This window comes from Juglans microcarpa x Juglans regia, chromosome 1S (assembly GCF_004785595.1).
Source record: "Juglans microcarpa x Juglans regia isolate MS1-56 chromosome 1S, Jm3101_v1.0, whole genome shotgun sequence".
Classification (NCBI taxonomy): Eukaryota; Viridiplantae; Streptophyta; class Magnoliopsida; order Fagales; family Juglandaceae; genus Juglans; species Juglans microcarpa x Juglans regia.
The window spans coordinates 17203405-17275493 of NC_054595.1; the positions used below are offsets into that span (position 1 = coordinate 17203405).

The 72089-nt window shown below is 37.0% G+C and overlaps 3 protein-coding genes and 1 long non-coding RNA gene across 14 annotated transcripts in view; all 4 read left to right on the forward strand.

Moving 5' to 3' along the window:
* Positions 1 to 8820: 8820 nt before the first annotated feature.
* On the forward strand, positions 8821 to 26168 carry LOC121245821 (translation initiation factor eIF-2B subunit epsilon). Of its 6 annotated transcripts, XM_041143687.1 has the most exons (16): positions 8821 to 9114; positions 9192 to 9361; positions 10042 to 10272; positions 10411 to 10725; positions 11577 to 11684; positions 12999 to 13188; positions 13303 to 13565; positions 14444 to 14573; positions 15429 to 15508; positions 15761 to 16015; positions 16102 to 16178; positions 20291 to 20382; positions 22069 to 22151; positions 24204 to 24275; positions 25403 to 25528; positions 25851 to 26168. In XM_041143687.1, exons 2-16 carry the CDS (start codon positions 9230 to 9232, stop codon positions 25920 to 25922), a joined length of 2226 nt encoding a protein of 741 aa, XP_040999621.1. In that variant the 5' UTR covers positions 8821 to 9114; positions 9192 to 9229; the 3' UTR covers positions 25923 to 26168. The 6 variants fall into 6 exon arrangements, 3 of the variants coding, with proteins under 3 accessions (XP_040999621.1, XP_040999623.1, XP_040999622.1); XM_041143689.1 differs by having other exon boundaries at positions 8821 to 9361; positions 15438 to 15508; XM_041143688.1 differs by having other exon boundaries at positions 8821 to 9361; positions 13306 to 13565.
* A 7924-nt stretch (positions 26169 to 34092) lies between these two features.
* LOC121245779 (protein SINE3-like) lies at positions 34093 to 37176 on the forward strand. 2 transcript variants are annotated; one of them, XM_041143643.1, is made up of 4 exons: positions 34093 to 34382; positions 34486 to 34611; positions 34968 to 35422; positions 35942 to 37176. In XM_041143643.1, the coding sequence occupies exons 1-3, from the start codon at positions 34212 to 34214 to the stop codon at positions 35403 to 35405; spliced, it is 735 nt and encodes a 244-aa protein (XP_040999577.1). In that variant the 5' UTR covers positions 34093 to 34211; the 3' UTR covers positions 35406 to 35422; positions 35942 to 37176. The 2 variants fall into 2 exon arrangements, with proteins under 2 accessions (XP_040999577.1, XP_040999576.1); XM_041143642.1 differs by lacking the exon at positions 35942 to 37176 and having other exon boundaries at positions 34968 to 35609.
* LOC121245778 (flowering time control protein FCA-like) lies at positions 37028 to 53471 on the forward strand. Of its 5 annotated transcripts, none has more exons than XM_041143641.1 (19): positions 37028 to 37573; positions 41120 to 41190; positions 41299 to 41377; positions 45789 to 45871; positions 45951 to 46002; positions 47620 to 47687; positions 47918 to 47984; positions 48359 to 48438; positions 48529 to 48593; positions 48772 to 48831; positions 49097 to 49259; positions 50039 to 50122; positions 50209 to 50787; positions 51239 to 51445; positions 51524 to 51724; positions 51798 to 51836; positions 52146 to 52187; positions 52271 to 52307; positions 53138 to 53471. In XM_041143641.1, exons 1-19 carry the CDS (start codon positions 37435 to 37437, stop codon positions 53143 to 53145), a joined length of 2124 nt encoding a protein of 707 aa, XP_040999575.1. In that variant the 5' UTR covers positions 37028 to 37434; the 3' UTR covers positions 53146 to 53471. The 5 variants fall into 5 exon arrangements, with proteins under 5 accessions (XP_040999575.1, XP_040999572.1, XP_040999574.1 ...); XM_041143638.1 differs by having other exon boundaries at positions 37029 to 37573; positions 52122 to 52187; XM_041143640.1 differs by having other exon boundaries at positions 37029 to 37573; positions 52262 to 52307.
* Positions 53472 to 71543: 18072 nt separating this feature from the next.
* The window catches only part of LOC121247123, a 2023-nt gene continuing 1477 nt past the window's right edge, over positions 71544 to 72089 (forward strand). Inside the window, exons 1-2 of the long non-coding RNA XR_005937216.1 lie at positions 71544 to 71734; positions 71871 to 72089. The exon at positions 71871 to 72089 is cut by the window's right edge and continues 16 nt beyond it. This is a non-coding gene — a long non-coding RNA (uncharacterized LOC121247123). The remainder of the gene's footprint in view (positions 71735 to 71870) is intronic.

Genomic DNA, 72089 nt, shown 5'->3' on the forward strand with positions numbered 1-72089 from the left:
TTGCGTTCGTACTATGTGCAGAGAGATGCACGGTGTGAATTCTTCGTATGTGCGGATATACTTTAGTTGCTAGAGGAGAACTTTTTCAAAAGAGAGAACAAGACTTCAAAGATGTAGGATGATGTATTACAACGTGAGTATAACGTTCGGAAAATGGAAGATAAAGTGAGAGAAATAGCAAAGAATCTGAAAATTCAAAAGCGAAATTTATTGAGTTTGTACTGGGTGGTGACCTTTGTAATATTGTTTGCTTAGTTCGGATAAATTCCATGTAAGAAGGAGGTGAAAATGGATTAGACGAGTTTTGAATGGAAACAGGTTGTGCACATGGTTTGATGAAAACCCATGTATGTAAATCATATTTTGAGGAAGCAACCTGTGTAATTAAAATAGCTTTTGCACTTCAATTGACTTTGTAAACTGATAAGCCACGGCGATCTGGGAGGGCCCATAAGCCAAATCCCAGATATTTGGGATGAAACCATACGTGAAAGAACGTTGCATGCAGCATGCATGCAACGTAGTGGGCAGTCGACGGAACCAATAAGGCACGTGGAAAGTGGAGGGCAAGACTGGGTCGTCGTCCAGTAGAGAGACGTGCGAATGAGTCGGTTTTCAGTTGCGAATGGATCTTCAGTAGTTATTGTTGCGTGATTTACGTTCCTTTTAATTCGTGTAGTTGTGTTATGTTTTTCTTGTATTGTTTACGTGTGTTTGTGTCTTGTGGTTAGTCCTATTATTTCGGTTTACGTGGTTTACGTTGTATGAGGTTTTGCTTATTTAAGCAGCCTACAATCGTCAATGAAGATCCAAGAAATCATTTGTTATTCAAACCTTGCAGTACTTTCTCACCCGAAGAGATACTTGTTTATTTACTTTCGCATTTTTTCTGAGTTGGGACCTATCATTGGCCTCAGAGCCAGGTTAATATGGGAATCAATAAAGAGAGAATTGAACATCTGGAGGCTGGACTCGGTGAAGTTCAAGAGGGGCTACATCGGATGGAGCTAGGCATGGCGGATCGACTGCGGCATGTTGAAGAGACTCTTAACCATCTCTCTGATGTGCTCCTTGCCGACCAAGAATCTCCAAACCAAGGTATTCAATACCGTGAAGGTCACAATGGGGGACGACTTGTGGTATCCTCCAAAACAGCAAAGTTAGAATTTCCTCGATTTTCAGGAGATAATCCGACAGAGTGATTCAACCGTGTGAACCAGTTTTTCGAGTTCCAAAACACTCCCGACAACCAAAAGGTTTCTTTAGCATCTTACCATTTGGAAGGAGAAGCCAACCAGTGGTGGCAATGGATTTGCAAGACTTTTCAAGAGGAAGGTCGAGTTCTTTCATGGATCGATTTTGAAGAGGAACTATGGGCGCGCTTTGGGCCATCGGGCTGCGAAGACTTTGACGAGGCTTTGTCCCAAATTCGACAGACGGGTCCCCTGCGTGATTACCAACGGGAATTCGAACAATTAGGCAACCGGGTCAAAGGTTGGACACAGAAGGCTCTGGTGGGTACCTTCATGGGTGGTTTGAAGACAGAAATTTCATATGGAATCCGTATGTTTAAACCACAGACTTTGAAAGATGCTATACGTTTCGCAAGGATGAGAGATGACCAACTAATGAGACAAATGAGGTTCTTACGACCTGCACCACCATTACTAGCTCCCCCAGCTCTTCCACCAGCAAATCGGGTAGCACCTGTCGCTCCAGTTTGACAACTGAGTTGGGAGGAAATGCAGTGACGACGTCTCCAAGGTTTATGTTTCAATTGTAATGAACATTTTACTGCAGGTCATAGATGTCAGGGGCCCCGGATACTCATGTTGGAGGGCTACGAGGACGATAACAACGTTATCTGTGATGACGTCAATGAAGAAAGAAATACGGGAAGACACCAGGAGGAGAATCTCGAACCAGAGATTACGTTGCATGCATTAACGGGTTGGTCAGCGCCCAAGACCATGCGAGTAACGGCTAGAATCGGTGCCCACGAAGTCATTATATTAATTGACAGCGGATCGACTCACATTTTCATTAGTGAGCGTTTAGCTAACTTGCTGCGATTAACGGTGGTACCAACAGAGACCTTCACCGTTCGGGTTGCCAATGGAGAACCTCTCAGATGTCAAGGAAGGTTCGAGGAGGTACAAATCAATTTGCAAGGCACTGTGTTTTCCTTAACTCTTTATTCCTTACCTCTCACAGGCTTGGACGTAATACTGGGGATTCAATGGCTTGAGTTACTTGGTTCAGTGGTGTGCGACTAGAAACAGTTGACCATGGAATTTTTATGAGAAAACCAACCCAGGAGATTAATCGGTGTCGACGGGCAAGACATCCAAGCAGCGTCACTCAAGGAGCTAACCAAGGAATTTCGTCCCAGTCAAACGCTGTTTGCGTTATGCTTCCAGATCGCTCAAGCAGAACCACCGATGAATATTCATCCAAGCATGCAAAAATTATTGCAGGAATTTTCTGATCTATTCATAGAGCCCTCATGCTTACCACCACCAAGGGAAGTTGACCACTGCATCACCCTTACGGAAGGAACCGAACCAATAAACGTTCGGCCTTATCGGTATGCACATTATCAGAAGAATGAGATCGAAAAGCAGGTCCAGGATATGCTGCAATCTGGGCTTGTTCAAACCAGCACTAGCCCATTCTCATCACCTGTATTGCTAGTAAAAAAGAAAGACGGGAATTGGCGCTTTTGCACAGATTATCGGGCGCTCAACGCCGCAACCATTAAAGACCGATTTCCGATACCGACAGTAGATGATATGTTGGATGAGCTCTACGGTGCTTCTTATTTCACCAAACTCGATCTGCGAGCGGGCTACCATCAAGTACGAGTTAAACCAAGTGACATCCATAAAACTGCTTTTCAGACACATAATGGTCATTACGAATACTTAGTAATGCCGTTCGGTTTATGTAACGCGCCTTCAACATTTCAAGCTATCATGAACTCCATCTTTCGTCAGCATCTTAGAAAATTTATATTAGTTTTCTTTGATGATATTCTAATCTATAGTCCGGATTGGGATCACCATTTATTACATGTAAGGCAAACCTTTGAAATATTGAGGCAACATCGATTCTTTGTAAAATCTAGCAAATGTGCATTTGGCCAGCAAGAACTGGAGTACTTGGGGCACATAATCACTAGTCAAGGCGTGAAAGTGGATGACAATAAAATTGCTGCTATGATAGCCTGGCCCCAACCCACTAACATTTCAGAACTACGTGGTTTTTTAGGCTTGACAGGTTATTACCGGAAGTTCGTCAAAAACTACGGCATCATAGCTAGACCTCTCACCAATCTTCTCAAAAAGGGGCAATTCAGATGGCACGAGGAAGCTGAACGTGCCTTTCTTGCTCTCAAATGGGCCATGACGACCACTCCTATATTGGCCATGCCAAACTTTAATGAATCTTTTACTATTGAAACGGATGCGTAGGGAGAAGGCATCGGAGCAGTTCTATCTCAACGTGGCAAGCCAGTGGCATACATGAGCCGAGCTCTCAGAGTGGCTAAGAAATCATGGTCGACGTACGCTAAGGAAATGTTGGCTATCGTCGAAGCCATACGCACCTGGCAGCCTTACCTTCTAGGCCAGAAATTCTATATTCAGACCGATCAACGTAGCCTCAAATATTTCTTAGAGCAGCGAATAGCAACCTCGGAGCAGCAAAAATGGGTTGCTAAGCTTTTGGGTTACGATTATGAAATTACATACAAACCGGGCCGAGAAAACTCTGCAGCTGATGCTCTCTCTCGAAAACAGGGCAGCCTCGTCCTTCAACATATTTTCTTTCCGCAAGTTAGCTTGTGGGATGAAATTTAAAAAGCTGCAAAAAATGATCCCTACATCCAGTCAAAAAGCCGTGTGGCCACAGAACAACCTGGAAGTTCGTATACATGGTGCAAAGGACTATTACGTTACAGGGGAAGGATTGTTGTTCCGAACGACACAGCCTTACGGGCTAAATTGCTGCACGAGATGCATGACACCAAGGTGGGGGGTCATTCGGGTGTCTTACATACATTTAAGAAGCTGGGACAACAATTTTACTGGCCGGGGATGCATGGAGCAGTGCAGAATTACGTACAAGGATGTGAAGTTTGCCAGAAAATTAAAACAGAGACCTTGGCTCCAGCCGGACTCCTTCAGCCACTACCCAGTCCGTGCTAAGTATGGGACGACATCACCCTAGATTTTATTGAAAGGTTACCGGTCTCACAAGGAAGGGATACCATAATGGTAGTTGTCGACAGATTCAGTAAGTCTGCACATTTCCTCACCTTAAGTCATCATTTTACTACAAAAAATGTGGCAGAAAAATTTGTCGAAGGCATTATCAAGCTTTACGGGATGCCTAAGTCTATTGTTAGGAATCGGGATCCGGTTTTCATCAGCAATTTTTGGCAAGAATTCTTCAGGATGTCGGGCACCAAACTGCAGCTCAGTTCCTTATACCATCCACAAACGGATGGCCAAACGGAAGTCGTCAACTGTTGCGTCGAACAATATCTACGGTGTTTTGTTCATCAGTGGCCACGGAAATGGTGTTCCTACTTACCTTGGGTTGAATATTGGTATAATACAACATACCACATTTCGACTGGGATGACTCCTTTCCAGGCGCTGTATGGACGGTTACCACCCTCTATTCCGACGTACAAGGATGGCCTCTCTCCAGTATACGAAGTTGACCAACAACTCATGAGCCGAGATGAACTGCTACGACAATTGAAGGTTAATTTAGAAAGATCGCGGAATCGAATGAAGCAGTTGGCAGATCAAAAGAGGAGGGACATTACGTTCAATATCGGTGACTGGGTGCTTTTGAAGCTACATCCATATCGTCAGCAAACGGTCTTTAAATGGGTACACCAAAAACTCGCTAGCCGTTTTTTCGGACCCTATCAAATTCTCGAGAAAATTGGGCCAGTCGCATGCAAATTACAGCTGCCGAAGGAAGCATGCATTCACCCGGTGTTTCATGTGTCGCTGCTTAAACGCTACCAGGTTAACGGGGAAGTCAACGGGGAGATGGCTGAAACTAAACAAGTTGAGCTACCACCCTTCTCCGACGATGGGGTAGTCATCTTAGAACCTCAAACTATTTTAGATTACCGATGGGTCAAGCAAGGAACTCAGCTGGTTGAAGAAGGCTTGGTGTAGTGGAAACATCTTCCAGCCGAGGAGGCAACGTGGGAATCAACAGCCAAGCTGAAGGAAATGTTTCCGAGTTTGGACCTTGAGGACAAGGATCTGCTTGTTGGGGGAGGCATTGATAAGCCACGGCGATCTGGGAGGGCCCATAAGTCAAATCCCAGATATTTGGGATGAAACCATACGTGAAAGAACGTTGCATGCAGCATGCATGCAACGTAGTGGGCAGTCGATGGAACCAATAAGGCACGTGGAAAGTGGAGGGCAAGACTAGGTCGTCGTCCAGTAGAGAGACGTGCGAATGAGTCAGTCTTCAGTTGCGAATGGATCTTCAGTAGTAATTGTTGCGTGATTTACGTTCCTTTTAATTCGTGTAGTTGTGTTATGTTTTTCTTGTATTGTTTACGTGTGTTTGTGTCTTGTGGTTAGTCCTATTATTTCGGTTTACGTGGTTTACGTTGTATGAGTTTTTGCTTATTTAAGCAGCCTACAATCGTCAATGAATATCCAAGAAATCATTTGTTATTCAAACCTTGCGGTACTTTCTCACCCGAATAGATACTTGTTTATTTACTTTTGCATTTTTTCTGAGTTGGGACCTATCATAAACTCAGCTCTCTTATGTAGTTATGTAGTTTGGAAAACATGTCCAGGTTGAGTCAATTATCAAGCAGCTAGAATGTAATATGAAATGCCGTTTCAATTGACTTTGTAAACTCAGCTCTATTACATACTTGCCATTTTGCTAAATGTAATATGATTTATTGAACTAGAAACAAAGCATGAAAATTTTTGGAAATTGATTACGGGAAGAAATCAGGAGCATTACTCGTGGGAGTAATTCCAGAGATGAATTACAAACTGATGCTTTGTTAAATCTGAATTTGGGAGTAATTCCATGAGTATGGTGGCGATGGTTTGGCGGTGGGACTGTCATACATCCGAAACACTTCGAATTGGATGCAATATAATCAGGAGTCACATTCATTGATACAAATGGCATATAGTTTCAAAAGTAGCGTCCCACGTGATCTAAAATACTCAACAAATATTTCTTACAATCGTACAGTACATATTGTATGTATTTCCAGAACTACTAGTCTAAATCTATCTAACCACCAAATGCTATCTTATCAACTTGAGTGTTAAATGAAGTTATTGCTCAAAATCCTAATGACACCAAAACCTTGAAATACTTAACAGCAACTATCTTACTCCAAAACACATCAAAAATTGATCTTGATGCATCAAATTGGACTCATGACCAACTTCAACATTCCCCTGCCCATGTAAGAGATCGAAAACCTTTGTAAGGGCAGACATTGAAGGGGCTTTGTCTTTAGGAATCTTTCCAATTGACCACAAGCAGGTCTGCATAAACAAGATAGAATCAAATTCCAAAATACAATCGAGGAGAGAAAAAGCATAAGCAGTACATTTTATGTTCTTGAACTTGAAGTTTAATGACTGCAAACAGCCAATATCATTGATAAAAAAATCTAACTAGTAGTCTATGCAGCCATAGAGAACCAGAGATGCATATTCTGATATTCCAACTCAAACATTGTAGCTTCCTCGTGTATGTATACAATGAACAAACCATGAGATGAAGTGCAGTACTGAATCTTCCCTGCAGCAGTTCAGCCGATAAAATGCAATGGGGCAGTTTTCCTTGCACAGTTATGGAGTTAATTGTCTTTCCAGGATCATTTCCGTGGTTTTACATTTATTAATGGAGTACTCATCAATTTTTTTACCCTGTATAAAGGTAAAAGGATTGTTGAAATTATAAATACATTTTATAGGAAAAGTAAGGAGCAGATGTACAGTGTTCTTGTAAATACAAGATGGAAGGGTTTGCAAATGAAAGAGTCAAATCTGGAAGACTTGTGAGATGGGAGTTCACTTGATCTTCCCCATAAATTTCGCATTTCACCAGTACTCCATCCCTATGAAGAATTTGTAAGGGGAAAATTACACACTGCCAACATTTGAATGAGGAAATGTCAGATGTTATCCCATTCAAAAACCTTCTGAAAGTAATATGGAGAAGCAAAATTATATTCATTCACCAAAAAGCATGTGATTTACACTTCAATATGTCTGACAGTGCTCCAGATGGCCCCCCTTTTTCTTTAGGCCAAGTAACCTATGACTTTGCACTTCTCTACAATATTTATGTCGTTTGAAAGCCATTGCCAATAAGCAACCCTATATAAGCATCAATTTAGTTCACTGTTATAGTACATCTGTGAGGATTTTCATAACCATTTGCACATAAGTTCTAACAAGCATGGACGTGTTTTAAGACACCCTAACATCAACTTGCAATAGAGCAATACGCATAACATGGGAGTAGTGTAAACCGGAAGTAAGAAACCAAACAGAAACCTAAATCTAAATCTCACTTGAACTCTAGCAGATTTCAAAAATAATAATCCGCATATATTCTAATATATATTCTATGCTATATATGTGGCATTAATGGGTTTATGAACTGGTGCAGTACTGTATATCTGCACCATAAATTAAACATCGATCATTCAAACTACTAATTTTCCAATGAAATTCTCTCTTCTTTTTTTTCCCATTTTTCAAAGGATATATAAAGTTTGAAATCCATTACTTTAATTATACTTCATAATAAAGATATAAAACATATATACAATCATAAAAATGTTTAATACTACCTGGGCCATGCTGTACTGATCAAGATCATATTCACACAATACATAAATTATTAAAAAATACAAACAAAAAGATTAGGAAAAATACAAGCGAAACAGGTTAAAAAACGAAAGAAAGAAGAATACAATGTAATAGAATTGTGGCTCATTTGAGCTTTTCTTCAAACACTTGCTATGCTTACCTTCTTTCTTGATCTACCAACAGATTCTACATCCCTTACATTCCCTTACTACAATCTTCAGAATCATAACTTTGTATGGGCAAAAAACCACTCACCTGGCTGCCGAGAACAGGCCCATTGCTGTCAATTCTGAAGCAGGGACTCTAGGGATCGTTGATGAGGATTCTGAAGCAGGGAAGATGAGAGAGTTAGCAACCGTGCGATGGAGAAAAGAAAATCAGAAATGAAAGAGACACGCACGCAAACACGCACCTAGGACGATGAGGGCGATGGGGAGGGAGGAAAGCTGGGCGGCGCGGGGAGTGGCGGCGCTGTGCATACGGGCTCGGTGTCACTTGAAAGAGAGACTGCGTCAGGTGGCGGTGGGCAGAGGAGGTTCGACGCTGGCGAGGAGGAGAGGAGAGGAGAGGAGAGGAGAGGAGAGCGGGGGGGGGGGGGGGGGGGGGGGGAGGAATTTCGACGTGGGGGCTCGGTTTCAAAATTGAAATCGAAATGGGAATTGAAAAAGCTTACCGTGCAAAACGGTGCGTTTTGCATTAAAAAAAAAACAAATTACCACGTAGGGTGTGCAAAACTGCACACCGCTACAGAGGCGGATGCCTATCAAACCTCTTAAATAAAAGGAAAATTATTCGTATCAGCCTATGCTGTGGTTAAAAAAAAAAAAAAAAAAAAAAAAATAGAAAAATTGTGTGGTGTGCTGCCTGATGCGTAGAATTGTTCTAAATAAAACACGTTCTCAAACGTTACTTAAAAGTCCCACCTCACTTCACGCGCCTTCAGTTCGAGCTCCTTCACACTTCAGACTGAAAACAGAACCCCTCCCTCACCTTCAACTATTCTTCTTCTGCGACCTAGGGTTCTGCCTCTGGGGTCATGACATAGCCTCAGCCGCGCTGCCTCTTGCCGCCGCACCTCGTCTCGGCATCTCCCGTCGTCGATCGTCTCGGAGGAGCACCACGCCGAGCCACTCAGATCTGCCGTCGCACGGCGTCCTCCTCGCCCACGCCACTGTGCCGTCACTGCTCCTCATCGAAATTATTTTAAAATCAGGTATATGGTAAATCCAAATTCTCAGCGTATATCTGTGGAATTACTGTATCTATAATTTCCAGAGTTTCTGAAGGTGAGTGAGTGAGTGAGTCAAGAAGAAGAAAAAGAAGAAGGAATGGGTGCTCAGAGAAAAGGTGCAACTAGGGCAGAGGACTCCGACGAACTGGCACGTGTCCCCTTGCAGGTCATCCTCTTGGCTGATAGCTTCGCCACCAAGTTCCGTCCCATCACCCTCGAACGGCCCAAAGTACTCTATCTCTCTCTTTCTCTTTACACACACACACACACAGACACACACCCCCCCCATACATATACATGCATACACGTGCGTGTATACATGTTCGCATGTATGTGTTTATGTATGTGCTTACTGGTCTATGTGGGATGCTGAATTATGGAACCCGTTTACATAGCTTGGTGATATCTTTGTTTTGATGCCGAGGCCTGTGCACCCCGGGATTAGTTGGGAATTTGTTCTTGGACACTCGGTGCCTTTAAAAATGATCTTTGTTTTGATACGTTTTTGGATAAACTGGTATATTGATTCGAAAAGTTGACTTCTTTGTGCCCTGTTTGTTGCTAAGTAGAAGAAGAATAGGGATTTTGGCTTTTGGATTTTGATTTCTCTTTTGCTTTTTGATACTTGGATGAGAGTTATTTTGCTTGACAAAGCTTGACTTGGGTTAAAAGAATAAAAACATTATGTTCCAAGAATTTTTCTTCCCTCAAATTTCACTGCTATCATATGTTCGTTTATTTATTTTTTTTGTTTTGTGTTAGTTGATGAAATTGATATGTTTCAGTATTTAGTTCTTCCTTTTTCTCTCTGTCGACTATTTTGGAATTTTTTCTGTCGGCAATGACATGGAGTTTTTTGGTTCTTCCTATACCAATTCGCACACTTACGGAACTGTTTTGGTGTTGAAGGTATTGCTACCCTTGGTAAATGTCCCAATGATTAGTTACACCTTAGCTTGGCTTGAATCTGCTGGTGTTGAAGAGGTTATTGTTTTTTGCTGTGCTCATTCCAAGCAAGTGATTGGTTATTTGGAGAGTTCTGAGTGGCTTTCCCAGCCAAACTTCTTGGTCACGACGATAGAGTCGCACAATTCCGTCAGTGCTGGTGATGCATTGCGCTTAATTTATGAGCGTAATGTGGTATGCGCACATCTCAACTCCCAATCTTTTATCTTTTTGTCAATTATTTGTTCTTAAACAATGTAGGTCTACTTGTGTTTGCGTTTAGAACTTCCTGTTTCAAAGAGTAACAATTTTTAACGTTTGTGGCTTCTGAAGATACATGGAGATTTTATCCTTATAAGTGGAGATACTGTGAGCAACATGTCACTTACTCAGGTGCTTCAGGAACACAGGGAGAGAAAAAAGAAAGATCCTAATGCTGTAATGACCATGGTTATTAAACGGTCAAAGTCTTCTCCAATCACTCGCCAATCTCGACTTGGTACTGATGAGCTGTTTATGGCAATAGATCCTAATACTAAGCAGCTTTTATATTACGAGGACAAGGCAGATTATTCAAAAGGGGTCATATGTCTTGATAAGTTGCTGCTCACTGATAATTCATCAATTTCTTTGCATAATGACACACAGGTTTATTCCTTCAATCCTTCTGTCAAATACATCAGTTTCAATTTCAGATACGGAATAAAAATAATATTTATTCTCACAATACCTGGTTCCCTGTTAGAGATAAATTTGTCCTCCCCGTGGCTTTTGTATATCGGTCTTCAAAGAAATACTAGTTTTTCTCCCTATAAATAGCTGCTTTTTCAGTAAGTTATTGTTTGTTCATTATGATAACTGGAGTTTATTATAGAATGATGAACAAAGGAAATGCTGTGGTGAAAAAAAAAAAAAACTGCTTGAGTTCTAATTTACATTGGTGGCCAATATCACTTGATATCATAACATTTGTCTGTAACAATTTTGTAAGCAGGTACTTATAAAAAAAAAACAATTTTGTAAGCAGGTACAGAAAGTGTTTCTTTGTCCTTGTATTGTGATTTTTTATACATCTTGGCATTGTCACAATCCAAGATTATCTGCAATTGCTTACCCAATGAATGCACACGGTCTGCGGCTTGTGCTTTGAATGACCCATTTTGGAGTGTTTCTCCTTCCGCTTCCCTGCTCCCTTTCTTTGTGAACCGTTTTTGAGGAATGGCTGGTTGCTTTTAATGTGCTCTCCATGCCATGCATAAGAAGGCAATGGGTATTGTTACCGGTTAAGACCATGTTTACCCTTTATCCTGTTGTGTTTTTTATCAATTGATGCATTGACATTCAATTTTGAATTAGTATTGCTGAGAGAAAAAAGCCAAATTAAAAAATATGGAATTAATATTAATTTTCACATCATTTAATGTCTCTTCTCTTAGCAGACTAGTGATATAATTCTATACTGAATTATTTTTGCTGAACCATTAGCACTTTCACTGTAGGATTGCTATATTGATATCTGCTCACCAGAAGTGCTCAGCCTTTTTACAGACAATTTTGACTATCAACATCTACGGCGCCATTTTGTTAAGGGATTGCTTGTTGATGATGTACGCATTGCTTATTATACATATATTCTGTAAGCTTAATTTAGTTACCGTTGTGTATGTATTATGCTGGTATACTGACATGCGTATATAAAAAAAAGGAATGCTGGTACACTAACATGCACTCACTTTTCTTCAAATTTGTATATGTATGTTGCAAAGACATGAATAGAGATGCAAACTTGCACAGACATGCCAGAATATAATGGCTCCCATTGCCAATTGTTGTAATACCTTGGATTGCGTATAGAGAGGTGGTGAATAAGATTCCACATTGTGGATGGGAGAAGTTTAAGCATTTTATAATGGTTCCAAGGGACTCCAATTATAATATTGACTAATCATTTTGGAGTATGAGTCCATATGTGGCTTGGGTCTTCCTTGGGTTGTTATGAATGGTATCAGAGCTTAATCCAACCAAAAGTATGGGACTTGAGCTGTGGTGCGTATATGATGGAATGGCCTGGCGAGGACACCAAGGGTTAAAAGGGTGGAGATTGTAATACCCTGGATTGTGTATAGGATGGTGGTGAATGGAATTCCACATTGCTTGGTAGGGTTCATAGGGAGAAATTTGAACCTTTTATAATGTTTCCAAGGGCTCCAATTTTAACGTTGATTATTCCTATCGGAGAATGTGCCTAGACGTGGCTTGAGCCTTCCTTGGGTCATTACAAATGTCTCCTTATATTATTTTTAAATGTTTTTAATTGTAAATGAAGACTTGTTAGATTAGAAAATGTTAACAAAAGCTCTATTTCTTGCAGCAGCATTTGTCCATAAAACTTGTGTGTAGATAGCTAGGATAAAACAGTGGCCATTTGAATGCATGTGTTATGTATTCCTTTTTGTGCACTGAATGAAAAAAAGATTTTTTTTATCCATTTTCATTGATGAAATATGTTGTTACATTTCCTAATAAATTCTCATCATTTTTTTTTTTTGCTTTGAGTAATGCTAAATACAGTCGTTAAGTGCGTAAGTGCCGTGCAGTCGTTTTGAAAAAGAGTGGGGTTCACTATTAAAAAATTAGTTTTTTTTCATATGGGTTCTGTATTTACTCACTCTTTTCAAAGGGATTGTGTGGTGCTTGTGCACTCTACGACTGCAAGTATCATTTCTCATTAAGAATCTCTCGTCATTGGGTTATTGTAAATGAACTCGAAACATAAACTATTCTTTTTTACAATGAATAACATTTTCTTCATTTATAATTGCTTAAATCATGTTAAAAATATGTTCTGCTAATTGGATAAGTTTTCTCTTGTTTTTGATCTTTTTTATCTCAAAATTGTAAGACTCGGTTTTCTGTATTAGATTATGGGCTACAAAATATTCACACATGAAATTCACTCGAGTTATGCGGCTAGAATTGATAACTTCCGAAGCTATGACACTATTAGTAAGGACATAATTCAAAGGTGGACATACCCATTTGTGCCAGATGTTAAATTCGGTGGGAATTCTGCCACTAAACTGGAAAGACAGGGGATGTATCGAGCATCAGGTAACCATCAAACGATCTAATTGGTTGAAACCTGCGTATCTGATTAGAAATTTTCATATTTTGCACTGTAATTTCTACATTAAATGTGATGTTGTTTGGGTTTTTTGCCCCCAGAAGTGGTGCAATCGCGGTCTGCAGAAATTGGTCCTTTTACTGTCATTGGAAATGGTACCAAAATTGGGAGTAACACTAAAATTTCAAATTCAGTTGTTGGGGAAGGATGTACTATAGGATCAAATGTCTCAATAGAAGGTTCTTATATTTGGAATAATGTCACTATTGAAGATGACTGTAGGCTAATGCATGCAATGGTATGTGATGGAGTGGTTATGAAGTCTGGAGCAGTCTTGGAACCTGGTGTAGTTTTGTCTTTTAAGGTATGTGCCTATATAACCCTACGTTCCCACTTTTTGAACTGCCAAATTATTATTCTCCTGTGTCTGTTGTACTGTTGGATTGCTTCCCAAGCTATATGCCACCAAGTTAACTAATCCTCATACAGGTCCATCTCGGACTAAAAATTTTAGTTGTGATGGTATAAACTCATTTGAAATGGGATAGAGTGATACTGTTATGGGATTTAAAATCCCTCTGTGGATGTTTGATAGCATATTTTATCGATTTGGGATTTCAAAAGTGCTATATAAGCCAAGATAGTGATCCACTTCTATTAGATATCAACCTATATGGATTCGTTAGTCGATACATCTTCGGTTATGAGATTGAGCAGAGTACTCTTAAGCTATTATTATTATTTTTTAAATTTTGCTCTTCTTCTATGCATTGAGTTAAATTCTGCATTGATCATTATGAATGCCACTGTATTTTTGTCTCTTCTTCTCTGTACATTCATGTTCTCTTATCATTGTTGCATGAAAGCTAAATAAGCTAATTTAAGGTGGTGATTTTCTTCACAAGAAAGGAGAGCAATTAAAGTTACAATATAGTAGAAGCACGTAAAGAAGTGAACAAGAAAAACCTTAAGGACGGACATCTGCTCTTGGGGCAAAGTTGACTCTAAAGTGGTGGCACCCCTTTTTAGCTGAAAAATCCACCTGATTGGCTGACTGTGAACCAAATTAATTAATAAAACCTAACTTTGTATCTGATTTGTTCAGTTGTTATGCTCAAACTCAATATTATTAGTGTATATCTTTTGTAATAACAATCACAAGGTGCAATTATTGAAAGTTATGGTCCTTTTCTGATTTAGTTTACTATACTTAGTACTGTTTTGACATTTCTTATGCTCCAGGTTGTAATAGGGCAACAATTCGTTGTTCCTTCATACTCAAAGGTATCTTTACATGAACAGCCAATTAAGCAAGATAGTGACGAGGAGCTGGAGTATGCTGACAATAGCAGTGGGATTGGGGAATTTGCATGTAATGTTCACTGCATCACATCCCTTAACCTACTTTTCTGTACCAGAACTCATCAATTGCCTTTGCAGAGGATATGATTATGATGTAGGGATCTTAAGTTTACTGATCGAATTATAAATCTTTCATGGTATTAGCCTCTTATCTTCCTTAAAGTGGGCGTGCCTTGAAGTGATGAGTAATGGTTGGCTTGGCTTATTAAGCATTTGGATGGAAATAGCTTTTTTGTTGGGGTTATCTACACACACATGCGCACAAGAAAAAACATTATATATTTAGAATAGATAAATTAAATACTTCTATCTATCAAAGAAATAAAAATGAAAAGGAACTTTCTTTATTGATTAATGCTCGACTAAAATAGATTCATGAATGGAATCAAATTTGCAGTATTTACAGAAATCGATACTTATACCTTACTAATTTAAGCAAAATTTAGAAGCTACACCTTCAAAGATTGTAGACTTGTTTTAAAGATTTGGATCTATAAAAATGTCACCATCGAATATGAAAATAAGTGAGACACAATAAACTTGATGGGGTGCTTTCCTATCATTATTTATCTGTGTCTGGGTGTGTAAATTGACTCTTATTGTGTTTTTCTGAAGACTTAAGTATCAGAACTATTTGTATTTCTTTGCTGCTAATAACCTACAAATGGATTCTGAAACATCAGGTTTGTTATGGTAGATGGTGCAGAATCGTTTTTGTACAGATGCTTATTTATTATTTAATTTCCTCATACTTATAAAAAAAAAATTATTTAATTTCCTCATAATTCTTCTGCTCTGTACTAGTTGCTGACTATACAATTTTTGAAATGCTATTTTGCATTATTGTAAGTCGTTTTATGTGCAGCAATTGCAGGTACAGTGGATAAGTCAAATGGGGTGATGTCATCCCAATTATCTGAGGAACAATGTCAGCCTACAGACGAGGTTAGCTGTCAGACTGATATTTATATTTCTCTGGATCATGGACTAGCCTGATACTGTTAAATTATATCTGGACTTATTTCTATCACTTAGTGATAGATTTGTCACTAATCGGTACATGAATTATGATCTGATAATGAATATCATTTTATTCTCCCCCCCTTTCTAATTATCAAATAAAACCCAAAAAGGATTGGCCTTTCTAGGCATGATATGTTTTATCATTAACTCATACCATTTACTATTATCGATCAGCTTGGTACAGGTGGGATTGGATATGTTTGGTCAATATGTGAAGGAAGCCACGAAGAAGAATGGAGGCATTCAATTGCACCGATTCCTGCAGATAAACTTGCTGAGGCAATGCAAACTACAGAAGATGATCTAGAGTTGATCACTCAAGATGGTAGTGTTCTCCCAGCTTCAGGAGAGTTGAAACTTGACTCCATCGATTCAGATGATGTTGATATTGAAGATTCTAGAGATGACTCTATCGACTTTGAGAAAGAGGTGATTATGTCAACCAGAAATGATGATGGTAGTGGAGATACACCTTTGCACAGGATGAGCATTTATTGATCCTTTTTCATTTGCAGGTTGAAGCAACTTTTCTACGGGCTGTGCTTGAAAATATTAAAGAAGACCATGTAATCTTAGAAGTGAACTCATTGCGGTATGTTACTTTTACTCGTAATTTTTCACCTGTTTTTATTGATCATTCATTTTTTTAATTTGTAAGTTATGCAACTTCCACACGCTTACACTTCATCCTTCCCACTTTAATGTTTCTCATCTCAGTTACTTATATAAAAAAAGGTTTCTCGTCTTAGTATGGTTCACTAACTTATTTTCCTAATGTGCTCGTCAAACTATCTTCTCCCTCCTTCCCAATTTTTTATTCATTTGGTGAGTTCACATTTGGTCCTTTATTCTTATGGGCATCTGTTATGGATTTCAATAGAGCTAGTTTTCATGACTTTCTTGTTTCAATTTCTAGCACTACACCTCATGTAGGTTTTTTCTCTTGATACTTCCTGTGTACTCGGGCTATGCCTATTCTATTGATTCAATAATAATTTTTTTTTTGATAAGTAATCAAAGATATTGTATTCATAGAAATAGGCAAAGCCCAAGTACACAGGAAGTATACATGAAGAAGTGCCTAGTTAGAAGTTACGAAAGAAAGAAGAAGATCATGGACACTAAGTCCGTTACAAACTATGGCCCCCGCCCATGAGAACAATAATTTAAAAAAGACAACTTTTAGCTCTTCCAGTGTTCTCTCCTGGTCTTCGAAGCTTCTTGCGTTTCTTTCCCTCCAAATACACCAACACAAACATATTGGTACCAACCTCCAAATTGCCGCTATCTGAGAATTGCCGTATAGTCCTCTCCAGCTTGCGAGAAAATCCACCAATCTACATGGCATAACCCAAGACAATCCAACCCTTGAGAAAAAATCATCCCACATGCCCTTGGCCACCTCACAGTGTAAAAGCAGATGATCAACTAACTCCCCATGCTTCTTACACATACAACACCAATCTAGGACAATAACCTGTCGTTTTCTCAAATTATCTATAGTAAGGATCTTGTTCAACGATGCTGTCCAAACAAAAGAGGCTGCTCTTGACGGGGCTTTCGTCTACCAAATGCTCTTCCATGGATACATAGACTTACCGGGGTTCGTAAGCTTTTGGTAAAAGGATCTGACAGAGAAAATACCTTTCTTAGAATGATTCCAAAGCATCTTGTCTCCGGTGCCCCCGGAAATGCTTGCAGAATATAATACCGCAAAGAACTCTGTAATAGGCTCCAACTCCCAAATTATTGACCTATAAAAAAAATTATTGATTTTGTTATTGTTGTTTGCATGTTCACTTTTTGTGGCCTCCATGTTTCAAGTTTATAAGGGAATTGGGAATCAACTCAGACATTCTCATAGGTATAATGTAAAAGGCAGATCTAAGAGCTTTTGTTTTTATTTAGGTGTCGTTTGGATTCGAAGATGAGTTGAGATGGGTTGTGAATAGTAGTGCAATTTGTGAGTTAAAGTTGATGAATAGTAATGAATAGTAGTGAGATGAGTTGAGATGAGTTGAGATGAATTGAGATGGGTTGCGAATACAAACCGGGCCTTAAGATTTGAGAATTATGCTTAAAAACCAAACTGAATCAAATGATACAAATGTTGCATCACCCACTAAATAGAATGGAAGAATAAACAACAATCTGGGGGTCAGCTACTGCTGGGATTTAAGCAAGTTCCCGTTCTGATCTACCTGATTGGATGTATGTTATTCCTCTCCTACCAAGTTGTCTGCATGATGCAAAGAGAAACTTCCCCCCAAGTCTCACTTTTCTCATGATAGAGTCTACTTTTGCAACTTGCAAAAACCTATATTACAGTTCAAGGTATCACCTGACACTCCAAATAGAGATACAATATGACCATAATGCTTTTGACACTTTTTTACAGTCTCACTACAGAACTTACCCATGCAACATCTGTCTACAACATTGTTTCCTCTTTCTCGTGTTATCAGTATACCGAGGAAGCTTTGTCTGATGTGTACAATGTTGCATGTGCTAAGAATGCTTTTATGGCTGACCATACAGATATTTAGTGATTTCCCTTAGTGGAATTCCCTAAGGCCAACTTTAATCTACTATATTCTACTAGGTTGAGACGATGAGGTGTAGACAAGCTTCATTGGTCCCCCCCGCCAAGAGGGGGATGTTCAATGTCTGATCTCTCTATAATGTGCTTGAATCTCACAATTACAATTCCTTTCATTGGAAGAGTATCTAGAGGACTAAGGCCCCTTAATGGGCTGCATTTTTTCTCGAAAAGCCTCTCTAGGCAAGATTCTCACCATTGGTAACCTAAGAAAAAGACACATCATAGTGGCTGATTGGTGCTGCATGTGTAAGAGTAGTTGGGAGTCTGTAGATCATCGTTTTCTCTATTGCAATTGCCAGTGCACTATGAAGCAACTTCTTCTGACAGGTTGGTTTGGATTGGGTTATGCCAAAAAGATTATTGAACTTGTTTATTCTTGGAAAGGGCTAGGTGTCAGGCCACAAATCAAACCGATGAGGAAAATGGTCCCTGCTTGTCTCATGTGATGTATTTGGAGGGGGAAAATGCTATCATTTTTTAGGATTGCGAACAAGCATTGGAAGAGCTCAAAACTTCCTTGGCATCTCTTTGTTTGGATAGCTTTGATAGTCTTTCATGGGCACTTACATGATTTTCTTGTATCTTCTTTGTTTTCCTACTAGATTAGTGTATTTCTTGTATACTTCTTGTGTACTTGGATTGCTCCTTTTAATGTTGTATTATTTATAAAAAAAAAAAAAATTCAATTGCCAATAGTTTTTCCAAAGCAGCGAGTATCCACCGAATGCTAGGTTTTTTGGTAAGTTGACACCCTGATACTCTTCCAAGGAAGTTCATAGGCCAAGTACTCTTTAAGTGTCTCTCAATAAAAGGAAAAACTCAACCCCTAGGGGTTGGCTTAAGTGGTAAGAGCCTTGATCTTGGTGGTATGCTCCCTCCAAGTCTAAAGTTCGAACCTTTGAGCACAAACAATTTCTAAGGGCCATTGAACTAGAAGAATTACTTCTTGAATTGTCCGATGTACAGTTGCGGGAAACTCCTTGCCCAGGGTCTGTGCGCCCCAGGTATTTTTCGGGATTTTGTTTCGGACACCTGGTGCCAATAAAAAAAATAAGAGGACAGACCTCAAACCTTTCTAGAAAGCCTCCAACTACTAGTATTTTAGGCTACATTTGGGTAGTGGTGATCTCAGATGATCTGTGAATGATAGTTCAAAAGTAGTGAAAAAGTAATGATAAAATATTGAATAGTAGTGAAAAGTAGGTGAAACATAATGATAAAATATTGAATAGTAGTCCACTACCCAAACATAGCCTTAAGAGTTCAACATCTCCAATTGTTTGGAGTGTTGCTCTTGAGAAGATCTTGACCACGGACAACTTGAGGAAGAGAGGATGTGTAGTCTTGGATTGGTGCTACATGTGTAAAAAGAATGGAGAATCCGTGGACCATCTCTTACTACACTGTGAGGTAACAAGGGTGTTGTGGGATAAGATCTTTCAAAGGGTTGATATTGCTTGGGTTCTGCCTATGAGGGTGGTGGATCTGTTGGGTTGTTGGAGGAAGATGCAAGACTGTCATCAAGTGGCATTGGTGTGGAAGATGATTCCGTTGTGCATCATGTGGTGTATTTGGACGGAAAGGAATGCGCGCTGCTTTGAAGATAAGGAACGCACATTGGCTGAGTTGAAGAATTTTTTGTTCCACTTTATTGTCTTGGCTTTCCGCTATTGTATTGCAGGGGGTAATGTTCATGATTTCTTGTCTTTAATTTATCGCATGTAGAATGTATTTAGGTGTTCTTCTGTATACTTCCTGTGTACATGGGCTATGCCTATTTCATTCATTTATATAATATTTATCTCTTGCTTATATAAAAAAAAAGAGTTCAACATCTCCAAGAAAATGCGGAGTGACTGAAGATGTCAATCTCACAAAGATCTCTAAAATCTAATCTGCAAATCTCGAGCTACTTCACATGATATTGAAACCCTAAAATCTTATGTTTATAAAACCGTACATGGAAATAAGATAAGTTTGTTATACACTGACAGTGTGGATTAGATGTGGAGTTAGTTGGGTTGAATTGAGGATAGAATGCTTTTGTGTTCAGTGTGGATTTTTTGCTGATGATATAACTTTGTTGCAAATTTAAATGGCAGGTTGTCGTACAATAAGTTATTCGCCGACTGTGCTGGAGCTATATTCTATTCAATGATGAAATTGGCATTAGAAACTCCGCATACTTCAGCTAGTAAGTTTTTGTGTGTCATGATTTTAATGTATACAGTCAGGTGGAGGTTGTTTCTGATTTGATTTCAAATAATACTCTTTATAATTGAAAGCTTAATCTCTTTCTGAGTTTGGGTGAATAATGAAAAACATTATATTAAGCAAGGTTTTAACTTTTTTATTTTTTTGTTATTTTATTTTTGTAGCCAAAACCAAGCATTATGATCCATGTTTTTGTCTCTGAAACGGTTTATCATTTGATTATGTTTACAAGTTATATCCCTGAATGCTAAACCAGCAACTATGTCATGTTGTTAGAAGCTTGGTCAGTTTCTTATTGTCCAATGGCATGGCACATAATTGGTTGGAAAAGGGATCCCTTCTGGAGGCCACGTAGCATACAAGGAGACTTATTTCTCTGGGAGTATATTTCTATGGTGGTTTGTGAGGCTTTTGGATGCTTTCCCTTAAAATTTAGCCACTGTCAGAAAATTCCTGGAAGTACTTTTTTTCTTTAGGCTAATATACTTCATTTTAATGAATTATATATCCTTCTATTGTCAAGGCTCAATCAGTCTCGAAACCCTAAAACAGATGGATTTTCTGTTTGTAGGTGCCTTTTGTCTTGGATAAAGTTGGTCTTCTCTTCAATTATTGTTCTTATGGTGATCAGATTCTATCGCCCATGTTATTTATGTGTTGCATATCGTAACTGGTTATCTGGTTGGTTCTCTCTTCATGTGTGAAAAGCATATTTTTAAATGACTGAAAATCTAGTTATTATTTAAGTTGGGTTAATTACATTTTACTTCATGAACTCTCACCCAATTCACACTTAACACCCGTAAACTTCAACTCAAGGCAACTCAGACCTCGTTTTGAAATTCTGATATCAGTTTGACTCCTCCCAAAAATATACCATTAATTTTGACAGAGATATTTATAAAAGGACAAAAATACCCTTAATGTTACAGTTGAGCCTATCAGCTGTGCATGAAGGATAATTTCAACTTGCTGAATGTCTTTCCATTAAAATTTAGGGTGGTTTTTACAGAGGGTGTAATTGATACTGAAAGTTTAAAATAGGGTATGGGTTATACTGGGTTGAATGTCGTGGGTGTTAAGTGAGAATAGGGTTAGTTTTTTGCTAAGTAGATAGGGTGATTCATGGAGGGTAAATGCAATAACCTCTCTGAATTTAAATTATATGCATGCTGAATCATCTCTAATGTATATATCTTGAAACCCATTGTAGTGATCGGATTATTTTATTAGTACCACCCAAAATGTTTATCATGTGTGTGAACTTTTAATATATTATGTTATTGGAATTCTTCCATCTTTCTTTTGATTTCTTCATGACAATTGTTTATTATTTATATCTTGATCCTTGATTTTTCCCTTATTTACATGTGTAAAAAAATTCCCCTTTTAGGCCCAAAATAAAGTGGTTATAAGTATTAGCACTTTCAAGGAAACTTTTGCTTGTTAGATCCTATTCTCTTCTTTTTGCTGTTTTACATATTGGCATGTTTTGACATTGTACCCATTGGCTCATGATTCTCATTATTTTGTTTGGACATTTATACTTACTAATGCTACAGATATACTTCTGTGTAAACAGATGTCATCTATGTATGAAAAGTTAATGTTCTTACCTTTTGATCCATGAAATGAACAATTCTGTTCTTCTTAATCTACTTTACAGGTGAATTATGTAATAATGCTGTGAGTGTAATTACAAAATGGAAAAAACTCCTGAAGTCTTACCTGAATGACATTGATGAGCAGGTTTGTGTATGGTAATGATTTTAAACAATTGTGGGTGTTTCTTTGACGAGTAAACTTTGCCAGTTTTCTTTTGTAATAAAATTGTTTTGTAATGAGCCCTTTGTAGGATCATTGCTTGTAGATTAATTCAAATTTTTCTGTTGTCCCATGTCAATTTATTGGGCAAAAGGAAAGGATATTTTCGGACTCTACATCTTGTTGTTCTTATATCTTGCAATACAGCCTTGCCTTTTTCTTTTGGTAAATAAAGTGGTGTGCGTCATCATTTTGTTATACAATCTCAAATTAGTGTCCATTTCTTCCTTGGGGTTTTCTTTTTCTTCCTTATAGAGAGAAAGAGTCTTTATAGAAATAGCTTTTGAAAATTCTTTTAGGTTCTTTCCAGCAATTTTTTTCTATCCTCATCTCCAATTGATTAAGGTGTTGGGCATTACACCGCCGTTTACCTGTGTGCCAATTACACTATGTTTAATAGTTATTCCTGTAGGTTTTTTAAGTTCCCAAGACTAATTTCTCACTGGTGAAACTTGAATGTGTTGATCTTACATCCGAGACATGTAGGTCTTTGCAGCTGAATTTTAGATATTTTTAACACATGGAATAGGGTGAACTTGGTTATGTAGTGTCATAGTAAACTAGTTGTATACCCGCATGATGTGCAGGAATAGTTATAGTTTCAAGAATGCGAATTGTACATGTGATGGTTATTGGTAGTTATATGAAAAATAGAGTGTGTTAATTTTTCCAAATAGCTATTATTTGATTTGTGAAAGTTTTCTTGTAGTTGTATATGCTTATTTTGGTGAGTGCTTTAACAACTGTATAATGCTAGTCATTGTAAAGCCATACACTCATGTCTATTGATTTTTCTACCATTATTGCTTCATTTATTTTCTTTGCAGCAGTAGAGTTCACGATTATCAGTAAACTTAAGTAATCTATCTTGTGTTACGTAAAAAATTATAACTCATTCATATTGATAAATGCATGAATTAATAACTTGTACAACTCAAAACACACCAAGGGTAAAAATAGGATACATGAGAATATGAAAAGAATGCATGAAAGGGAAGAAGAAATGGTTAAAATGTGAAATGAAGGGCTTTGCTTCTTGAGCATGGTGAAGATTGGTAAATAAAACAAAATGATTGATAATAATGACGGGTTAATGCTTTCAAAATTAAATGTGTAATAGCTAATAAAAATCTAAGGGAAATGATAAAACAATAAAATTAATTAGATGAAATCTGGTTGCTTAATAGGAATAAAAGAACTTGCTTTGAAAGTTATATAGGTAACTTGTCACATACCATTGCGATGTGCGGGAAAAATTGTGGAGTTTTTAGCTCTAGTAATGATACATACAATTGTGGAGTGCACAAACGCCTTGCAGTCACTTTGAAAAAGAGTGGGGTCCACTATTAACAAATTAATTTTTTTTTTCATGTGGGTCTCGTATTTATTCACTTTTTTTCAAAGCGATTGCACGGCGCTTGCACACACGCGATTGCAACTATAATTTCTCTTTTAGCTTTATCCTATTTTTAATTTTGTTTATAAATTGTCTGTGTGAAATTATTTGAACATGATTTCCTTCAATTACTAATTTTAATGAAAGAAGATGATATGTTATAGACAAAATGTTACAAATAAATAAATTATTTTAATTTATAGTCATTTAACACGGGAATGGGTGACATGGTTCAACCGAAAGAAGATAATGTTATGGATAAAGGAGACAAAGTGTTTTTGACCATTAAAATTCCAAGTCCTTTAAAATTAGTTAAATTGTTGATCAGTTCTTTTGGAAAGTAGAAGCTGAAGGGTCTTTTGGGAATAGGAACCTAAGAGTCTTTTGTGTATTAAAGGGTCATTCAAATACAATTCAATGAAAAAGAAAAATTGCATGTAGGAAATTAAAATTGTTTGAAAAAATTATAATCAAATTAATTAAAAAAATGTTAAGGTGGCACAATAGAAACAAAAGGCATTGCTTTGAATATTATATAGGTAATAGTTTTTTTGTAACAATTTTTCTTAAATACCCTGCAGATAGAAGTAATACTAACATTCGAAGAAATGTGTTTGGAATCTGCCAAAGAATTCTTTCCAGTGTTCGCAAAGGTATTTTTGTCTCTATATTTCATGGTTATAATGTTGGAAAATGATTTGTGCAGGTTTAGCCTCGTGTAAGCCCTTTGAAAAAAAGTGGGACCTACCATATGAAGTCACTTTTTTTAGATGGGTCCTACTTATCTTCAAACGCTTGCATGGGGCTTGGCTTGCATCTGGCAATACTTTATAATGTTAGATGGTACTGTTAACATGCTCATCAGACAAGAATGAGATGTTGTACTCTGCTTCAAGATATAATTTCCTTTGACGCAATGGTCTGTTATGATGGTATTCTGGTTCCATCAGGTGCAGTGGATGAACACATTTTCTTTATTCTTGTGTCGTCAATGATGACATCATAGCAATGTGGTTAATGTGCATATTGAACACTGGTAGACTATGAGTCAATTGTGTAATCATGCAGCAGGAGTTTTCTCGAAGAAGAAGCAATGACAGTATCTGTGGCTGCCCATTTTGCAGCCAATTTTTGCATTTTCCTTGGTGTTCTCTTTTTATTTTCTTTCATTGCTTCATTGGTAACAAAGGAAGATGAGTTTGGAAAGTTATGAAGTTTGCCAATATTTGATTTATTTCATTGTGATTTCTTTTGAGATACCTACTCTGGTTGGTTTCGTTAAGGTTAATTTAAGTATGTTTTCTGAAGTCTGGGCCAACTTCGTTTAAGGGTAAGAAGGTATCATTTAAACCTTAAAGATCTACTTTCCATTTCCCGATCTGTATGGGGGAGGTACCATGTAGAAGGTGGAGATTGCTGTGGCAAGGAGCCAGGGTTCTCTAATGGTGGAGGCTGATAGTAAAAGTGTTATCAATTGATCTCTAAGATTAAAATGAGGTCATTGGGTCCTTGCTCATCCACTCAATAGACGTATCTAGCTTTGTAGTTATGTAACTCTCTAATTGGTTGGCTAAATAACTGGATGTCTGGGAAAAAATGGGTGCCTATGTAATTGGAAAATGATGGAATCTTTTCACATTCTTGGTTATTTTTGCTCGTCTCACTTTCTTTGTATTTTGGGGAGGAATGCTTCATTTTGTTCCATCAAACCCAGGTGAAGTCGATGAGTATGATTTTATTTTATTCTGTTGATTCAACTCATTGCTGTTTTATTTAACAGATTCTATGGCATCTTTATGATAAAGATATTATACAAGAAGAAGCTGTGCTAAAGTGGGATGATGAGAAAAAAGATGCCGACGATTCGGATAAGGTTTTTGTTAAGCAGTCAGAAAAATTCATTCAAGTAAGTATTATTATTAGCCTTTTTGCCTTTTTTGGTAAAGAAAGGGAAAATAAAATACTAACTTAGATGGGTGTATCTCCTTCCTGTTACTTGTGTAGCACCCAATTAACTTAGCAAAAAAGAAAAGGAAAAGATAAAAGAAATCAATTACTAGTTCTTGCAGTATGGAATTGCTCAACTTTTCCGGAATAGAAAAAAAAAAAAATCAAGATGAATGAATCATGCATCTGAAATGGACGAATCATGCTTCTCTTAGAAGAACACCTGACATAGTTTCATTAAAACATAATACTTACATCTTCCTCTGTTTCATGGCTTGCAGTGGTTGAGAGAGGCATCAGAAGAAGAAGAAGGAGGAGGAGGAGGAGAAGAAGAAGAAGGAAATCAGGAGTGAGTCAATCCATAGATCTAATTTTGGGGTTGGAATATGTTGTCATGGATATGGAATTAATGTATCATCTTTCGGGGTTGTGGTATATATTGTAGAGTTGGGGATAATTGAAGGTCTTTTTACCTTGTTTATAGAGAGAGATTTGATTTCGAGTTTAATGGCCTATCAAATTCTCTTTGTACCACAGTGGCTTTAAATCACATCGGATAATCACAACCAAATAAATGGAAGAAATGACATTCCTTGCTAGCAATTAGAGGCGATGGATGGAATAAATGGATTTTAGATACAAGTTTAGGGCGTGCAAGCTTGGTTTATGGACTTCACTCATATGTTGGATCCCAGTTTTATAAAGGAGCTTGCAAAGTAATAAATTAATATATATATATATATATATATTTTCCGTGCATTGGACTATTATTACAAATTATTGAAAAAATCTAATTATAAGCGATTCTGCGTACTAATACGCACACCCATTCAATATGATTAGTTAAAAAATAAATTTTATTAAAAACAATACTAATTTGAATTTAGAATGTGAAGGCAACAACATTAGTACATAGATTGGTACACAAACTTATTTGTATTTAGCAAAATTGCAAATTATTAGGGTTCTTCTTTTTTTGTCCCATACTAAAAAATTATAAACTACACTATGATTTCAAACTAAACTAAATCTAAAAAAAGTATAGAACTAAAATGTTACAAAATAATCTAATAATAGTGCAAACTAACTATAAAATTGAATACTAAACTTCTGTTTGGATAGTGAGATGAGATGAGATGGTTTTAGATACAAGTTAAAAGTTGAATAAAATATTGTTAGAATATTATTTTTTAATATTATTATTATTTTGAGATTTAAATTGTTTATTATATTTTGTGTGAGAATTTAATAAAATTGTAATGATGAGATGAGTTGAGATAATTTTTTAATCTAAACGGGTCTATAACTGATACAATCTAATAATAACAAAAGCCTTCTACAATTCACATCATTACTTCCATCCTCCAAAACCAAATGGTCAAACATCAAACCATAATAACAAACTCCAAGGGGCCATAATAAATTACTTTTAAGGGAAGCTTTCTTCAATAGGCCAAAAAAAGCTTGAAAAACATTTTAAAAAAAAAAACGTATGGATGATAAAACGGTATAATATCTTAAAATAAAATAACTTAAATTAGAAAATAAACATATAAATAATGAATTAACATCAAAGTTGTTTGGCGGTGGTCGAAGTAGATTGAGAATGAATTTCCTTTTCCGAAGTTATCCCTACAATAAAATCAAGATAAGCTAAAATAAATTCTCATAACAAATTTTAAAAAATTTAGAAATAGTTAATCAAGAGCATTTCTTCACAAAGTTCACTACATCATGAATCTCAATTAGTTTGCCTTTAATCCAATTTTAGGTGCAAATCAAAGTCTCCATTGTCTTAGGAGATGATGAACTTATTAATAGATCCAATATGCACCCATGGGTCTTAAAGGCAGCCTCTGAAGCTACTGTGGAAATAAGAATGACTAAAATACTATGGGTTACCTCAGGAATAGAAAACTTGATGACGTTTATCTTCCACCAAACTAAAATATCAAAATCCTCCATAAATGGATGTCACCCCGTCGACAAGTATCTATCCTATTCTGACTGGTTTATCTAAATCCTTCTTTTCTTAGGCATTGTCAAACCTCATACCCCACTTGGCCACTTATACTTTCTTGTTGACATGTCTTCGGTAGGGGAAGTAATGGATGATGGAACCTTAGTATTATCCCACTATACCCCTCATACAATCGATGGAGGGTGTCCTTAACCATTTTGTTGCTATTTACTCCGCACATTCATTTCCATTGGTTTGTTCCAATCAATACATCATTCCCTCAGTTTTGTACTGCGGATCAAGAACAATAACAACATACTATAAAATGTTGACCTTATTCACATCTCTCCACTCATATTTAACCTCATATTCAATGCCATGATACGTAAAGTAGGACTAACGTTTTCACACATTTCATCAAATTGCTCTTTAACTTGATAAATTTGTTGGCAATACTCATTTGATGTCACATACAGAAAGCTTGAAGACTTTTCCAATTTCAAATCTAGGTGGCCCTAAAGGTCTTTTCGCACCCTCATCTTCATTAGTTTTTGGCCGTTTTCCAACAGGAAAAAAAGAGAGTTGAAATTTCACTTTGTAGAAACATCAAAGACACAAGTTTTCTTACTATCAACATCCATGCTATCAACAAAGGTTTTGAATTTCTCAAGTATAATCGATGAAGACTTTACAAATCTCACAATATTTCTTACTTATGTGATCGACTCACACATCTTTTAAATTGTTATTCTTGAGTCAATCACAATAAGTTTAATGATATGTGCACAACATCGTACATGTAAAAACTTACACAAGATATACACAATATATACAAATATTCTCCTCTCTTACAATCATTCTCAAATACTTAGTTTTGGTGTCCTTAGAAGATGCATTTATCCACTATAATTGACAAAACTCGCTCCAAACCTCACTCTTTAATTTTGGATTTCACTGCCTTTCTAATTGTCTCACATTTGTGATGGAAATTAGTCAAAACTAAAGAATCTGAACTCAAAATCTGTACTGGACTTTGAACCTTAAATGTTGAGGGTTGAGGCACCCATTTATCCTTCTAGATACTAGTACCTTGACCATTCCCAATCCTCCATAATGAGCTTTCTTTCACTAATTTCCTTGCTGCTATGATGCTTCTCCAGATAAAAGAGGGTCTAGCCCCAAGCTTGGCTTGAAAAAATGATGAATTTGGAAAATATTTTGATTTCAAGATCTGTGAAGCAAGTGATTCAGGATGTTGTAAGACCCTCCATCCTTGCTTAGCCAGCAAAGCCAAATTGAAACTTTCCAAGTCACGAAATCCTAGTCCACCTACTGCCTTAGCTTTCCCCATTTGACTCCATGAGACCCAATGCACTTTCCTTTCATTTTGTTGCTATCCCCACCAGATAAGGTGCATCACTTTATTGATTTCCTTAAGTAAAGATTTCGAGAGTTTAAAAACCCCCATGCAGTAAGTAGGTAGAGCTTGGATGACAGCCTTGATGAGGATTTCATTACCTGCCTGAGATAGAAACTATGACTTTCAATTACTGATCCTGCTCATGAAGTCAAACATGTTCTCATACATTATGAAAGTTAATAAGAAAACACATGAATGTCATGCAAGCTTTAAGATTGACCTTAAGTTATGGGTGGATGTACAAGTCACAGACTCAAGCGTGGTCCACCACATGTAAGCTAATATGTTTTGAGGACACATTGCTAGAATAAAGGAGAGCTCACAACAACCATATATGAGGAGAGATAATAGCAGACAATCAATAAGATATATCTCTTCACAAGCCACATGATTTATACTCTAAAAATACTAATTAATGATATAATTAGAATTTCATTAGAACATTATAAAGGGCAAAAACTTCTACTTCCCAATCAATGTGAGATCTCATACACTACATATTCTTATTACTTATCAGAATGGCGTATCACATTTTATTTCAAAACCTAGTCAAAAATATTAAATTACATTGCAAATGGATTCTTTTTCAAATACACACTTTTGTGCATAGAATGTTATTCATTGTACTTGTAATCCAGCTAATAAATCCAACCATGTCATAGGAAAAATAAATAAATTAGTAGTTTTATCAATTGAAAATAGAACGATGGCAAATCTTGAATGTCAAACTTTGATAAATAATTTTGTAAATAATGTTGTCTGAGAGGGTTAAAAAATAATTCTAAATAAAATTTGACTATTATATATAGTATAATAGTTTATTATTATTATTATTATTATTATTAGAAATGCCTCATATTAAATTTTTGCCCTAGACCTTTATATAAATAGGACCGCCCCAACACCTTGGACTTGGAGACAAAAAAGAGAAATGATAGTTGCAGTCATGAGTGCGCAAGCGTCGTGCAGTCACTTTAAAAAAATGAATAAATAAGGGATTCACATAAAAAAATTAATTTTTAAATATTAAACCCTAATTTTTTTCAAAACGACTGTACGGTATTTAAGCACTTCACGATTATATGTAACATTATCTGACAAAAACCCCTCTTGAAATATGCAGTTACAAATAAAGCTAAAAACAAAGTTAAGAAAAACACATAAAATTTCTTACAATTCCCTATTCAAATGATTGAAGATTCCAGCAGGGGTGTAGAGGAGTGGGCTGCAGCCCCCTCGCCTTCTACAGTCTACACCCTTCGAATTACCTTAACAAAAGATTGTAATAAGCTTGAATTAGAGAAAAACAAGAAGGCCATACACAAATGAGAGAAACTCTTGGGATGTTTCAACATTCCAAATTTTAGGCTCTTTTTTTTTTTTTTTTTTTTTTTTTTTTTTTTTTTTACGGCATAATTAAAAGCAAAAAAATCACCCATTGGCAAGAGAAAATACATACACTACTCTGCTCTTTTTGAACCGATCAAAAGAATCATGTGTACTCTGTAAAGAACAAATTAATCTTCATTGTCTTCTTATTAGGACATATCGAAGAACTCAGGATCATTAGATCAGAAATATTAAGTTCACGAAAAGATGTTACCAAAATTTTATAACTTGACGTTGTTAGATGAGATATGTTAAATTTATTTTACAGAAAAAAACTAATTTACATCCAATATATCATAATAACTACGTCAATTTGTAAGCCCCACCATGCATACTATTTTCGTTTGTTCATACATGTATTACATAATAAGCTAGCTAGTTAATTAGCTCCAATATTCTCTAACGGAAAATTTTATACACCATATTACCATCCTATTTTTATCTCACTAAGTATGATGTGACACATTTATTACCATTAAATGATTATTTATTACATACTTCTTTATCATCTAATGGTGATGAATGTGCCACATACTACTTAGTATGATCAAAATAAGATGAAAGTGTAGTGTATAACATTATTATTCTCCAATAGGGTTAAGTTTTTGGGAGTTAGCGATGAGGACGGTCATCATCATCTCGATAATAATGATCATCATGATCGTGATAAGGGTATTGGTGGGGAGGATACACAACCATTACTTCCATACTTATTGTGATACGCTGGGTTCAATTCATCATCATCTGCCTCATCGATGATGACTAGGGGCGTACAAAATTTAATCTGAACCAGAAAAATTGATCGGATTGAAAATTTTGGTCCGGATCAGACTGGACTGAATATTGGAGGGGTCGGTCTCGATTCCAAAAATTGTAGACTGAAGAAGTTTGATCTGGTCCCAGAATCTATATATTTTGGACCAGACCAAATCGAACTATATATATTTAAAATATTTTTAATAATTTAATATATTATTTTTATATAATAATTATATAAGTTAATGATGTAATTTTCATCTAATTTATTATTATTGACCATATAAAATATAAAATAATATATACTATCAATTAATAATATATCATAAATCATGTGATAATTTATATTATTATATGTAAATAAACAATAGTAATGAAGAAATATTAGTTCCATAAAATATTTTCCCTAAATTTTAATTATTTCTTACTAATTTTTATTTTCTTCGTGTAGTATACACTCATGAAGAGTCCCATAGGGACCTTTGATTCTATTTCTCTCACTTTTTCTCTCATTTCTCTTCTTCTGCTCGAGCGAATCACTAATCCCGAACACTAGGATTAGTGATTCGCTCGAGCGATGTGTCGAGCGCCTATCGAGCGAACTCACAAGTTGATCTTCGCTCAAGTGCCAACTCGAGAGGAAGTGGAGAGCGAACTCACATGTTGCTATGGATGTTTAAAGTGAAGTAGGATCTAAACGGCAAACTATGGATTGAACGGATCGGTCCGATCCCTTTGGGGGTTCAGGGAGCTTCGTTTCACACCATTTCACATCGAGAAATCAATAGAACTATGTTGCTGGTAATTTTGGTAAAGTGTATTTGACTGATGGAGAAGTACTGGATGTCGTGAGCGTGGGAGATGTGTGCACTATACTCCTAAACAGGAATGTGTAGACTTTGCAAAAAGTTAGACATATTTCTAAACTGAGCAAAAACTAGATCTCTATGGAACAACTTGATGATGACGATTATTTGATAGTTTTTTCGGGTGATACATGGAAGGCTACAAAGAGTGCAATGGTCTTGGCTTGTAGTCAAAGAACGGTTACTTTGTATATGACATCTGGACTGAGTGATATGATTACTGCCACTAAAGCAAAGAATAATACAACATTATGGCACTGCAAGCCTAGTCACATGAGCCAGAAGAGATCGAAGGCACATATGACGAATCTGAATTTGGGGAAGCCAAAAGGGGTCAATTTTGTAGTTTCTCACGAGTTTGAGTTTGTAAGCCTAGATGAACTTCTTGAGATCACAGTGTAGAGCAGAGGTGTCAGTGATGGGAAGAGTGGGTCTGATGCACCCATCCCTATTGTTTTGCAGATAGATCTAGAGCTATCTACATATGCAGTTGTTGTTTGTAGGTCTTTCAAGATTACCAGACCTCCACAACGGTTTCACCCACCTTAAATTATATTTTGTTGACTGATGGCGGTGAGCTGTAGAGGTATGATGAAATCTTTCAAGATAAGAATTCGAGCAAGTGGAAGTTAGCTTTAAAAAATGAGATGAATTCTCTGTTAGGGAATCAGACATAAGAGTTGACTGAACTTCCAATAGGGAAGAAGGATTTGCACAATAAGTGAGTATATCGGCTAAAGATTGAGCATGATAGAAGTAAGAGGTACCTTGCGAAGTGACTTTAAACTTAGCAGGAAGTAGTCATTGAAGTAAGAGGAGGATACGTCAGCAATTGGTTCTTTGATGTATTCTATGGCTTGTATGAGATCAGACATTGCCCATGTAGTTGGAGTTGAGAGTTGCTCTGCAGATATATTTGACCTTTTTGGGAACACAACTATTTTCGGTATTCTTAGATGTTCTCAAATATTTTCAGATATTATCAAATATTTCTTTTTCAAATACACTCAAACATATACTTTTTAATTTTAAATCTTCAACTTTTCCATCTATTTATTATCTAATCATTACAAATTTTTTAAACTCCTAAACAAAACACAAAACCCGATACAACTCTCCCAAACATCCAAATAAAAATAATATTAAAGATAATATTCAAACAAATTTTTAATTTTATAATATTATTTTCAACTTTTTCTCTCCCTTCCCAAAACACAATAAAATATTTTAATTCAAACTATTTTAGTATTATTCACAAACTATTTAACTACTATTCACATATATTTTGAGATATTCTTAGTATTTAAACGAGCTCCAAGGGTATATTACACTTGAGAAATTGAAGGTTTGCACAACTTCAACTAGTCTTCTAACTTGAGGACAGGAGCCGTGAGCTATAGAGGTAATCTTGGAGGTATTGTGGTTGCACTATTCTTCAAGTAGGAGAATTTTTAGGTTTTGTGGAGCCTTGTTTGTGACTTGAGTGAAGATAGTAGAAAGTTCGCCCGACGTTTGCTTGATAATCACTCGAGCGAACTGCAACTTGCTTGAGCGAATATCTCAATAATTGACTTTGCTAGGGTTTCGCTACACACACACATGTATTATATGAGTAATGCTAGATATAGTTATAGAGCGTGCAAGTTCCGCACACTCCATTGAAAAAGAGTGGATCCACCATTTAAAAAATAATTTTATTTATTTATTTTTATTTATATAGATCTCATATGTATCCATTTTTAATAGGAGTGCACGACACTTGCACACTCTATAACTATGTCTAGTATTTTTTGTATTGTATACGTATGATTGCAGTGAGACAATCAACGAAATTGTGACAGAGGCAACAAAATAGAGGCAACCCTTGAGAGAGAGAGAGAGAATTATTGTATTGTTCCATAATGTATTTCAACTTTCCTCTTCATAAAATTTTCTACAGCTCTATAAATGTACGTACGTTATCGAACTACGTAAATCTTTATCATGTATTTGATTATGTTTATTTTTCTTTATTTTTTTCTAATCGCTTCCGACAACTAGCTTTCCCAACAAGCGAGTATCTCTTAAGAATTTTGTTTGAATCATAGAGCATAGAATAAAAAAGTATTAAATTATATGATTCTCTCGCCTTAAATTTTTTATTTTTAAAAATTCCAACCCAAGTTACCCAGCGAAACCAAGCTCTTGTAGCTCCTTTCATCAATTTCTTTAATTTATTTTAAATTTTAATCTCTCTCATCCCAAGCTATTTATGCAACGTCTAGATGTTTCCCGACCAGTTGGAAATATTTTGAAATTGCTAATTTTTCCCGCAAAACAGAGCGAAATGAAGGAGGTCCCAACACCAGGGAAGGAACAGGCTCGTCCCTCAGAGCACTTGGATCTGAGATCCAAAGAATCCTCGTCGAAGAAGCTACCAAAGGCACAAAAATCTGAACTCGATTTTTCAAATTTATGCGTTCACCTCCGTCGCATCCGAATTCGATTTCTCATTCATTCCTTTCTTTCTTATTGTTCTTCTCAAGACCGTGAAGAAAAGCTTGAACGCTGCATTTACGTCGCTTTCCGAAGATGTTACACAATCTACAAAGGAATCTTTGGATTTATTTTCGATTTCTGAGATCGCTGGCTCTGATCACATTGGAGAAGAAGTAAAATTGAATCTAGACCCAACCTGGTCCTATATTTCTTGCCGTTTGTCGCATTTCACGAAATCAGTTGTGCTTTGTTGGCGATTTATTGTTTTAATTTCTCTAGGTTCTCTCAATTTCTGAAGAAAAGAAAGCAGGAAATGCAGTTATGCGATATTTTTTTTTAAATATTGATTATCTGCAAAATGAACAGTACAGGTGCTATTTAACATACAAGTTTGATCTTATTTTTTCGTAGTTTTAGAGGTTTTTATCATCGCGACGATTATGATGATGTAGTATGTAAAGCTTTTCTCATATAATAAATTTCACATAAGGTGGTTGATTGATTAAGCATTTTCTTTTATCTTATTTAGAGCTTCTTGATGGCTGTGAACCCGGCTCTTTCTGCTTCATCAGAATCACTGGGTACTTCCGCCCTTACTCTGTCGTCCACAGTCACAGTTGACATGGAGGAATCAGGACACCTTCATGAAACCTTCGAGCTGGGCGGTTCCAAGATAAGCTCTGTGGAGGCGGAGATCGCGGTCGATTTTCTCAAAAGAAGTCGGTCTCAGGTCCTGAAGTCGGCGGATGTAGATCCTCAATCTAAGAGGATTATGGATGCACTAATCGAGATCGTTATTGACGAGTTCCACTTTCGGCAAGAAGAGAAAGACCACTTTGCCGAACTCATTATCATGAAAACTCAGATTCTTCTCCTCTGTTTCTTCTTGTGGATCCTTGCCGTGGCAGTAGCTTTCTTCTTCGGTTCAGCGATCCAAAACTCTTCCAGCGGACCTCTTCCAACCTGAATTATCAAGCACAAGTAGTAAGAGATCTGTTAATTTGTCATATATAGTAGGTCTAATTTTGCTTCAATATGAGATGGTTTGCACTCTCATTTTACTCTGAACTGTACAGTCCTGCATTGATTGACAACAGGTGTCAATCGAAATGATTTGGATGAGTACTATCTCACAAAATTGAATGGTATTATGATATGCCTTGGCTCTATATGATCAAGAGAGTGTAAATCGTTTCAACTGATTTATGCAGTACATATCTAGATGCCTCAAGACCATAAATCCGAACTCTATTGCCATTGCCTCTGATGGTGACATCCACTGGCCATGGACATTTCTGGGCTTTCTTAAAATAGCTGTATTTATGTCATTAAGGCAATTGATGATTGCACACACACACACACACACACACACATGTCGAGCTGATAACTGCATAGGTGTATTCGATGGAGGGGAAGCTATATCACGTGTCCAGCAAGAAGTCATAGCTGTGCTTACTCTTATTTAACCACTGTAGGCTGAGCTCCCCCATTTTGTTTAAGCAGGCGCAATATGGTCACAAAGAATGGATAAATTAACAACAGATATAGAGAGCCCTATATCTTAATGTGACCTTGCCCTTTGATGGTCGAGATATCAGATAAGCTACCATCTTCATGGATTTGCAAACCATTGGTAATTTGGTCAGGTAAATCATTGTCATATATGTGAATTAGTGCAGCTTTCTGAGCTTGAACAGTTGTCTTGTTTTCAGTTAGACTGAACTAGAGAGGCTTGCTTTATCTAGAATGGATCTTGGACGAGCCTTTGTTCAAATTGATCTATAGTACTGGCTTGCAATCGTTTTGGCATGAGTTGCCAAGGCCCAATATACTCAAATGTATGGCAGAGACATTGCCCAGAACTGATAATGCAGCCGAGAGACGGAGAAAGAGAGAGGTAATGGTGATGGGAAGATTGGAGTCACTGTTAAGTAGATGGAAAGGATTGGAATGCCAAACTTTACAGGGGGCATCATTTTAGTTGGATGCACCCGCAAACAGGATAGAAAAATAAGCCACGGGACCTTTGGATTAGAGCATTTTATATTTTTTTAATTTTTTCCTATTTTACAGACTACATTTTATTATTTTTCTAGTTTACATCCTAAAATATTGAGAGTAGCAATTGGCAACATAAATTTAATAATTTGTACCTATTTATTAAAATACACGAAACTAGGATGTGGGACAATTTTTACCGTCAAAGATTCATCGAATGTAAAATCATCATACCGAAAATAAATTGGATGTCTTTTCTAACGACCTGTTAATACAGAAAAGGGTACTGTTAAAGTAATTTTTTTCTTTTTTTTAAAGCATTTTTGTGTGTATTTTTTTTTAAAAAATACTAAAAAATAAATACTAAATACTAAAAAATAAACACACAAATACTTAAAAAAAAAAAAAAAACACTAATCAATACATTTTATCGAGACATTTTATCAAGCGGGAATATCGTTTTCCTTATTTGTTACCGCCCCAAATTGCGGCCCGTTTGCTTTATATCTGCTTGCTGAAATGGCAGCCGTAGGCCTGCAAAGTGAAAAAAACTCGGTAGACTTTTCGAGCACATAAAAGGCCCATAGAAAAGGGAAAGTATTATTCCGTATTCGGCGAAATTTGAAACTTGCACCTGCACAAATCGCAAGCCAGGGGCAGGAACTCTCTCTCTCTCTCTCTCTCTCTGTGTGCTTCTCACAGGGAAGGACTGTACGCTTCCCCGTCAACGTCCACGCTCTTCTCAAATCCTAGGGTTAGGGTTTACGTACTCAATTCGTCAAGCTGGATAGGCACCGGGGAGACCGCTACGACAGCGACAGCCACCACCAAGACTCCCACCCCTACCGTCACACTAGAGGCCCCTCTCGCTTCTCCGATGCGCCTCCCGAAAACTTGAACAATCACAACCGCCGCAGCCCCAACAGCTTTCGCGGCGGCAATCTACGGCCCTTTGAGAGCCCCCCCGCCACTCCCCCGGCGGAAGACCATTTAGGCCCATGGACGGCGTTGGGGGAGGAGGTTTCAGGCCACTGAGCGGCGCTGGTGGAGGTTTCGGTGCAAATAATCATCAAGCTCCGCTGCTTTCGGGTCAGAAGCGAGGGTTCCCTTTCTCTGACCGCGGAGGCTCGTCACCAGGTTCTCGACTCTTGTGTTTTAGTGTATCTTTATAACTCTTGCTTTGTATGTTGCTTCTGTTCCGTGCGCCTACGAATGGTGCATTACTTTGTTGCTGGTTTAGATCATTACTTCCTACACGTTCTTGTTGTTTAATTGTTGAAGAATTGGTTTTTTTCCAATTAGTGTTGGGTATCTGCTCTTGCCGATTCCTTGGTGGATACGGGCCTCGCTAGATGCACGTGACAATAACGATTGTTTGGACTCACGTGTGTAGAGTGAGCTGGAGTAATTGCCCATTAGAGTTGTAAATGCGCACGGGCGGTTGGAGCCACTAGGGAGGTGTATCTACTGTGTACACCGGGTGTACTTGGATGGCTCCTTTTTACTCAACAATACCTTCTTTTTTTTTTTTTTTTTTTTTTTTTTTTTATAAGTAAGATAGAATTTTATTGAACGAATGTAATATGGCGAAACACATGAAGTATACAAAAGAAAACGTCTAACTACATTCTAAAAAGAGGAAAATGAAAATAGAAAATCATGAGCTGAAAGCTCCATGAAGCACTATTGCAGAAAACCATTGAAATAAAGAAAATACAACGAAATTCCAGATTTCCTCCATAGTGCACTCATTATTAAAGCATCGCTCTTTCCTTTCCCACCAAATACACCACATGAGACACAAAAGAACCATCTTCCACACAGCCACTTGGGGAGAACTTTGAAACCCCATCTAGCACGCACGTAAATCCACTACTTTCATAGGCATCATCCAAACCAGCCCAACTCTACTGAAAGCACCATCCCACAATGCCTTTGCCACCTTACAGTGCAGAAGTAAATGATTCATAGATTCGCCATATTTCTTACACATGAAACGCTAATCCATAACAACAAAACCACGCTTTCTCAAATTATCGATCGTCAAAATGTTTCCAAGTGATGCTGCCTATATGAAAAAAGCGACTTTGGAAGGCACATGAGACATCCAAATATGCTTCCAAGGAAAAGGAGAACAATGCTGAACAGTCAACACCTTAAAATAAAACCGTACCGAGAGCTTTTTACGATCTCCTCCCATCCTCCAGAGCATGCAACTCCTCCAAAAGGGAAATTTTTTGATTATCAATATTCCCAAAAACTTCGGCATTCCACTTTTTTAAATCATCCTTCAAGGCCTTAAGCTTACCTGCAAGAATAAAACTAAGAGTTCCCGTAAACTGATAAAAAGTCTACCAACTCCTAACCCTATCCACAAACCTGTCAGCTCGAAGCCATATATTTTCAAACTTAAAATACCGTCGACCCCCATTTATACCACCACAATTTAGCAGAATAGGGAAGTGATCTGAACAAACATGAGGCATTCTCTTTTGACATAACTAAGGGAAATGAATCTCCCAAGATGGAGATATGATGAATCTATCCACTCTCGACCAACCCTTATTGTTGGACCAAGTGAATGCTCCCCTTACAAGGGGAAGATCCAAAAGATCCAAATCAAAGATAAACTCCAAAAAATCCTCCATAGCTGTCGACTTACTAGTGTCTACTGAACGCTCATTAGGGAAGCGAATTATGTTGAAATCCCCACACATACGCCAAGGCAAATCCCACAAATAATACAAACCAACCAATTCCTCCCACAAGAAATATCTATCCCTATCCAAATTTGGCCCATAAACTCCTGCAAAAGCCCACTTCCACCCATCGATATTTTTAAAGAGCATGCTACAGTAAAATGCCCAATACACTCCTCCATTAACTCCACCACTCTATTATCCCACATCAAAAGAACACCACCTGAAGCTCCCAAAGAAGCCAAATAAGCCCAACTCACAAAAGAACACCCCCACAAACTATGGATAATACTTCTATCAATAAAACCCAGCTTCGTTTCTTGAAAACAAACAATATCAATCTTCCAACTACGAAGGAGAGACCTTATACAAAGATGCTTGTTAACATCATTGATCCCCCTCACATTCCAAGAAGGAATCTTAGGCTACGTTTGGAGGTTGAGGTGATCTCAGATGATCTGTGAATAGTAGTGAAAAAGTAATGAATTGTAATAAAAAACAAGTGAATAGTAGTGAGGTAGTTTGAGATGATTTCAGATCACCTCACTAACCAAACACACCCGCTTCATGGGAAAAATGAGATGCCTTCCCTTTCAATCTGTCCCTCCCAACACTGCCTTCCTTTGTATCATAATTAACGGAGTATTCTAATCTTTTTAACTCCCTTTCCTTCTTAGAAGTTGACTTCAAAGTCGAGGAACGACCAGCTTCAATAGCAACAAGAAGAGCCTTAAATTGCTCTTCAAAACCAACACAAGATATCCCACACAGGCCTGTACTTCTTCAACCTTTTTTAAAACCCATTCTGAGGCAATTCTGGTTGAAGTATGAGGCGGGAGGGTATGAAGAGGAGTCAGACTATCCACATCCTCATCAGAGCATTCCCCCTAATATATCTCCAATTGTAAATTGGGCTCAACTGAATCCTCTCCATTTGAAACCTCCTGATGTAGTTTTCCAGAATCAGCCAAAACCGAGCTATTGACCATCTTGGCATGCGACAAATTCTCAACTGGAAAAATAGGCTTTATTGACAAAGGAACCATTTCCAATAGGTGCACACAATTAGCCAAAGGAGCCAAAGACATGATCGTGTTAAACTCCCCTCCACTCAGCACCTCCTTTTCAACGTCCTGTAGCATTATTTCACCCTCTTCTACTTCCGGCGACAATACTATCTCCATCACACCAGCAGAGGAGTCATCGGAGGCCGGCAAAATAGTATGTGCCGGTTCCAAGACCATTGGAGTAGGTACCGGCACCGGCACCGGCGTGCTTGAAGAGGAAGCCAAAACCGAAACTCCTGAGACACCGAAACTTTTTTTAGCCTTCCGTTTTGGGCTTTTAACCAGGCCCGAAACCATAACCAAAAACAACCCAACAAATCAAAAAGAAGAAGGGAATCTGAAGAGAATAAAAGATGATGAAAAATGATAAAGAAAACAACAAAATAACAGTGATTAATGGATTATTTCCGGCGAGAAGCGCTGGAAATAGGAGAGGAGTACAGGCATTGAGGGAGAATCAGGAGGGAAAAGTCAAGTCATTGAGAGAGATTTGCTCATACTATTGTCTTATATAATTAAGAACCGCGCTTTATAAAATTGTCCTGTGTACATGGGCTTCGCCTATTTCATTCGTATGTCTTCTTATTTATCAAAAGAAAAAAAGAAAAGAACCATGCTTTAGTTATATGGTTAGTTATCGATGTGATGCCCATGTAAAGAGCTGGACTTGTGTGGTTTTTAAGCGTATCATAGCTATCTTACTTCACTGAATGGTCATGGGCAATTCACTTCATCTCATAACTTCTTTGTGACTCCAAGGGTCCAGTGTTTGAAAAATTCCAAACATTCAGTGATATTTCCTACTGAAAGTGGTTGAATTCAGCTTTGAAAGTAGTTCCAGTTTCCTTTTCTCTATTCATCTTTCTGTGTTTCCTATATGCCCGCTTCAATGTATTTTCTCGTGTCTACTTTTTCAGAGCATTTTGATGGTGGCAGTTTTGCCAAACTTTTTGTTGGATCTGTTCCAAGGACAGCCACTGAGGAAGATGTAAGTCAATTAATTCATATGTAAAACTATGTCTTAAGCTAATTTTGTCCTATTATTATTATTTTATTTTTTAGTTATCTTGTTAATATCATGTGTATTTGATGTCAGATTCGCCCTTTGTTTGAAGTACATGGAAATGTTGTAGAGGTTGCTCTGATCAAAGATAAGAGAACAGGACTGCAACAAGGTATGTGTGAATATCATTTCGGATAAATAATTATTATCCATACCTATCTTATTTCAGGTCATCTGAGAGGCTGATGGGAGCAAGTGTAAGCTCATCTTCCGTCTCAGTTTATTTTGAAACAAGTTTCGGCCTTGTTGGTTTTGGTTGCAACCCTTTTTTCTGTCCATCCTGTCAAACAAGAAGGTGGCAAGACGTGTAAACCTTCTAAAAACCAATTTTTGTAAAGCAGTTGGGATATTGGAAGAGAAATAGATGCTGCTATTGTGTGGGCAATACCCAACAAATCATTTGTAATGGGAGTGTCTATTGCCATATCTGTAGCTTGTTTATGTCAGGGTGTTTAGAAATGCAGCTATTGTACAGAGATTGACACAAAACCCTTGAATTATTGCTTTTGAATGGAACTAATAAGATTGTAATTTGAAGTGAGTGTGGTTTTTCGTATCTTGGTGAACCTGGAGTTCTTATTTCAAGTGTCTTGGAATGTCTTATATCAGTACTTTTCATATTGACTGGGTGAAGTTAGATTATCTCTGAGAGATGTATGGTAATTAGATTTAATGGACTGTGGGTTACAAGTGTGTTGCCCAAAAGCTAAATTTAAATTACTGATCTGTTGCATGTTGAAAGTTGTTTTATTGTCGTGATTATCCGTTTTTTCGTTTCTCTTTTGTTTATATTATTCAAGTTACTGGGTTCTATTGCTTTTTCTGCTTGAGAATGATGCGAAGTATGTAATCGGTACATGGTCCTAAGATGTTTTTATCTCAGAGCTTATTATTTGGCTCTTTTTGTTGTTGAGCATGGGTTTGCATTTATGAGTGCAATATGTGGAGAATGCAGCCCCTTTCATGTTTTACATGGCAGGTATGTGATGGGAGTATGTTAGAAAGTTAGAAGAGAAGTGTTTGGGTGTTTTTCTCTTTATAATAATTAGGATCTGCGGCATCTGCTATGTATTTACAGGACAACCTTTTTCGTTGATCAGCTTTGACTTATGGTCCATATTGTTAATTATGTGGTTAAATTCATGGACCATTTCTTTGACACTGCTGTTTATACTTCTAGATTTTTGTGCAATTGTAATACCAAATCTTACTTATTTTGGTTTGAATTGTGTGTTTTCCTCAGTTTTTTTCCCATTTATTTGTCTTTTGATTCTAGTTTGTACAACAGAGGATTTAACAAATTAAGTTATGCATGTTCTGTACATGGCAGATGCGCATACCTGTGATGCTGTATGTTCAAATCTAAGAAAAGTGTGCTTGGAGGTTCTTTATTATGTAATTAGAATCTGAGGCTCTGCTACAATTTTCTTATGAGACGGCCTGGTGGGGTTTCCTATTAGTTTTCTTCCGTTTTGATGGGTTTTGCTTGTAGTTTGTACAACAAAGAATTTAGCAAATTAAGTTATGCATGGGTTTCTGTACACAGCGATGTGTTTAGCGGTAGTGCTGTATGTTTAAGTCTGGAGAAAAATGTGTTTGGATGTTCTTTTATTACATATAATTAGGATCTGAGGTTCTGCTAGAATTTTCTTATGAGACGGCATTTGGCCTAGATATTTCTTTCAGACCAGTCCAGATTGTTTATTGAGTGGTTAACTCGGGCCATCTGTTGGAGGTTGCTAATGCTTGTTAGTTTGCGTGCTTCACTACTACGAAAGTTATTTATATATGCTTCTTGTTTCTACAGCTGAGGATTTGAGTTATTAAGTGTTGCATGGACTTTTGTGTTGTGGGTTTCTTTCTTTTCTTTCTTGTATTTTATTTGTGGGGAGGGGGTTCTATTTTGAGATCTGAGGGCAAATACTCATTTTTCTTTTAGTTTTTGGAGGGGTTAGATTTTATTTGAGACCCGAGGGCAAACACAGTTTTTAGTTGCATGTGGGTTGAGTTTTCTCGATCATGTAATGGCTGAACTAATCTCTCGGAGCACTCTTATTTGAGTAGTTCAACTGTTGACAGAGTTTTCATTGTAAATTGGGTCTCAATGAGAACCCTGACACCATCAATTAATATCCTGTAAGCTTAAAGCTTTTGGATATTCTTGTGTGGGATTTCATGGATTTTGTGCTTTTGTTGTGAAATGTGGGGCTTATATATGCGTCATTGCGTGCAAGTAGTTTTCAGATTTGATTTTCTGTTTGTGGATGCTAACATTTTGGTCGATGATATTGTTGAAGCAAGACTGTAGGTTGTTAATTTGCACATTGAGTGCTGTAGTCTCATTGTCAGAATTCTTGGCTTTGTGGATATATGTTGGGTCTATTAGGAGTTCTATTGGTGCATACTGCATAGGTGCCTATGTTCCACTTGATGGCATAGCACTGCACTATATTATGCGTGATGGTAGAGCATTAGCCAATTCTTTCTGTGGCTATGATAATGATAATTTTTTGTCTTTTTAGTTCTGTAATAGATACCTTGTGTGTGTATTTATTGTCCATTGAGTAGATATTTTAGACTTGATAAGGTAATGGCATTGAAGGGGCATTATTGGCTTAACCAAGAGGTAAGCCAGTGATACAATCAGGATGTGGTTTTTGTTTAAGTTTCAGATTCCAAATTCCAACGGCTGACTTGGCTAATTTTTAAGTAGTTTCTTGATCGGGAAATCTTCTAAAGATGTTTGCATCTGACATCCTTTTTAAAATGCTGGTGCTTGTGAAATGATTGTACCGTTGGGAATGAGTTTTGTGTTTGGTTATGCAGTTACTGCATAATACAGTTACATACTGCCCATATGCTCCGTTGACAGAACCGAGACTCTTGTCCCTTGTCGTCATCATGTTCCTGAATAGTTATTGACTTTTTTCAGTGAAACTTATCATATTGGAGGTGCCTTGTTTGATTCATTTTCTCTCTTACTGATGATAGCCAATTAAACTGTTTTTTGGTAAATGGATATGGGCTGTCCTTTTTTGTACTCTTTACACTTTGCCCATTGACCTAAAGAAATGGATGTGAGCACTCACGCTTATGGGTTGAGTTCAGCAATAAAATTTTGTCGAGTTGTTGAATTTTTTTTAGATGTTAGCATGGTGGAGCTACAGAATGTAATTTGGCTTGAGTGCAAGTTGTTATGGGTAAAACTATTAGTAAATGGCAATCTTCTCCCAGAGTATGCTTCTGTTATTATGGCTTGTGTGAATGTTGGGATTTGATATTCTTACACCCTGTGTGTTGCTGATATACATGTATTGTTTTGATGGATATGAACGTATGTGATGTTACTAAGTTACTACCAGAGTATGGTAGTTGAACTTTTCGGCTCTTAGGAACTTTTAATTTCGATCAAGTTCCTTAGTCTTGGAAAATCTGTGCTCGCTATGGAGACTGGAACCTTGTTTAATGTGTTTCTTATTTATGCAACTAATTCCCCCTAGATTTCTTATTATATATCTGTGGGCGAATCAACAATTTCACTAAGACGACTATATAATTCAGATTGAAGTTGTTTTTTTTTATTGATGCCTTTTATTGCAAGACTTGAGTCAAAACCTTGGAAACCCTTGTACATTGGAAATCATTTACACCTTTAGATTTTATGAAGATGCTTAATGAGGCTTAATGCTGTGTAGCCACGGTAATAGCATCTCGGAAACATGGATAGTCTGCTGGGCCTATTGCCAGGAGCCACTGCATTGCTTGTTTGCTTCACTGCTGTCTGCCATTGAAAGAAAGGAACCAAAGAAGAGTATTGGACATAATATATATGCAATTGGGACGTGGTTTAATCCATTTTCTGCTTTTGTTCGGGACAAGGATAATATTTGGCATGGGTGGCCAATCTCTGTGGTTGCACATAAATCCTTACAACGAGTATTCTAATAGACTCTTATCACTCTTCTGGTTTTCCAGATGTGTGCTCAAAATAGACAATATTGAATCTGTACCATGGAGTTCAGATTTGTTTGTAACTTTCAATAGTGTGTTGAGTTCTTAATATTTGACTTCCAGCTTGTGGGTTTTTATAATTATGTATTTTTGGGAAGTATCTGAATTATAATATTTTGTTTTCTTAGTTTTTTTGTGAACAACTAGTTGAATTTAAATTTAATATATAGCTACCTTGGAAAGCCATGCTGTGTGTAGCAAAGATTAATCTCAATTATTGATACATTTGATCTATTCTTTAGTCATTGAACCATGTATTTATGGTTTCTTACCTTGGAAAGCCATGCTGTGTGTAGCAAAGATTAATCTCAATTATTGATACATTTGGTCTATTCTTTAGTCATTGAACCACGTATTTATGGTTTCTTCTGGTGACATTGTTTCCTCTACCAGAGGCTTATGCTTTAAACTTAAGGAATTGATATTATTGCTCTTTTCAGAGTGGATATTTATGCTCAAATTTGTTGTAAGTATTGTAATGGAACTAGGGTAAAAACTCTCTGCTTATGCAGGCTGTTGTTTTATAAAATATGCCACCTCAGAAGAAGCTGATAGGGCCATAAGAGCATTGCACAATCAACATACTCTTCCCGGGGTGAGTTTCATGCTGGAATTGTTTTCAATCTTTTAGGCAAACTAATTTTATGCTAGATTCATGCACTCATGTTCTCCAGGGAGTGGGTCCTATACAAGTCAGATATGCTGATGGAGAACGAGAACGCCTTGGTAATTATCCGTAAATTTGAGAATATATTAGTTTAGAAATTCTGTCATGATATTACATGTTTGCAATTCATGTGATAATATTACAAGCTATATAAAATAATACTGGACATTAATATGATGTCTTGTAAGAAACCCAGTCTGTTACCTCTTTAATTTTTTTCTCTAAAGAAAAACTCATGTCCCGTTATGGGAAAAAGTTGTTGGACAGGTTGTATTGTGATGGAAGATTCTCTGAGAGTGTAGAAAGGGTAGAACATAAAAGTGAAAAATGAAATATTTTAGGAGTAGGTAATGATGGAAATAAAAAGAACATCATCTGGGGCATGGGTCAACAGTGACAAAGTATTAGTATACCAGTTGTTGTTTAGGAGATTTTAGTTTTTAGAAGTCCTATTATTATTTTTTTTGTTGTTGTTGTTGTTGTTGTTATTACTATTATATTTTCCCTTGAGAAATGATATTTGTAATCGTGGAATGCGCTAGCGATGCTCAATCTCTTTGAAAAAAGTGAGTAAATACGGGATGCACATGAAAAAAAACTAATTTTTTAATAGTGGACCCCACTCTTTTTCAAAACGATTGCGTGACATTTGCACATTCCACGACTGTATGTAGCATTACTCTTTTCCCTTTGCTAGTTAGGTGAATCTCTTGTATGCGCATCGGGGTTTCATCCTCTTTAGTTATTTATAAAATCTTATCTTCCTTATAGAATGTCAATATTGATATTATTATTATTATTATGTTGTTGTTGTTGTTGATTATTATTACTATTATTTTGTCACTTATTTGTCCTAGAATGCGTTGGCTTTATGATAGAATGGGTCAAATCTGGAAGAAGCTTAGAGAGGTCTTCCAATAGCATTTTAACAGTCATAGAAACAAGGTTTTCAACATGGATAGAACATCCACGTGCTCAGACCATTCTGATACATGTTCTTTTTTATTTATTTATTTATTATCAGGAAAGAAGAAAGTAATATTCTCATACATGTTAGTATGCATCATATTTATTTCTTAGAGAGTTCCAACCACTAACCTAATTATGTTACATTAATCAAGGACTTCAACATTTCCCAACTAAATCCCATCATTTGGCATTTCTGTCGAGTTGTTTGCATCTTTCGATTGAGGGTGTTTTCTTAGTCAGGCAATATCATTATTTTTTTCTGACTTCTCTTGGCATGTTAATTGTAAACCTTGTTATGGAAAATTTTTTGTTGAGCTACCTAGTAAAAATTACCTCAAATGGTCATTTGGGCTCGTACTGACACGATATATATGGAACTTGGTGGAGCCACCTAGTAACTAGTACCTCAAATGGTCAATTGTATCACTGTTTGCGATTTGGGCTGGTACTGAAATGAAATGAAATGATAGGATACAATTAAGACCTCACAAATATTAAATATTGAAGTGCAAGTTTTCCTTCCTGGCCTTTCTTCCTAAACATAACCCTCCTGTTCATGGTCCTTTCCCTCCAATTTTTACCATAAGACTGAAGTATAAACTAGATATATGGGGAAAACTTTGTCCTTAACTTCTTTAATTTAAGCAAAATTTTGTCTGAAAACCATCAAAATCTTTCATTGCTGACGTTGTTACTTTTAATGGTAGGTGCCGTTGAGTACAAATTGTTTGTCGGCTCGCTGAACAAACATGCTACGGAAAAGGAAGTTGAGGAAGTATGTTGATCAAATTGTTGAGCTGTCCTTTTCTAATATCAGTACTTCCTGTGCATAATTTCTTTCTCAGTATGAAATTATATATATAAAAAAAGAATTCTTTCTGAGTGTGACACAAAAAAAAAAAAAAAAATCTCTTGTTTCCCAAGTCTTTTGAGCACCATGTGTACTTGTTTTATCCTCTTTAAGTTAATGTAGTGCAAGTTAATGATTGATGTTTACCTTGTCAGATTTTTTCCAAGTATGGCAGAGTAGAAGATGTTTACCTCATGCGTGATAATATGAAGCAGAGTCGTGGTGTGTCCTCTCATCTTAGTTGCTCTTGTAGCAAAAAAAAAGTATGATCGGAACTGTAGGATTTGCTGAAGGCTGTTCGACTTGCTTCTTTTGGCGATATTATAATTTCCCTTATTATTAACTTGGATTAAATTTGATTCAATTAAATAGTTTTAAATGCTTGTTAAAAGCATGTGCCAAATGTTTTAGTTTTTGATAGATTGTAGGAATTAGATTAAAAAATCTGCAGGCATGATTGATAAGTATGGTCGGTACCATTATAGTCTATTTCATGTACTTTTGAAGAACTGATTATAGTCATTTGTGCTTGACATGTATTTGTGAGTGATGTTTTTGTATTCATTTTTTTTGATCTACTGTAGTTTATTTTGAAGGATGTGGTTTTGTTAAATACTCTCACAGAGACATGGCAGTGGCAGCAATAAATGCTCTTAATGGAATCTATACAATGAGAGTTAGTTTTTTTTTTCCTTTTCTTGAAATATTCTTTTAAGGATTATATTGTTAAAGGGTGTTTATATACTATCTTTTGTCTGGTTTTTAGGGTTGTGATCAACCATTGACGGTCCGATTTGCTGATCCTAAGAGACCCAGGCCTGGAGATTCAAGGTTTTGACGTCCTAAAACATTGTCTCCAGTCTTCTATGTGCAATTATGATTTTTTTTTTTTTTTTGGGGGGGGGGGGGTGGTTGCATTGGTGGGGCCTGTTAAAGTTCAGCATCTGCTTAGAGTAACTCTCGAGTAATCCTCTTGTTGCAGTTTTTGACTTTTTTCTCTCTTTTTCAGGGGTGGTCCTGCATTTGGAGGTCCAGGTGTAGGTCCTCGTTTTCAGCCACCAGGGGCTAGGTATCTTAACCCCCCCACCCTTCTTCACGGTCCATGGAAATTAATTCCTTGTTGCTTCCTCTTTACCCTTGATCATTCTATTTATCTCTGCACACTTCAATTTTGAAGCTAGATTTAAGGGGATGAGTTTTCATAATTTCTTTGTATCTTATTGTATTTCTAGTAGAAGTTTCTCGTGTATATCATGTACTTGGGTTATGCATTATGTTTTCTTCAATAAAATTTTCGATTACTCAGAAAAAATCTATTTTCATGCCCTTTGCAGAGCAGGAAAGAATTTTGGTGACCCTATGGGTGATAGAATTCCACCCAATGCTTGGCATCCAATCAGTCCACCTAATTTAAGGCCACCCTCTAATGCAGATATTCGTGGCTTTGGGGGCCAGTTGTTTCCTAGGTCTAGTGACATGGCAGTGCCTTTGAATCCGGTACGAACAAATTTGAATATTCTGCTATGTATTAATCTGTACGTTTTTAACTAAACTTATTTTTTAATGGTAACATGCTTGATTCAAAATATATAACGGAGGTCAATGTTCTAATGATGACTGCCGATTCAGATTGTTCTTTTTGAAGTAATGCTTTTCTTCTGACTGTAAGTGGTACTGGGATAGATGATCATCTGATTTTTGGTGACTAATCAAGTTTTGTTGGTTTCCAAAGAAAGTCACTACAAAATGTTGTCCCACCTTCTCTTTCTCTTCCATTACCAGTTGCTCTGAAATATGAATTTAGTAGTATATATGCTCAGAGGCCCCTTTTCTGAGTTATGGTCTGTATGTTTTGCTGACTGTCTGTAGTTGAAGTAAGATATCATTTTTTGCCTCACTGCATTTAGGCATGAGCTATACTCCCAAAATGTTGGGATCAGAGTAGAAGTTGTGTGCTTGGCCGGTATGTTACTACATTTTAGTTTTCTTTTCGTTCTCCCAAGTTGCTTTGAATGAGTTCAATGCCCAAATTTGAGAAATCATAATTACCTATGCCGCAAGTGTTATCTGAAGACTTGTGTTATGCATATTTAGTTTTGATGTCTCTTTCAATGGTTAATCTGAAGCTTATCTGTGGTTTTTAATTACATAATAGATTCCCCTGGTTGGATAGATTATTGATTGTAATTTCATGTTGTGTTTTGCAAGATTCTCATGGTGTTAAATTGTTTTGTATTATTTTTTATGGTTCAAACTTATTTTCCTTACAAATCTAGGAAAAATTCCAGGTTGGTCCTTTGAGTGGCATTGATGGCGTTGCTGATAGTTCCCATTTGAGACAGGCAGTTACATCGCAACAGGTAAATGGAGATTGATTCTTGATTTCTTCAATTTGTAGCTAGTACTTCCAAAACAAGTTAGTAATCTGGTTCCAAGTTCTTTTCAGAGTTTTAACCAGTCAACGCCACAACTTCAACCAGTCGGCCAGCAAATATCACCATTCCAGAAGCCTGTTCAGTCGCCTCAGCACTTGCCACCTTCCATTCAATCTCACCCTCAGACTTCAGCATCCTACGCACAAATGCAGATGCCCCGTGCATCACTACAGCAGCTTGGTCACCCACAGCTTCCTCATTCTGCCGGTCAAACCCCCTTTAGTCAAGCACTGCCATCTCAACAGTTGCTTGGTTTGGGTGGACAGCTGTCTGTTTCTCAACCTCAGGTTCACCAGACTGCTTCATCTGCTGCAGTCCTACCAACCCCTCTGGATATTAACCTAAAACCCCATTCTGTATCTATCGTTCCCAACCAATTGCGGCCTCCTGCTTCTGTGTTACAGCAACCACCTCTTCAGCAGCCGCCTTCTCAATTAGCTCAGATGCTGTCACAACAGACACAAACTCTGCAGGCAAGCTTTCAGTCGTCTCAGCAAGCATTCTCCCAACTGCAACAACAGTTGCAGCTGATGCAGCCATCAAATCAAGGTTTAACGTCACTGCAGAGTTCTCAGGCAATTAAACAGCAGGTATTCAGTATTCGAGGGTGTGCGTTGGTTAGGATGCTGGAATATCTGTTGTTGTTGACAACTATAACATATGCTGTCATGACGTTAAGAGTTGGAGCTACCATTTGATGATCTCACCTAAGTACTTCTTAAACGATAACCTGATTGCCCTAAATAATTTGTTATATATATGAAAACTTGGGATGTGTAAGATGGTATTTATTCATAGTTCCAGTGATGGGATGTATACTGAGAATGTGACCACATTAGTGGATGTGGGTCCTTGACTTGTCTGTCAACTCGTAAACATCCGACTTATCTGCTTCTGAAGTCAGGATACATTTCTGTGTCATTTTTGGCAGTTTTGAACTGTTTTTGTTTGCAGAAATTTATTTTTGCAATGTTCCTTCGGTTTATTTTTTATATCAAACTTTTAAAGATTATATGCTGAGAATGTCATTTGTTGCTGCAGACTCAATGGGCTGGGATTGTACCACAGATAGTTGCCAGTACCCTAGCTACCACTGCACCAGCTACTGATGTGCCTTCATCCAAATCTGCTGCTCCTGTTGTACCTTTACTTACCCAGGCTGTGGCTCCTGTAAAATGTAACTGGACAGAGCACACCTCTCCTGATGGATACAAGTACTATCATAATGGTGTAACTGGTGAAAGCCGGGTGAGAATTTTATCAAACTTGCCTTATTGTTGGGATTTGTCTACAATTTATGTAAGGTTTGCTTAAATGGACCTGTAGTGGGAGAAACCTGAAGAGTTGGCATTATTAGAACAGAAGCATCATCAAAAACCACAAGTTCAGCAGCCTCAAGCCCAGTCTATCCCTCATGTTCCATCTACCCAGCAAGTTCGACAAACACAGCAGTTGCAGATGCAGGCTCAGCTTCAAACACAGCACCACCACCAGCAGCAGTTACAGCAGCCTACTTTGTCATCATTGGTCAGTGTCTCTAACCTAGCTACTTCTATATTATCAGTTACGTTTTTGCTAATTGAATAATTTGGAATTCCAGCACCAGGTTTCTGGAGTTGCAGGTCACCAAAATATTCAGGTAAATTTCATGGTTGCCGAAAGACTACTCCCTGTCAAATGCCTCGTGTGGTCCTGGACTTTGCAAAAAGCTTATATTATACTGAAAATGATTGTTTTGGCGTCTTGCACTATTTTTTGAATGGAGTTTGTACGAATTTTAGTTTATACTTTAATCATTTGTTTTAGGACATAGGTCAGCAATGTATATAAAGTTCTTGATTTGATAGACTAATTATGCATTCAGCTTTGTGTATTTGGTTATGTATGGGTTGGTCATGTACTTTGCAATCTTTTGGCTTTACAGGATCCTGGTTATACACAATTACAGGTTGTAGCTGGTTCAGTGAATGACCCTACACGCTTCCAACAGGTATCAAGTTGATGCCTTGATGTGCTCGGATTTCTCTCCATGGTCTTAATTCTAATTGTCTGCATATGCTGTAGGGCCTTCAGGCTTCTCAGGAGTGGATGTGGAAGAATAAGCCAGCAGGTTCTAATTATTTCCGTTAATGACTTGATTATTACTTTGCTCATCAAAATAAAGAAGTGTAACCCATAGGGGTTGGCTCAAGTGATAAAGGCTTTAGTCTTGGTAGTATGCTCCCTCCAAGGTTCGAATTCTCTTGGGTGCAAACAATTTGTAGGGGCCATTGGACTGAGAGATTTTCCCCTTGAATTACCCTAGGTGCACTTGAGGGAACTCCTTGCAGGGCCAGTGCACCCTTGAGAGGAGGAAAGAGGAACTGCCTTCACTTTTTCAGTCTTCTTTCTTTTCTGGATAGAAGAGGAGAAACACTCCTTTACTGGATTACTACATTTCCCACCCAAATGTGATTATAGTTGCATATGACTTTATTGAACCATAAAGTACGGTAGGTTTTTATTTTTTAATTTTTTTTTTTTTGGGGGGGGGGGGGGGGGGGGGGGGGGGGGGGGGGGGGGTTGGTTGTTTTTTTTGATTGGCATTGGGTGTTCAAGAACAAAGTCCTGATTAATCTCGGGGGTGCACAAGCCCTTGGCAATGAGTTTTTGCACCTTGGGGAAGTTCTCCAAGTCTGATGGCTCCCTAGAAATTTTTTGCATCCAAGAGGATTCAAACCTTGGACTTGGAGGGAGCATACCACCAAGACCAAGGCCTTTACCACTTGAGCCAACCTCTCGGGTTTTATTTATGGTTAGTTTTATTTTGTTTAGGCAAATTTTACCCTCTATATGCTTTACTTCTGAACGGACTACATTATCTCATATGCACTGTACGTTCTTTAGGCTGTATTGCTTTTCATGCTGTCAACTGACATACTCGGAAATTTTCATCTTCAGGAACTTGAAGTGGCTGAGCAGAAAGTAGAAGTATAGATGGCACATGGGCATGTGGACTATACTGAGCTAAAGAATCTGTGTGAAACTCGCTCAAAGGTTAAGGCATGCAACTTTTTCCAAGCTAAAATGCTAAATGGATTGTTTAATGCTATTTGAGCCTTCAGTTTTCTATCCTTTGTTGTGAGGTTTTACTGTCTCACAGGAAGTAGCTCAGTGAATTAGAAGCCTGTGTGCCATTAGTCAATGGGAGCAGTGACTCGCCTTGACTGAGTATTATAATGTTATTTTTGTGTAACATAATTCATCGCCATTATCAGCTTTCGATTTTGCATCATCTTGTTTATAATGTTCACAATATCTGTGAACCTGGCCCTAGAGTTTATTGCGGCGGCAAGTAATGTGCATTAGGTTTGATATATAGAGGAAATGAAACATTAGTAATGGTCTAATTCATTAATATTTCCATAAACAACTATGACAATTATTTAACTGCATTAGTATTTTTTAAACGCTCGGCTTATACCTACCCCCTAAGCTTCTCGAATCTTGGTGAACACAAATCGATACTCTGCTTAAGTTTCGACTATTTCACGCATCTGCTAGTGGCCACTAACAAGAACCTGGTTGGATGAAAGCTAACCCTCTCCTGTAGTACTGATTATCGAATGCTGCCGGGGTCGCCAAGTTGCGCTAATGTGGTGCTGTTTTCTGATCCTGAGCCTGGTTGTTGCAGTGAGGCAGCAAAATCAAGATTAGTATCTGCAACATTTTGGTTGGTTCCTTGTAGTCGAGAGCTCAATCATTGGGCAACGGGCTTGGCCAATTTTGTGTACGCCTTTTGAATGGGAAGTGGTCGTGTTTCTTTGGGACCAAGCACACCACATATTGTTGTGGATATACATCATCTAGTTCAAAGCGTAGTTCATGTCAATGAGCGCAAAGGTTCACTCTGGGACTTGGGCCACGAGGTGAACTCAAGCTCTCTCACCTCACTCCTCATTGGACCTCCCAAGCGGGTAAGCCAGACTGCATGTAAATAAGAACTCAAGCTAGCGCAAGCCCATCATGAAATTTAGCACAAAAATCATAACCACTTGGCACAAAATCGTCAACTTTGAGCGCACACCAGAACCACGGAGTCTCTGGTAACAGTTGCGAGAATTTCAGCACAAAGATATAGTAGTTTGAGGACAAATGGAATCGAGTTCATACTTCAATGGTGTCTATTACTTCAAACCCTTTCAGGGAATTCAAGTTTGGACCTGTAGTTTTCTCTCCAACAAAGTCTAACACCAGCGTGGCGTCATAACCCTGCAAAACTCTCAATGGGGGGCAGGGTCACCCCTTCCCTGCACCCCGCCCCCGCATATGCGAGGGTGGTGTTTTCACCCCGCCTCGGTGCCGGGAGGTGGGGGTGGACATCCTATCTGCCCCGCCCACTTCAAGGGTACTGATGCCCTATTGGGCCTAAATTTTTTTTTAAAATATTTTTTTTGGACGCAAACCCAAATTATTATATAATTTAAATTGTAAATTAAAATTTATATATATAACAATAATTTAAAAATTGATAACATAAAAACTATGTTACCAATTTTTAAATTTGTTAGACTTGTTCACAAGAGTGAATTACATTGGCACTGCCTGCCCTCCGCCCCTGCTAGGGGGCCAGATGCGGGGTGGGTGGGCCCATGCAGAGGTAGGGCGGATAGGGATGGGGTAGCGGGGTGCGGGGCCCCGCTGCCCACCCTAATGTTTCACAACCGTTGCATTATTCAAGGAAGTTAAAGCAAAACATTTGTGATTGGCATAGAATATGACTTGCATTGAAACAAAGCAGTGACATTGGTGTGTCGCCACCATTCATGGGTTCTCAGAGACTTCCTTTTCTATCCAAGAGAAGAAAATGGCCTCGGCCTCTTAACAATTGTGGCGGTCTAAGCTAAACCCTAAAACACACTTCACTGTATGCTTCATTTAAACTTCCAAAGTGGTGTTTTGTGTGCATGCAAATGTAATTGCAAGCTTAACATTACTAAACAGAAAGTCAAGTACGTAGCCACATGATTATAACAAAAATTATATTTCACCCGGGAGGGGTACCCTCCACGTACCCGTGGTTCCACGTGGCATTAGTGAAACGGTGCGTTCGCACCATCTCATGAAACGGTATCCCTTTTTCATTTCCTTTTGATTCGGCTGTTCATGAAACTCGAAACCCACCTCGCTTGTTTCACCTCACCCGATTGAACACCTCAGTTTCACCTCAGTAAGGTAAGGACGTTTTATAAACTACTTAACTCTCTCTCTCTCTCTCACCCTAAAGGAAACAAATATGTTTTGTGAACTTCTTCATCTTATAGATGAATAATAGACATTTGTATCTGAGAATGTCAAAAAGTTTGAGTGACACCCACCAAAATCAGTACTTGGATATAGTTTTGAAGATTTGGGTAAAAAACGATCTGATATAGTTTTAGTTAGTTTGTTTGTTTTTTTTTTTCAAGGTTTCCTGTCTCCAGACAGCTTCTTTTTTGTAAAAACCAGAGCTTTCAGAAACTCCTTTCTTGGAGGCAGCCATTAGCATTACTGTTGTCTGAGAGACCGTTGACATTCTTATCGTTTCCTTTTATTATGGAAAGAGAGTGGAAGTGTAATCGTGGGCAACAATTTGATCATCACGGTTTGGGGTTCTCATCACCTGGGATTGAATCTTTGCATTTGAGACAGATTTCCAGAAAAAAACGAAGGTGGAGGACCTTTGATTCCTTGTATCCGTAGTTTTTTTTCTGATTCTTTTAGACTTTATCCAAATAGTGTTGTAAAAACAAAAGAACGAGGCAATCACTCCTATACGAAGCCGAATCTGTAAAAATGAAAGAACAAGTAGCTTTGATTCCTTCCTTTTGTAAACCCCAACAGCTTTTATCTGGGATGGGTTTGATTTGTTTCTGAGACCGATTTGGGTGCTGGCTGGGATGGGTTAAGAACTTAAGGTTTGATTTGCTTTGAAATCGTTTTTTGTTTTTTTTTAATTAATTAATTAATTTAAATAATATCGGCTGAGCCGATTCCGCAACAGGTACCCAACGCCGGGTACCTGTAGCAGAATTGTGATTATAATGGGCCTTCAAGCTTTTAATACCAGAGGAAATATACTGATAAAAGGTGGTGACCAGTGAGTTGTGGAAGTGAAAGGTGCTTATAATGTAGAGATAATCGATCACTTGAGTTGTGTTTAGTAACCATGAGACATGCACGGGTTGTTGACGTGAGAGGAAATCTAGCGCTACAACGGAGTTGCGTATTTGCAACGTCTATTTGCAACAAACGTTTTTTTCCTTGCTAATAATGTGCTTTTTCTCAACGAGTTAGTTTATTTCTTTGCAAATTGTTCCAATTGCAATGAAGTTTTTTCCTTGCAAAAGTATCGTTGTAGTTAGTATATGAAATTACTTTCTAACAGTCGTAATTACAGTACGGACGAATACGTTCGTTGCAAAAAGTACCACCTCAATGACCAAGGACTTTCTTTTGTTGTAAAAAATACCTACTCAATTAGCAACAACTTGGTTTTGTTGCAGAAAATAATTGTTCCAAATACCAACATATTCTTTTTGTTACAAAAAGGCCAACCTCAATTTTACAACGATTTACTCTTTTGTTGCAAATAACTTGAAAAAAAAAATAAAGGTATATTTGAAAGTGAAACTGTGAGTTTTGTGAACGTTAGTAACGAGATTTAGTCATTGCAAATAATATATTAATTTATATTTGCAACAAATAGTGGAATTCGTTGCAAAAGTGATTTGGTTACCACCAACGGGATTTACTTTTCGTTGCAAATAAAAAAGTAAAAGTATATTTGCAACGAATTTAAAAACTTCGTTGCAAAAGTGAAGGTGAAATGTATATTTGCAACGAATATTTGAATTCGTTGCAAAAGTGATAGTATCACCAACGACATTTACATTCGCTACAAAAAGGTTAGAGCGAATTTGCAATGAATTCAAAGAAATCATTGCAAAAGTGATAGTATCACCAACGAGAAAAAGTAAAAGTAAATTCGTTGCAAAAGTGATAGGTATATTTCATATCACCAACGACATGGCTTTTCGTTGCAAATAGAAAACTATAAATTCTGATTTCCCAGTTCATTAGAGTCAGTTTCGGTTTTTTTTTACCCATTCTCACGATCGAGATCATGTGCACGTGGGTAATTAAATCGATCCTAACCTTTGTTCAGCAAGGCCAGAAACTTTTAAACGTTACTTTGCTCACTCCTACGACAAGGATCAAAAGGGGATCGACTACATCTCTCTGATTCTTCATTTTCTCATTCCCAACCTCACAGATAACAATTACCTCAAATACCAAATCTTGCTCTAGTGAAGTCCATGAATGATAAGGCTATATATAAACTACCTTCAAGGTAAACCAGCAGCGTCAAATCTAACGGAAATTCATTGCAAAGATGTAATTTTCATCTAATTTATTATCATTGACCATATAAAATATAAAATAATATATGCAATCAATTAATAATAAATCATTAATCATTAAACATAAATAAAATTATTTTATACCTAAGTTGCAAGCAAGTATGAATAATCTATGTACATAATGAAATTATTTGATATTCATTAACCATATATAAATTAATAAAAAAAATTATTTAATGATTTATGATTTATTATTAATTGATAGCATATATTATTTTATATTTTATATGGTCAATGATAATAAATTAGATGAAAATTACATCTTTGTAGTGAATGTATGCACATGAGCAGCACGTGTAGTGAATTTCTGTTAGATTTAACGCAGATGGTAGACAGAAGAGGGGATTGGAAAGTTTTGAAAGTTTGAGGGTCCACTTTGATATAATTATTAGTTTCGAAAGCACATTGTGAATTGAGTGAAAGTTCGAGGGGCAAAACGTAATTAACCCAAATATTAACTTTGTAAGTGTACAAAGGAGGTAAACCATATCTCATTCATATGGTATGGTAAGGGCTTCGACAAGGAAGAGACTAGGAGACCCTCTTTTACCTTATCCTTTTATTCCCTATGTTGAAGTTCTGAGTTATTCACTGGTAAGGGCTAAGTAGCAGGGTCATATTAGAGTTGTTCTAATTGGAAGAAGGGGTTTGACTTTTACTCATATTTTATTTGCAGAAGATATTCTACTTTTTTGTAAAGCCTATATGCAAGAGGTGTGGATAATTATGAAGCTGCCTCTGGACAGCTCTTGAACAAAGAAAAGACTGCTATCTATTTCAGTTAAAATACCAGAAAAGAAGCTCAGTTATATCTGCTTAATTTTATTGGTGTGCATGTTGTTCATAGTTATGAGAAATATATGGGATTGCCTATTATGGTTGGTAGAAGGAAGAAACAGACTTTTAAATATATTTTGGATAGAGTGTGGCAAAAGGTCGGTAAGTGGAAGCAGAAGTTTCTATCACAGGCTGGTAAGGAAGTCTTAATTAAGGTTATGGTTCAAGCAATTCCAACTTATAACATGTCTGTTTTTGAACTTCCTAAGGGATTGTTAGAAGATATTACAAGGATGGTGAAGATATTTTGGTGGGATCATTAGCTGAAGGAGAACAAGTTGCATTGGATCAAATGGTCGACAATGTGTAAAACTAAAGGGCTAGGTGGTTTGGGTTTTAGAGATTTTATATGTTTTAACAAGGCCTTTTTATCTAAGCAAGGATGGAGACTTGTAAAAAGTGCTTATCATTTACAAAAGCAATTGTTGGACATGAAGTTGGGTGGGTCCTCTAAGTGCTAGGTTTCAGATTTTTTATAGAAGAGACTATGGAAAATGAAACCCCTATGGCAGTTAAGGTGTTTATGTCAATGTTTTGAATTTCGTTTCATACAGACCGGTATGGTCAAAATATGCCGTACTGGCCAAGTAGCCAGTACAGAGAAGTATATTGTTTCGTACTCGTTAGAAGTTTGGCCTTATCGACTGGTACTGGCCGATATATTGGATTTCGGTTGATATACAGATTTCGGGCTTTACTTTTTTTTTTTTTTTTTTTTTCATTTCTTCAAACTACAGACTCATTTTTGGACCCCCCAATTCAGACCAGACTATTTATAATTTTTATATATATATTTATATGTATAATTTATTCATATAGAGGTTATTCTGAAACGGTATCCGAAACAATACCGATACCAAAATATCTCGTTTTAATGCCTCGACCGAAACGGTTATCAAAACGGTATTCAAAACATTAGTTTATATGGAAAACATGTTGCCTACCTATAAGAGTAAATTTCAGATTGAAGAAATTTATTGATACTGATATGTGTCCAATCTGTTGCATGGCTAGAGAAGATGTTCTTCATGTATTGTGGTCTTGTGTTGCAACTACTAATGTATGGAGTGTTTGTTGTAGAAAAGTGTAGAAATTGGGAGTTAATATGGGAGATTTTCTGCAGCATATGGAGAATTTGTGCACTTTTCTTGATCCAAATGAATTGGCTGAGGTGGTTGTAATTATGAGACAGTTCTGGTTGAGGAGAAATATTGTTGTATTTGAGGACTTTTTCATTCATCCAAATGTTTTGATTAGTAGAGTAGTGGAAAACTTGAATAATTTTCAGAGATCCGAGGAGAGATGGGGCAAACTAGTGGTATGAGGATTCATGAACCTGGAGTGTGGTCATCTCCTGCTATGGATTGGGTTAAAACAAATTGGGATGGTGCACTGAAAGAAGAACATAATTTGATTGGTATAGGCATTGTAGTTAGAGATTGTCAAGGTGTAATACTAGCAACCATGAGAGCTCCAGTTGAGTTTTGTCTTAATCCACTTGTTGCAGAAACTCAAGCTGCTCTAATGGCATCTAATCTCTGTAGAGATTTGGGATTGGTTAATGTGATTATCGAAGGGGATGCATTAGCTGTTGTAAATGTTGTAAACAAAACTGACAAAAATTTGAGCAAGTATGGGCATATGGTTGAAGAAATTAAACATTTCTTCAATAGTAGTGCAAATGGAAAGATTCAAGCTGTGGAGTGGGACTGTAGCCAAGTTACTCACTTGTTAGCAAAAAATGCATTGTTATGTATTGATGTCATTATGTATTTAGTCTTTTGTATTGATTGAGGTTTTTCATAATTAATATATATGAAGTTCTTTATTAAAAAAAGGAGGTAAACCATATCAAAAAATCGAAAAGTAATTCCCTATCCACCACAGACTATCATTAGTTTTGCTGTGTTGTCGGTATAATATGGATTATATATATGAAAGGAAAATGATAGTATAACTACCAAATATGCTCACCAAATGTGCCGACTCATATATAGGGGTGTAAATTCAAACCGAAAAACCGGTCCGGACCGGACCGGACCGGACCGGTTTTGAACTGGTCCGATCCGGAACCGGTTTTTAAAATCTAAAAACCGGCCGGTTCCGGTCCGGTTCCGGTTCCAGGATTTTTTGGACCGGACCGAACCGGACCGGACTGATTGATTAAAAAAAATAAAAAATAATATTTTTATATATAAGTTTTATACAAAATATTTTATATATATTAAATATTAATATATATAAGTTTATATATAATGTATAATTATAAATTTTTATGTGAAATTTTATATATAATATATATAATTATATATATTCATATATGAAGTAATTTCTTGTTATAATTTATAAATTATTACATAAAATGTTAATATTAAATCACTAAAAGTTTATAACTAATACTAATATATAACTTATAACTATACCAATAGTCTAATATTAATACTATTATATAGTCTAATATATTAATAAAAGTATAAAACAATTGTTTTTAAATCAATTTTTTTTTTTATAAACAAATTTTTAATAACAAATTGTGAAACTTACATTTTAAAAAAACCGAAAAATCGGACCGGAAACCGGTAAAACCGGAAGTACCGGTTTAGGAGGATAACTGGTGCGTAATCGGTTTTTGAAAAATAAAAAACCGGTATATACCGGTTCGGTCCTAAATTTTATCCAAAACCGGACCGAACCGGACCGGTTACACTCCTACTCATATATATTTATTTTTATTTTTATTTTTTTAATGGTTAAGGAAGTGATTATTAGTGGATTTATAATTTTATTTTTATTTTTTTCTTAATGGTTAAGGATGTTTAAAAAATGCTTAAAGAAAAATTAAAAAACTTATTTGTACTAGTGTGCACATTTGGTGGAAATATTAGGTAGGCATCCCAGCATTGTCCTATATGAAATGCCTGACTTAGTGGATTAATTATGAACTCTATACCAATTTTGCCACTGTTATATATGCTTATAGTCTTTTTTTCCCCCACTATTGTATAGGGATGAGAACATGAACAAGAGTTGGATGAATATTACTAATAGGTTTAGAGATAAAGCTTATTCCGTGAGAGTTTGTCACTTTCTTTCTATGGCAGGAGATAATGCATCTGGAAGCAACCTTATTTGATGTCCGTGTAGGAGATGTCTTAATAACTATTATCATCCCATCGATATCGCTGAAGAACATCTTCTCATAAGAGGCATTGATCAGAACTACACACAATGGATATTTCATGGTGAGACTGATGATTTTGGCATGGCTACTCACAATAACAATGAGCTACATGAACATGAGGATGGAGAATATGTTGATGACATGGAAGACACGTTAGATGATGTTCGTTTTGGAAGATTTATGGACACTAGTCTAGTTGAAACTGAAGTTGATGACGGTCCTATTCCATATGAACAAACAACATTTGAGCAATTGTTCGAAGATTCTTGACATCCACTATATCTAGGTTGTAAGAATTTCTGAAAATTATGATTTACTCTAAGGATGCTCCATATCAAAAGTATTGGTAGTTGGACTATCAAGTCATTTGACATGATGCTTGAGTTGTTGAAGGATGCATTTCTTCATACTTTGTTGCTCAGTTCATATCAGGCATCAAGGAGTCTTGAACGTGGTCTTAGATTTAGTTATATAAAAATACATGCTTGCCATAATGATTGTGTTTTATACTGGAAAAGAATGCCAATCTAGAAGCTTGTCTGACATGTGGTGCATCAAAGTGGAACCCTAATGCTAGTAAGAAAAAGAAAATGCCTTACAAAATATTGTGCTATTTCCCACTAACACCAATGCTCCAAAGGCTATTTATGATATTGCGAATAGCCTCACATATGATCTGGCATAAAGAGAATCAAGTGAATGACCCTAATACTCTTAGGCATCCCAGTGACTTTTTGGCATGGAAGGAGTTTGAAACCATCATAGTTGGTTTGCGAACGAGCCTCAAAATATTCAACTTGGCTTGGCAAACGATGGATTCAACTCGTTTAATAATGTGAGCAAGCCTTACAGTATTTGGCCAGTTGTATTGGTACCTAATAATCTACCTCCTTGGTTATGTATGAAAGAACCATACCTCATGTAGATGTTACTAATCCTTGGTCCAAAAGCTCTTGGAAACGACATTGATGTCTATCTAAGACTCTTGGTCGATGAGTTAAAACATTTTTGGGAATTAGGTGTGGTCATATACGATATCTCACTTGACCAATCATTTTGTTTACATGTAGCTTTATTATGGATTATTAATGACTTCTCCACATATGCAAACCACTCTAGATGGAGTATGAAAGGAAAACTAACATGTCCTGTGTGTAATATGGATACAACCTCCGCATGCTTGACATATGGTGGAAAATACTGTTATATGCGTCATCGTCGATTCTTACTAAGGGACTATTGTTGGTTACTAAATTCCACTTGTTTGACAGTGGGGAAGAGCATCATAGGGCTCCTAGGGAATTCTTTGGATGTGATTTACTAGAGCAATAAACGAGCCTTGGTGCGGTTCCTTTGAGCAAAAATTGAAGAAAAGGAATACCCCCGTTAGAGTTGAATTGGATGAAGAAGAGTGTATTCTTTGAATTTATATTGGCACACCTTACTTTTGTGACACAACTTGGACGTTATGCACAATGAGAAGAACATTTGTGACAATGTCTTGAGAACGGTTATGAATATTGAAGGAAAAACAAAAGTCACCATCAAAGCTTGAAAGTATTTGATGCGACTTGGTATAAAGAAAGACCTACACCTAGAGGAGCATGGTTCTCATTCTTTGATGCAACCAGCTTATTACACTTAGGTGGGGGATGCTCGAAGGAGTTTTTGTGTATGGTTGAAATCCGTTAAATTTTTAGATGGATTTTTCTCAAATATATCAACATGTGTGAACGAGAAAGATTGTAGGATTTTTGAACTAAAGAGCTATGACTCACACATTCTAATACAACGGCTACTGCCACTTGCTATTGGCAAGTATTTACAGGAAGATATAACATTGGAAATAACATAATTGAGTTCATTTTTTCGGGAACTTCGTGCACGAACCTTGAATGTGAATGTATTGAAGCCGCTTGAATGTGAGATCCCTGTTATTCTTTGTAAGTTGGAAAGAATATTTCCATCAGCATTTTTTGATATAATGGTACATTTAGCTATTCATCTATCGCGTGAGGCATTGCTAGCAAGTCTAGTTCAGTATCAATGGATGTACCAATTTGAGAGATATCTTGGACAATTTAAACGTTATGTGCAAAATAGAGCCCATCTTGAAGGATTTATTGCGAGGCTTATATTCATATGGAGTGCTTGACTTTTTGCTCCCAGTATCTCAATGATCTTGAGACCAGATTTAATCGACAAGAGCGGAACATGGATGTTGTTCAACAACACGAGTCAGAGACATTTTCTTTCTTCTCTCAGTATCCGAATTGTCATATAGACTTTGTAGTAAATTTTTACAGAAAGTGCATTGGTATGTGTTAAATAATTGCGCAAAGATTGCAAACTACGGCAAGTGATTTTCAATTTCTAATTTATATACTATTGCTAGTAATTTTTTATCTCGTATAACTATATATATATATCTGAAATGTCGTACTTATTAAGATTTTCTTGTTGCGAGCATTATGAGATTATCAAGACAGAAAACCCAAATACTGTCGATGAGAGGCACGAAACTTCATTCCTAGAGTGGTTCAAAGGATGTGTACATTCCCAATTGTGTTGTGATGAAATGCTATTGTTCACTTATGTCTTTGTGTGCTTGTCCATAGAAACTATCCATTACTAAACCATACTTCTGATAAACAGGTAAAAAAGAGGACGTACGTTGGGTTTGAATGATGTATCGGATGAATTATACTCAATGGCGTGTGGTCCTGACCAGTAGGTTGCATCATATTTAGGTTATATATACAATGGAATAAGATTCCATACAAGGGATTACGAATCAAAACGTCGCACCCAATGTTGTGGTGTGGTAGTTAGAGGGGGGACATGATGGGAGTATAAATGACTATTATGGTGTGCTAGCAAAAATATTCCACTTGAGCTACATGGGTTGGCGTTGTGTTTATCTATTCAAATGTGATTAATGGGATATTAGTGACTATAGGGGACTACGTGTAGATCCACATTATACCAGTGTCAATGTATCTCATACATGGTACAAGGAAGACCCATTCGTGTTGGCATCACAAGTGCAACAAGTATTTTATCTTGATGATGCTAAATGGGGCGTTGCTTGCAAAATTGAGCAAAGAGGTGTAAACATGAATGTGTATGATGTCTTGCTGGTACAAACAAGTGAAATCGAGGATGAAGAACTAATTGAAACTTATCAAGAAAATGAGTCTTCATCTACATAACCAAACCCTCAAGTGCTAGGCTTCGATTACATTCCATTTTGTAGAGAAAATGAACCACATGTAGAAGTTGATGCGCGAGCCATTCCAGAATTGAGACGACCTACAGACTCTAGCGATTTTATCAATGATGAAGATAACGATGAAGATTGAGAGGACGAGGAAGAGAACTGGCTAACCAAGAAAAAGAAATGAAGATAGCGATAGTGATAGTGATGATGTGTAGCAAAGAATATAACTAGTCACATTTGTGGTTAATGCAAACATCACGGAAGAAAATAAAATGCTCATTCAGACATGGACTTCTTTGTAACACACGACATTGATATCTCTCTTGTTGCTTGTACTTTTTTTCATTCATGCTTCCATTTGTTACAAATCTAATCCCTAGCTGATGGTTGAATTGAAGAAGCGCATCATTTTTGAACTTTCAATATCTACCTTGTCATCTCAATAACTGATAAAATACATATCACAAGTAATTCTGTGTAAGATGACTGAAAGATTGTAGTTTGGATGTGTTACCATCAGCTACATAGATTTGGCTTTAAGTTGCTATTTCTCGCTGGAATGATATTTATAAATACTGATATCTTTAAATATAGACATTGTAGAGCAACATTTAAATTCAAGCCAACTATGCAATGTATTGATTGACATCCCGTTCAATATGTAGTTCAATACAAAAAGATATTTACCAAATATTTGGCCCTGAACTAAAAGCAAATGATATCTGTTTCTACAACGTTCTCAATCAGAATCAATATTATCATTATCCCCTACACTGAAGGATGGCTTGTACATCTATTTGTGTTTGCACCAATAGCTCATGATCACGTGCAAATTGATCTTAAGTTCGATTCAACAAGTCGTGATAACTATCTAACCTTCCCGTAAGTCAGCCATGATGGAGTGAAGTTTAGATAATTATTCCATATGAAGAAAGCATTGGCGTTGGTTGACCGCCCGGGCATGGTGGTGCAATTAATGTATCAGAATTAATTGATGAAGACATCTATTTCCCAGAATTACTGTCTCGTTTGGCTCAACATATGAGGTGCCAAAAGAATTCTTGCTTATTGTGGTGGTGTTGGTTGACCGCCCGGGTATGGTGGTGCAATTAATGAATCTTGTCTCCATTTTAGAAATTTGGGCCACAGACTTTAGAACAGTGAGTTGAGAGAAAGACCCTTGAGGCAGTTGAGTGGGTTCTGAAGTGTACAGACTCACATATAGATGACACAAATTTCAAGTAATCAATACTCCATAAGGTAAACTGGGTGTTTTTTCATGCAAAACCCTCTCTATGATAATAATGGCAAAAGATGGAAAATCTATAGTATCATCATTCAACATGGCATATAGGAATTGCGCTCTTGAAAGTGCATTGTCTATTGCGCATTGTCATATTTGCATTGAGCATAACACTATGGATGATGTTGAGATTCTAGGTGATCGTGATCTCTGGGCTAGTGGGTTAGAGGAGATGCTCATCGACATCCTAAACCAAGAAACCATGGAGGGTAAATTGGTGGAGTCCACAATTACATATTGTGATACAGTCCGGGTTGCCACACGCCTCACTACAGTTGGTGTAGAGGTAGTTGATGCCTCACAAGTAAGGGGCAAAATCGTTCTTCTTAAGAAGACACAACGATTGTTTACTGATTTAATGGACCAAACATGTATGGATTCGAACCCCATCACTAAAACTTGCATTGGCACCAAAGAACATTGGGCTAATACAATATGGGTAACCTTCCTCTTTTCTACAGTACAATTATTTTTCATTAAGTGCATTATCTTAGAAATTCATTGCTCCAAATGCATTAAGTCATGGATATTTAAACTTATTGCATTTGTTTGGTTGTAACACATTCTTTACCACAACATTCAGAGATTGTTATTAATCTTTTAGATTTCTTAGATGCAACCCAGTGGAGAAAGTTCAAGACACACGGATGTCAAAACTACGATGTCCTCTGCGTGATTTTTGGTCAGTCAGTCGCCACAGGGGTGCTCCATTATGCCTTAATGCAAGAACCCCCATGAGAGAGGAGGATTAGCGCCTGGAAGTGGAGTAGAGGGCCTGGAGGGCTGTATTGGGCACTATTACAAAGGCCATGATTGATGTGGATGACATGTAGATATCTGGCCTACATGGAGGACATCCAAACCAGGTGAGAATTACTCGTAGGCAATGGAGGGAAATGGGCGACCCATCAATCTCACCAAAACTTAGTAAGGCCCTAGAAACAATTGTTGCTAGTGCTGCAACGAGGACAAAATTGGATAAGGTTATGTATGCTGAATGTAGTTGAAAGTGTAGTAAAGGTGATGGGTCAAGTGGGTCCGATGCAAAATCTAGCATTATTGTACAGTGTATCAAGTTCTTAGATGGGATTACCCCTGCACTACCAGTGGACCAATATCTTCATGCAACGAAAGCTTTTATGGATCCCAATGTTATGGAAGTCTTCTAGCACCTGAATACAGAGATGCGACTATAATGGGTATGGTCGCTGCAGTAACCAGGCATATTGGCACCCCACCTTCTCTCGATTGGAAGCCTTTATTAATTTGTTGCATTTAATGTTGGTTAAATTGCTTTATTTACTTGATTTTGAGTTATTACAGTTGATTGCGACTATATTTGTGAGCTAATTTCATTTTGGCTAATTATTGCATTTGTAGTATGCTATATGCTTTTTTTTTATTATTATTTATGTTGCGAATACTACTTCACATTAATGTTTCCAACATTAATTCTTTTGAAAAGTACAAAATGGACAATGATAGTGGGTCGAATGATGAGATCAACACGGAGACTACGCGAGCCAAAAGGCATCGAGTAGTAACCGGTCATATACGTGGGACAAATATGATGAATATAGAAGGCATTATAGTGATTTGTAGGAAACAATGTCTCTTCTTACTACGGCTGTGGCAGATTAGCAATATCATGTAGAATCTCATAAGCCAATGCCACAACATAACATCAGATTGTGTGGAATGGAGTACATACTTGCAGTCTTGAATGGGCATTCTACGAATTGTTATCAAATGTTTCGAATGGAGGTATACGCATTTCGAGCATTATGCTACCGGTTACACCCTGATATGGCATTGTGTGATTCCTCACAAAAGGTCTCGGTGGAGGAAGCCTTAGCAATGTTTTGTTTCACGGTCAAACATGGGGTGGTTCAGTGAACGACAAGAGACAGATTTCAACATTCGACTGAAATTATAAATCGACATGTCTATGTAGTCATGCCAGGACGGGTGATTGCACCAACTCACATGACTGGGGTCACGCCTTATATTCAAGGAAATTCAAAACATTGTCCCAGGTTCGAGGCAAATATTTTTCATTAGATAAATCCTAGGTTATTGACGCCAGTTCGCGACAACTGCATCAATTTTATCAATACAAAATATTAACTATCATCAAATTTATAATATCATTGTAGAAATTTCTTGGTGCAATGGATGGGTTGTTCATCCATGTAAGGGTACCCGCTAAAGTCCATAATGCATATTTAAATTGGTACTAAGCCATTACCCAAAATGTCTTGGCATTGTGTGATTTTGATATGAAATTCACATTCGTATACGTCGGGGGGAGGGTATAGCCCATGATGCTCGCCTATTAATCAATGCGTAAGTTGTTTGGGGAATAATTTTTCATGACCTCTCGATGGTCAGTTTTATACATTATTTAATTCTTGAAAGAGGAGTCACGTTACTTTTATTTATGAAGATAACAATATTAATGTTATTATTTAGTATATTCTACATTTTCCTGCACCAAGGGATTTATGCCTCCATATCTAAGGGTGATGTATCATAGGTCTGAACGTCATGGTAATCTTTCATACAAAGGATATAAAGATATATTCAATTATTGGCATTCATCCCTGTAGAATGTTATTGAACACAATTTTAGTGTATTAAAAAAACGTTTCAGAATTTTGAAATCAATGCCCCCATATATGCTAACAAGGCAACAATATATTGTTGTTTCATGTTGTACCATAATAACTTCATTCACATGGTTACACCTAAAATGAGATCTTCCAGGCGCATAACAATCTTGATTCATATTCAGGTATGACTATGAATGGTGACGCCAGTGTATCATCTCATATTCCTGATATGTCAACTGCATCGGCACAAGCTATGGTCGCAACTCGGGATGCTATTGCACTGCCTATGTGGGCACATAGGAGTGGAAGATAAGGAAATGTGTAATTTTCAACATGATGTAGGATTTCCCAACAATGTGTGGAACAATATATCGTAAATTGGGGACTTTAATTACATATATCGATTATGACTTTTTAGACCAATTGTTTTTAATTGTCAATGCATCTGATGTTGCATCGTAATTAAAATTGATGTACAAGATTGAATATTGATTTTTATGAATTTACTCGTATTATTGTTCTTACTATTTCTAACAAATTCAAATTAAATAAATTTGGGCAGTAAAAATGCCGGAATGGGTTTTTTAGTTGCATTGGAGGATTTTCCTCATAATATTTTTTATTTATTAATAAAAGTCATAAGTCAAATAACTATACTGGGTCAAAGTGTTGAATTTTTTTCCCTCTTCGAAAGTAATTTAATTATTTGGAATACTTATTAAATAATATGTACACAAATTTTGGAATAAAATGTGTGCATGAAAATGTTGTATTCTTATTGATAATATTTATAATTTTTGAATTTAATAAAATTTGGACCAGTAATTGTTGGAAATTATTTTATTAGAATGACGAGTTCGAACGATTAGTTGTTTGAGAGATGGAGCAACAGGACGCTCGATCCAAATGGTCGTGTGGTTGGAATAAGCTAACGTTGAGAATTTTAACATCCAAATTTCTAATAAGAACATTTTGAAAGAACGAATTAAGATTTTTAGAAATTATCTCATCATATGTCAACTCAAATATCTTAATACTATTCATAAATATCTTAAAAAAATCTCATCGCATCTGTGAAAATAAACGATGGACTGTTCGGTCCTATCATTCAATAATTGGTAGGTCAAACAATGGACTGTTCAATTCTATCGTTTAACTGTCTTTGTGAATAAAGAGGTGATCTCATTTATCATAATCATCCGGACAAGATACTGTCCGGCTGATCTATCCAACCTTTTGATATATATATATATATAATTAAGGTGGTACTAATCGATCGGACAAGGGACTAAGTGGTTCTTCTGTTTGAGTGGCTCTGTGAGAAAGGCAAATATAATTAAAGGCCAGTAGTCCTAAGGAGACACCATTCAGCCTACCATTCTCCTGAAAAAATAGGCACCACATGTAAATCAATGGGTACAAATTGGGAAAATTTGCAAAATGAAAGTGGTATGATGGAGATTAATCACTTTAATAAACATATAATGTTGCACAAGTCTACCTAAATAATTCTTTTTTTAAAATCTAGCTAAAATAAAGATCAAAATAGTGGAAAATCCCAATTTTCTAAAATATATTTGCTTTATGCACATTAGGGGGAAATATATTTTCCCAAAGTTATTTAGGAAGGCGAGAGACTTGAGGCGTGTGTCCAGATCAGGAAGATTTCAATTAGGATGCAAAAATATCTTACACACGTTGGACAAGTGGGAAGTTTCCATCTCTTTCACAAGATTGCTTAGCTTATAAGATTGTGTATTTTGCTCTTAGAGAAAACCCATTGAGTGGGTACCTGATTTTGTTTAAATAAACAAAATACAGATCGAAGGCGTGGAAGTGAAGCCATTCAACTACCAAGCCGATATCGAAGTTTCTGTTAGGAACCACATGTACGATCGATTTTCCATTACAAATCAAGGTTTGTTGAGAACTCTTGTGAGCCAACGACACTTACCAAGAGCAGTGGGAGTGGGAATTAACTCGTTCATCTTCTTTGTGGTTTTAAGCATGAATATAGGTTTTTGGGACTTATTTATTATGGGGAAGAAGTTATACGAGCCGCAAGAAAGTAAAATTCAATCTCATCTTCTACTTGTTCACCCATGCATATCTCAAGTAAAGGTACCAAATTTGTTTCACTTCTAATTCATCTGCTATCACAAGCATGGTTAAAAAATCTTACTTTTTGTGTCTTCTGGTACTTTGTGAACATATGTTGGTTATGGAACAAAAACTTAGACTTAGGCAAAGAATGACAGGTTATTGGGTTTTCTTTAGTTGTACTGGTCATATGCTTGTAAGAACAGAGGCGCCTAATGTTGATGGTCTACCAGGTCCTAGTTTATATAGAGCATTATGAGATTTTGTATAAACGATACTTCTCATTTTGGTATGGTATTAGACCTATGGCTCTGTAAAATGCCTCTGTGTAATTTTTGCTCTGTATTTTGGGATGAAGTTGTATAATCTTGGCACACAAGTTTTGGATGTTTATATATAGGATTAAAAATGCTTCGAGTGACATGGATGAAGAAAATAAATGATGAGATGTGATGACTGATGATATATATTAGAGTAGGTCGAGCACATATAGTCATGGACAAGTCTTTAATTTGCATTTATGTTGTACTTTGTGTAAATTAAGGTGTTTGGCATAGGGAAATTTATATATGGTGGGACATCCAGTATGGTGGAGCATAATGCCCAGGGGGGAAGAGTTTATGGTTGAGGTCAGCTTAGTGTAGCACGAAAGCCATCAAAGAGACATGCACACATGCGGCCCATTAGGCCACATATTGTTGTTGTTCAAGGGACTGAATTTGAGTCCTCATCTGATAACGACTTCACTTTGCCACTTGATGTTGTATTCGAGAGTAAATATGACCCTCCTCTAGCAGAAGCTCCTTTGACAAAAGCTAGTACATCTAATCCCCCTCCCTTTGGTGAGTTAATTCCTAAACCATGTTGGTTCAGTTGTGGGTAATTGGATAAAATGTTGAAAAATACTCAGCTTGGATGCGAATGGTAAGTGCATATGGTTCTTTTGGTTTAACCTTGAACATTGTGTATTATGTCTAGTGCAACCAACAAGGAAGCGAGGTCGTGGGGTAGCTTGTGGGAGGAGATTTGCGAGGCTTCGTAAGCTGGGACCCATTCCTCTAGTGATTGAGGGGCATACCTCACCTCATGTGAGAATGCCAAGATAAATAGCTGGAGGATAACATGGATTGTCAAGCACCATGCGAACATGATGCATGCTAGCTAGAGGTTTGTTCAAAAGGATGAGGAAGAGGAGCT

What these genes read in the sequence shown, in the direction of transcription:
- LOC121245821 (XM_041143687.1), top strand. Translation starts at nt 9,230, where the DNA reads ATGGGTGCTCAGAGAAAAGGTGCAACTAGGGCAGAGGACTCCGACGAA. An exon ending in GGGGATGTATCGAGCATCAG is followed by an intron (nt 13,189 to 13,302) that starts GTAACCATCAAA and finishes TTTTGCCCCCAG; the next exon opens with AAGTGGTGCAATCGCGGTCT. An exon ending in AACTCCGCATACTTCAGCTA is followed by an intron (nt 20,383 to 22,068) that starts GTAAGTTTTTGT and finishes TCTACTTTACAG; the next exon opens with GTGAATTATGTAATAATGCT.
- LOC121245778 (XM_041143636.1), top strand. Translation starts at nt 37,435, where the DNA reads ATGGACGGCGTTGGGGGAGGAGGTTTCAGGCCACTGAGCGGCGCTGGT. An exon ending in ATCAACATACTCTTCCCGGG is followed by an intron (nt 45,872 to 45,950) that starts GTGAGTTTCATG and finishes CATGTTCTCCAG; the next exon opens with GGAGTGGGTCCTATACAAGT. An exon ending in ATGGAATCTATACAATGAGA is followed by an intron (nt 48,439 to 48,528) that starts GTTAGTTTTTTT and finishes TCTGGTTTTTAG; the next exon opens with GGTTGTGATCAACCATTGAC.
- LOC121245779 (XM_041143643.1), top strand. Translation starts at nt 34,212, where the DNA reads ATGCAACGTCTAGATGTTTCCCGACCAGTTGGAAATATTTTGAAATTG. An exon ending in CGTCGAAGAAGCTACCAAAG is followed by an intron (nt 34,383 to 34,485) that starts GCACAAAAATCT and finishes GTTCTTCTCAAG; the next exon opens with ACCGTGAAGAAAAGCTTGAA. An exon ending in CTGATCACATTGGAGAAGAA is followed by an intron (nt 34,612 to 34,967) that starts GTAAAATTGAAT and finishes TATCTTATTTAG; the next exon opens with AGCTTCTTGATGGCTGTGAA.